Source organism: Oreochromis aureus, linkage group 3 (genome assembly GCF_013358895.1).
Source record: "Oreochromis aureus strain Israel breed Guangdong linkage group 3, ZZ_aureus, whole genome shotgun sequence".
NCBI classification, from domain to species: Eukaryota; Metazoa; Chordata; class Actinopteri; order Cichliformes; family Cichlidae; genus Oreochromis; species Oreochromis aureus.
In genome coordinates this window covers 28,891,650-28,963,738 of record NC_052944.1, presented here as the reverse complement: position 1 = coordinate 28,963,738, position 72,089 = coordinate 28,891,650, and the positions used below count along the sequence as shown (strand labels likewise).

Sequence of the window (72,089 nt, the reverse complement as noted above, 5' to 3'; positions counted from 1 at the left end):
ACACGTGTGGATGTGTATTACAGCTGTATTACACGACTTGGATGTGTATTACAGGTGTATTACACGCGTGGAGGTGTATTACAGCTGTATTACACGCGTGGATGTGTATTAAAGGTTTACTACATGCGTGGAGTTGTATTACAGCTGTATTACACGCGTGGAGGTGTATACAGCTGTATTACACGCGTGGCTGTGTATTAAAGGTTTACTACACACGTGGATGTGTATTACAGGTGTATTAAACGCGTGGATGTGAATTACAGGTGTATTACACGCGTTGATGTGTATTACAGGTTTATTACATGCGTGGATGTGTATTACAGCTGTATTACACGCATGGATGTGTATTACAGCTGTATTAGAGGTGTACTACACGCGTGGATGTGTATTACAGGTGTATTAAACGCTTGGATGTGAATTACAGGTTTACTACACGCGTGAAGGTGTATTACAGCTCTATTACACGCGTGGCTGTGTATTACAGGTTTACTACACGCGTGGAGGTGTATTACAGATGTATTACACGAGTGGAGGTGTATTACACGTTTACTACACGCGTGGATGTGTATTACAGGTGTATTACACTTGTGGAGATGTATTGCACGTTTACTACACGCGTGGAGGTGTATTACAGCTGTATTACACGCGTGGATGTGCATTAAAGGTTTACTACACGCGTGGAGGTGTATTACAGGTTTACTACACGCGTGGAGGTGTATTACAGCTGTATTACACGCGTGGATGTGTATTACAGCTGTATTACATGCGTGGCTGTGTATTACAGGTTTACTACACGCATGGAGTTGTATTACAGCTGTATTACACGACTAGAGGTGTATTACAGGTGTATTACACGAGTGGATGTGTATTACAGCTGTATTACACGCGTGGATGTGTATTACAACTCTATTACACGCATGGAGGTGTATTACAGCTGTATTACACGCGTGGATATGTATTACAGCTGTATTACACGCGTGGATGTGTATTACAGCTGTATTACACGAGTGGAGCTGTATTACAGCTGTATTCCACGCGTGGCTGTGTATTAAAGGTTTACTACACGCGTGGATGTGTATTACAGGTGTATTAAACGCGTGGAGGTGTATTACAGCTGTATTACACGAGTGGAGGTGTATTACAGGTGTATTACACGCTTGGATATGTATTACAGCTGTATTACACGCGTGGATGTGTATTACAGCTGTATTACATGACTGGAGGTGTATTACAGGTGTATTACACGAGTGGATATGTATTACAGCTGTATTACACGCGTGGATGTGTATTACAACTGTATTACACGCGTGGAGGTGTATTACAGCTGTATTACACGCGTGGATATGTATTACAGCTGTATTACACGCGTGGATGCGTATTACAGCTGTATTACACGACTAGAGGTGTATTACAGGTGTATTACACGAGTGGATCTGTATTACAGCTGTATTACACGCGTGGATGTGTATTACAACTCTATTACACGCATGGAGGTGTATTACAGCTGTATTACGCAGCGTGGATATGTATTACAGCTGTATTACGCAGCGTGGATGTGTATTACAGCTGTATTACACGAGTGGAGCTGTATTACAGCTGTATTCCACGCGTGGATATGTATTACAGGTGTATTACACGTGTGGATGTGTATTACAGCTGTATTACACGACTTGGATGTGTATTACAGGTGTATTACACGCGTGGAGGTGTATTACAGCTGTATTACACGCGTGGATGTGTATTAAAGGTTTACTACATGCGTGGAGGTGTATTCCAGCTGTATTACACGCGTGGAGGTGTATACAGCTGTATTACACGCGTGGCTGTGTATTAAAGGTTTACTACACGCGTGGATGTGTATTACAGGTGTATTAAACGCGTGGATGTGAATTACAGGTGTATTACACGCGTTGATGTGTATTACAGCTGTATTACACGACTGGAGGTGTATTACAGGTGTATTACACGCGTGGATATGTATTACACGAGTGGATATGTATTACAGCTGTATTACACGCGTGGATGTGTATCACAGCTGTATTACACGCGTGGATGTGTATTACAGCTGTATTACACGTGTGGAGGTGTATTACAGCTGTATTACACGCGTGGATGTGTATTACAGCTGTATTACACACGTGGATGTGTATTACAGCTGTATTACACGCGTGGATATGTATTACAGGTGTATTACACGTGTGGATGTGTATTACAGCTGTATTACACGACTTGGATGTGTATTACAGGTATATTACACGCATGGATGTATATTACAGCTGTATTAGAGGCGTATTACACGCGTGGATGTGTATTAAAGGTGTATTAAACGCGTGAATGTGAATTACAGGTGTATTACACGCGTGGATGTGTATTACAGGTTTATTACATGCGTGGATGTGTATTACAGCTGTATTACACGCATGGATGTGTATTACAGCTGTATTAGAGGTGTATTACACGCGTGGATGTGTATTACAGGTGTATTAAACGCGTGGATGTGAATTACAGGTTTACTACACGCGTGGAGGTGTATTACAGCTGTATTACATGCGTTGATGTGTATTACAGCTGTATTACACGCGTGGAGGTGTATTAAAGGTTTACTACACACGTGGAGGTGTATTACTGATGTATTACACGAGTGGAGATGTATTACACGTTTACTACATGCGTGGATGTGTGTTACAGGTGTATTACACTTGTGGAGATGTATTACACGTTTACTACACGCGTGGAGGTGTATTACAGCTTTATTTCACGAGTGGAGGTGTATTACAGGTCTATTACATGTGTGGATGTGTATTACAGCTGTATTACACGTGTGGATGTGTATTACAACTGTATTACACGCGTGGAGGTGTATTACAGGTGTATTACACGAGTGGAGGTGTATTACAGGTGTATTACACGCGTGGATATGTATTACAGCTGTATTACACGCGTGGATGTGTATTACAGCTGTATTATACGAGTGGATGTGTATTACAGGTGTATTACACGAGTGGAGGTGTATTACAGGTGTATTACACGCATGGATATGTATTACAGCTGTATTACACGCGTGGATGTGAATTACAGGTGTATTACACGCGTGGATGTGTATTACAGGTTTATTACATGCGTGGATGTGTATTACAGCTGTATTACACGCATGGATGTGTATTACAGCTGTATTAGAGGTGTATTACACGCGTGGATGTGTATTACAGGTGGTCAAAGGAGTTTGCAAAGAAAAGCGTCTGGACTTCTTTAAGTTGCTTGAAGACGTTTCACCTCTCATCCGAGAAGCTTCTTCAGTTCTAAAGTCAAATGGCCGAGAGTCCCAGATTTAAACCCAGTGGGAGTATCCCCCAATGAGGGACAAAGGACCCCTGGTGATCCTCTAATCACATGCGCCAAGGTGTGAAAGCGGGTGTGGGACCTAATCAGCCAGGGTTTCGGGTGAGCCCATTGTGAAACCTGGCCCCACCTTGTCATGTAATTCCTGAGGTCAGATGGCCCAGGATGTGAGTGGGCGTTAAGGCGTCTGGGAGGGAACTCAAAACTGGATTATAGATGGCAGACAGTTGGTGTCGTAAACCACGCCTCTGTTCAAAGATGGTCGCTCACAGTGGACATAGATGGCCTCTTTCACTCCTCTTTCAAACCATCTGTCCTCTCTGTCCAATATGTGAACATTGGCATCCTCGAAGAGTGACCTTTATCCTTAAGATGCAGATGAACTGCTGAGTCTTGTCCGTGGAGGTGGCTCTTCTATGTTGTGCCATGCGCTTGTGAAGTGGCTGTTTGGTCTCTCCAATGTAGAGGTCTGGGCATTCCTCGCTGCACTGTACAGCATACACCACGTTGTTAAGTCTGTGTTTTGGAGTTTTGTCTTTCGGGTGAACCAGTCTGTGTCTGAGTGTGTTGCTGGGTCTGAAGTACACTGGGATGTCGTGCTTGGAGAAAACTCTCCTGAGTTTCTCTGATACACCGGCTACATAGGGGATGACAATGTTGTTAAGTCTGTCTTTCTTATCCTCCTCGCTGGTGTCTGATCTTCTTTTCTTCTTTTCTGAGGATAAGAAAGACAGACGCAACAACATTGTCATCCCCTATGTAGCGGTGTATCAGAGAAACTCAGGAGAGTTTTCTCAAAGCACGACATCCCAGTGTACTTCAGACCCAGCAACACACTCAGACACAAACTGGTTCACCCGAAAGACAAAACTCCAAAACACAGACTGAACAACGTGGTGTATGCTGTACAGTGCAGCGAGGAATGCCCAGACCTCTACATTGGAGAGACCAAACAGCCACTTCACAAGCGCATGGCACAACATAGAAGAGCCACCTCCACAGGACAAGACTCAGCAGTCCATCTGCATCTTAAGGATAAAGGTCACTCTTTGAGGATGCCAATGTTCACATATTGGACAGAGAGGACAGATGGTTTGAAAGAGGAGTGAAAGAGGCCATCTATGTCCACTGTGAGCACCATCTTTGAACAGAGGCGGTGGTTTACTTAATACACCAACTGTCTGCCATCTATAATCCAGTTTTGAGTTCCTCCCCAGACGCCTTAACGCCCACTCACATCCTGGGCCATCTGACCTCAGGAATTCACATGACAAGGTGGGGCCAGGTTTCACAATGGCTCACCCGAAACCCTGGCTGATTAGGTCCCACACCCCACACCTTGGCGCATGTGATTAGAGGATCACCAGGGGTCCTTTGTCCTCATTGGGGGATACTCCCACTGGTTTAAATCTGGGACTCTCGCCATTTGACTTTAGAACTGAAGAAGCTCGATGAGAGGTGAAACGCTTCAAGCAACTTAAAGAAGTCCAGACGCTTTTCTTTGCAAACTCCTTTGACTACGATGACCTGGATGACTGAGAACCTTCACAGATGTATTACAGGTGTATTAAACGCGTGGATGTGAATTACAGGTTTACTACACGCGTGGAGGTGTATTACAGCTGTATTACATGCGTTGATGTGTATTACAGCTGTATTACACGCGTGGAGGTGTATTAAAGGTTTACTACACGCGTGGAGGTGTATTACTGATGTATTACACGAGTGGAGGTGTATTACACGTTTACTACATGCGTGGATGTGTATTACAGGTTTATTACACTTGTGGAGGTGTATTACACGTTTACTACACGCGTGGAGGTGTATTACAGCTGTATTACACGCGTGGACGTTTATTACAGGTGTATTACATGCGTGGAGGTTTATTACAGGTGTATTACACGCATGGATGTGTATTACAGTTGTATTACACGCGTGGATGTGTATTACAGCTGTATTAGAGGTGTATTACACGCGTGGATGTGTATTACAGGTGTATTAAACGCGTGGATGTGAATTACAGGTGTATTACATGCGTGGATGTGAATTACAGGTGTATTACATGCGTGGAGGTGTATTACAGGTTTACTACACTCATGGAGTTGTATTACAGGTGTATTACACGCGTGGAGGTGTATTACAGCTGTATTACAGGAGTGGATGTGTATTACAACTGTATTACACGAGTGGAGGTGTATTACAGGTGTATTACACCCGTGGATATGTATTACAGCTGTATGTATCGCCAACACATGATGGCGGCGCGTGTAGACGCAGCGACCTCACGCTCTCCTGAAAATGCGGTGTTTTGTTCGTCAAGTAAGTGTCTTTCTGCAAGTGTTTTTCGACAGTCCACGTCGGAATATGTGTACAGTCGTCAGGCTCTCTTACACATTCGGAGAAGCAAGATTTGCCAAGTTTTGAACACGAACGTTGAGATGCTAAGGAGATAGGACTTCTGCGACAGCATGCTAGCTGGCCTAGCAACTCACGGACTCGCCTGCTACCCTCCCGGGCAAGGAGGCGTCAAGGCGGTGCGCTAGGACAAGGAAGCGGGCAAGCGGAGGTGTCCGAGTCAGGCTCGAGGCTAAGCCAACTCGCCCAGCCATACCATCGATCCTCTTGGCCAACGACGATCTCTGGACATTAAAATGGATAACATTCGACTTCTGAGATCAGCGAATCGCAGAGTAAGTGACTGTTGTGTGCTAGTTTTCACTGAGACATGGCTTAATGACAACATTCCGGACTCGGCCATACAACTGGAGCAGCTAGCATGCTACAGAGCCGACAGGGCTCTCGTGAGACGGAGGCAAGACCCGAGGTGGCGGGGTCTGTGTTTACATCCGTGACGAGTGGCGTCGTGATGCCACTGTAGTACACAAACACTGCTCATCATTGGCGGAGTTCATGATCGTGAAGTGTCGCCCTTTCTACTTGCCCAGGAGATAAGTTCGATCCTGTTGGTCGCTACTTATATACCTCCATCTAGCAACAACAGCGATAGAAATGCAGCGCTGAACGAACTGTATCAGGCCATCAGTGAGCAACAAACAACACACCCAGACGGTTTCATCATCCTCGCAGGAGACTTTAATCATGCTGATCTTAAAACTGTTCTCCCAAAGTTTCATCAGCATGTACATTTTCCAACAAGGGAGACAACACATTGGACCTGGTCTACACACAGGAAAAAGGAGCATACAAAGCCATCCCCCTCCCCACATCGGCACCTCTGATCACCTCACTGTTATGCTAATGCCAGCATACAGACAGAGAGTGAAGGTCATCAAACCTGTTACGAAAGAGGTAAGAGTGTGGCCACAGGAGGCCACCTCTGCTCTTCAAGACTGCTTTGGGGCAACTGATTGGAACATATTCAAGGAAGCAGCCACCTACAATAACATCACAGACATTGAGGAGTACACAGACACGGTGAGCTCATACATCACCAAATGCATTGATGATGTTACACAAATGAAAAGTATCACAACCCGAGCCAACCGGAAGCCGTGGCTAACAGGAGATGTCCACAAGCTGCTGAAGGCCAGAGACAAGGCCTTCAGAGCTGGGGATGAAATAGGCCTGAGAACAGCGAGAGCCAACCTGTCCCGTGGCATCAGGAAAGCGAAACAGGACTACACACACAAGATAACCTCCCACTTCAATGATAGCAAGGACGCACGAAGCCTATGGCAAGGCATCCAGGCTATTACAGACTACAAGCCTGCAGCGTAGCTGTGAGAGCGACACCACTCTGCTCAACAACCTGAACAGCTTCTTTGCACGATTTGAAGCACAGAACAACACACGCCCACAGAAAACACCACCACCTCCACACGACCAGCCTCTGTGCCTGTCTGCTGCCAGCGTGAAGAGGACACTCATCACCATCAACGCCCGGAAAGCAGCGGGTCCAGATAACATCCCTGGTAGTGTGCTGAAAGACTGCGCAGAGGAGCTGAAGGATGTCTTCACAGACATCTTTAACATCTCCCTGAGGCAAGCCACTGTCCCATCATGCTTCAAGACTGCCACCATCATACCTGTGCCAAAGAAACCATCCCCAGCCTGTTTCAACGACTACCACCCCGTGGCACTGACACCCATTATTATGAAGTGCTTTGAACGACTAGTCATGTCACACATCAAATCCACCCTGCCTCCCACCCTGGACCCATACCAGTTCGCATACAGAGCGAAACGATCCACAGAAGATGCAATCTGCTCTGCCCTCCACCCAGCCCTAACTCACCTGGACAAGAAAGACTCATATGTGAGAATGCTGTTCATAGACTTCAGCTCAGCGTTCAACACCATAATACCACAACAACTCATCTGTAAACTGGACAGACTGGGCCTCAGCACCTCCCTCTGCAACTGGCTGCTGGACTTCCTCAGCCAGAGGCCTCAAGCGGTGCGTGTGGGAAACAAGGTCTCAAACAGCATCACCCTGAGCACGGGGGCTCCACAAGGCTGTGTGCTCAGTCCTCTGCTCTTCACCCTGCTGACACATGACTGCACACCAACCTACAGCTCCAACCACCTTGTGAAGTTTGCGGACGACATTAACGCTGGTGGGGCTCATCACCAAGGGCGATGAGACCCACTACAGGAAAGAGGTTGAGCTCCTGACCACGTGGTGCAGAGACAACAACCTCCTGCTAAATGTTAGCAAGACCAAGGAGGTTATTGTCAACTTCCAGAGAGACCCCACCTGTCACCCCCATTGACCATCGACGGCGCTGCGGTGGAGAGGGTGAGCAGCACCAAGTTCCTGGGGTGCACATCAGTGAGGACCCTCCTGGACCACCAACACAGCATCACTGGCCAAGAAAGCACAACAGCGCCTCTACTTCCTGCGCAAACTCAAGCGGGCAAGTGCTCCACCACCCATCCTGACCACATTCTACAGAGGAACCATTGAAAGCATCCTTTCCAGCTGCATCACTGTGTGGGGCGGTAGCTGCACTGACTATAACAGGAAAGCTCTACAGCGCATTGTGAGAACAGCTGAGAGGATAGTTGGTGTACCACTCCCTCCCTGCAAGACATCTACACCACCCGCCTTACCCGCAAAGCCATCACAATTGTCAACGATGCAACCCACCCCGCGCACTGTCTGTTCAGCCTCCTGCCCTCTGGAAAAGATACAGAAGTCTCCGCTCCCGCACTACCAGGCTCACCAACAGCTTCATCCACCAGGCTGTGAGACTGCTGAACTCTCCCCTCCCGGCTCCCAGCCAGCAGAAACACCAGACTGGCAGGAGTATAGGAAGACAGACTGGACCCTACCCCCCCCCCCCCCCCCCACACACACACACACACGACTACCTCTGCATTACAATTGCACACACCTGCTGCCTTATATTTTTGTATTTTAGTATTTTCTTTAGCACTATTTATATTATTTATATTACTATTACTGCTGCTACAGTATTATGCTGCATTAAAACAAAAACACTTGCCAACCACAACCTGGGACTACGTCAAGTGAACTAGTACACTACTTTCCAGGGCGCACTGTGGAACACTTTATTATATGTTATGTGTAGGTCCTGTCTTGTTATATCCTGTATGTTACCTAAATGTTGTGCATCTGCACTTTATTGTTGTCTATGTCTACGCATGGGACAGTGTGAAACGTAATTTCAATTCCTTTGTATGGCAAGTACATCTGAAGAAATTGACAAATAAAACTGACTTTGACTTTGACTTTGACTATTACACGCGTGGATGTGTATTACAGCTGTATTACACGTGTGGATGTGTATTACAACTGTATTACACGAGTGGATATGTATTACGGTGCGTTCACACCGAACGCGATAGAGGCGGCCAGAGCGTCAGGTTTACATGTAAAGTCAATGGAAAGAGGCTGATGACATGCGATTGCGGCGTCCGGCGAAAATTCTGAAGCAGATTTGCGTCGCGAAAAACGCCAAAACGCCTGAAACGCAGCGTCAGTGTAGCGGCGTCTGGCGCGTTTGACTCGCGGAAAAAACCACGCAGCGTGAGTTTTTGTGTTGCATTTTGTGCATACGCCGTCTTTCGCCTCTACCGCTCGAGTTGGAAAAATTTGAACTCCAGCATCAAATCGCGCCGCGTCAACCAATCAGGAGCCTGGTGACGTCGCTGTAACCAGGTCAAAGGGGCAGATCAAACCAAAGCCCTTCATTCTTCGTTCACTATGGAGGAAAAACTAATCAGCGAGTGGCTAATCACCCAGAATTGTACGATGCTAGTTGCTACTTCTACCGGGACAGGAACAAAAAGGAACTAGCTTGGAGGCACATAAGTGAGGAGATCGGGCAACCTGGTAAGTTCGTTTGTTCTTATTTTTAATTTTCAGACTGACCCGATGAAGCCGCGCAAAAGCTAGCAAGCATGCCTACTGTCCCGCTATTTTCCCACTGATGTACAAATACCTTTCCGCTAACAAGATAATGTGTTTATTCAGAGGACATCTGCAGGAAAAAGTGGAAGAGCCTCAGGGACACCTATAATAAGGAGAAGAGGACGGAGAAGGAGAAGAGGTGGGTCTGCAGCAGGATCGGGAGGAGATGGAAGTTCTTCAGCGGTCATGGGGTTTCTGGACCCTTCCTCACCCCAGCAGGGAGACAAGCGGCAATATGGTCCAGGCCGTGGAGAACTTGGCCCCGAGGACCAGGGACAGCCGGAGAGGCAGCAGGGAGTTTCAGTCTGAAGGTATGTTTACAATGAATTAATGTAGGCAGTTAATTTATGCGTGTTTTCATATAGGAATGTATTTTGTTTATTAATAACAGTATACAGTGGTCCCGCAGTTCATCCGTCACTGCAACAATGCGCATTGCATTCTGCAGCCTGATTGACAAATACCCTCCATGTCGTGTCTCCTGCGCCAAATTTACCATGTTTGGTTTTGATAACCATCACGTCCAATAGAAAAACAGCACAAAGACACTCATAACTATGACCCTCATTCGGAAATAGACACCTGCACTGCGAGGGAAAAAGGCGCACAAAAGTGGCGCCACAGACGGAGAAAAAGTGCGGCATAATAATACTTTTACGTTTAAAAATCGACAAAGGTTTGCACTTTGACAATGAACTTATGAGAACTGCGGCTATTGTTCATGTGCTGCAATAAATGAGGGACCACTGTATATAATTTCTGAATGACTATTGTTTTCAACCTGTTAACATTTAATATTGTCTTAATAGAGTCATCTGATTATGCAGCAGAGCCATCCCTGCTGCTTCTTCTGGCTCCCCAGTCCCTGGTCCCTCCACTCCTGCTGCTGCACCCACAGGTATGTACATCAAGCACTGATAGCTTTTTAGTCACTTGGATTCCCTGGTGATCACCTTTACTAAATATTCACAACCAATCTGTTCATATCCTGTTTTTTTAAATTGTGAAATGAAAATCTAGTAGCAGCCTTCTCAATTCTTTTGTGTTTTGTGCTGTGTTTTACAGGCCCACAGAGGAGGAAAGCTCAAAAGCGGCAGAGGGGACGGGTCACAGGATGGTCCATCGGCGGTGGAGCTGGCCATCCTGGAGTCGCTGAAGAGGCCACGCCCGTCTCCAACGGAGTATTTCCTCCTCAGCCTTGCTCCTGCTCTGGAGAGCCTGCCGCCTCAGACACGAGAATTCGTGAAATTTCAAATGCATAAATTAGTTTTTGAAAGCAGCACAGCTGTGTTAAATTTGGAAACATTGGACCCTAGCGATCAGTAGTTTACTGATGAGGCAGCAGGCTCTCCAGGGCAGAAACAATGTTCTTATTTTTCTCCTCATTCTCCCTGAGGCTCTTCCACTCCAAGCTGGGTCCTTTTGTTCCTGTCCCTCTGTAAATAGTTAAATGTTATATATTTATGTTTAATGTTGTTATTGAATTTATATATTTTTTCAAATAAACATTTTAATAACTAATGTCTCAGTTTTACTACACAGCAAATATTCGCACCCGACTTGACACATGTAGAATGTTTCTTATTATACTAATGACAAAATATACTAATACAGTGGGATGCAAACGTTTGGGCAACCTTGGTAAAAGTCATTATTTTCCGCTATAAATCGTTGGTTGTTACAATAAAAGTTGTCAGTTAATTAGATCATATGGAAGACACGCACAGTGATATTTGAGAAGTGAAATTAAGTTCACTGGATTTACATAAAGTGTGGAATAACTGTTTAAACAAAATCAAGCAGGTGCATAAATTGGCAACTTAAAAAGACAAATGAAATGAAAATTTAGTGTATATCAATGTGTGTCTCTAATATATGATATATGCAAGTGACATTTTCAATTGTAACAGCAATTCATACAGGAAAATAATGACTATTAATAAGGTTGCCCAAAATTTTGCATCACACAGTATATAGGAACATAGTGAAGACAAGTTATTTAAGAGAGTAAAGAGAGGTTATTTTATTTTGGAGTAGAGCTCCATTTATTAAGAAAATGTTAAAAAGGCAGGAACACTCTTTACAGGTTTGTGGGTGGCTCTAAAAGAGCCGTTGTGGGGAAGTCACTCGGACTTCAAACAGGCTACTCCTTTGGCTGCCAAGTCACAGCTCCCTCCGCCGAGAAGTGGGCCATGAATTTCTCCCTCACCAGGACAGCTTCTCTGGAGGAGTTGTTTGCTGCTACGGCCCAGGCTATGCAACGGCTCCACCACAGCAGGTGCCACACTCCTCACAGCAGGTGCCCTCTCTCGTCCAAACAGCGAGAAAATTGTGGAGAACACACGTTGCCTTCACACACTTCTCCGCAATTTCAGGACGGAGCTCCATGGGGCGCCGATACATCCTCCACTGTGAGGAGAGGACACCAAAGGCACCCTCCACTATCATCCTGGCCTGGAAAGGCGATAGTTAAAGATCCTTCTCTCTAAAGGGAGGAGGCGCCCAGGAAAAGGCCTCATCAGCTCACGCCGCAGCGGGAACGCTTCATCAGCCACAAACACATGGGGCTGGGCTCCACGGTGTTCTCCACCAGGTAGAGGCTGGTCAGGAGGCAGATGGAGAGTCCCAGCCCGAAGAGCCTGACCAAAGGTGGAGTTGGCCAGAATACCCCGCCGCTGGTCCTCCCGCACCCCCAACATCAATAACTCGGAAGCGATATCTTGCATCCACAACCGCAAGGAGAACAATGGAGAATGTTCCTTGTAGTTGTAGAACATGGATCCTGAGTTGGGGTGCCTTCGTCTGAACGTGCTTCCCATCCAGAGCTCCGCAGCAGAGAGGGAAGTGCCAGCGCTCCTGGAATTCCTCTGCAATGGACTGCCAGTCTCCCAGTGAAGGCACAGCCATGAAATCATCCACTAGACAGTCCCAGATGGCTGTCGCTACCTGGGGATGATCTGGCTCACGGTAGACACACCAACTCAAAAACTGAACATAATGGTCCTGAAGGAGTCCCGGTGGCAAGCAACCTGGACAAAATTGTTTAAAATTAGTATGATGTGTACTGCAGTTACAAAATACATTATTCAAATTCCAAAATACTTTTGTGATTTCAGATTTCAATTTCAAATATATTAGATAATATCTAATATACACTATGTAATTATCCCTATAATTACATAGTGTTTATTAGATATTTTCTAATATACACTATAATTATTAGATAATATCTAAAACAGTCTGCGGGGATTATATAAAAAAAAAATCAGCTATACATGAATTAAACCAGGTCTAAATAAAAAGAAAAAGGAGAGTATCACAACAAAGATTAGCGCACAGTGGTCCACTGTTTTATATCAGCAAACACAGAGAGCATGCACTGATAGACACCACAGCCATGCTATCATTGCAAACACTGATTACAGCATAAATCGAATTAAATCGGGACTTAATGAGACCTTTCGAGTATCACTAGAAATATTAAAAATACAGTCGTCACCGCACCACAGTTTACTTGCAGTAAACACCGAGAGCATCCACTGTTAGCATATCACATCCATGTTAGCAGTGTATAAACGGATAGTTTAGCATATATTAGCACAGGTATCAATAAAGGACTACCGTGATTAAAGACTTTTACTAACCTCAGGCAGATGGACAGGCGCTCTGCAGGTGGGATTGAGCGCCTGTAGTTGGTGTCTAGGCGGGCGATTCTCGGACCGACGCGGGACAGCAGGTCCTCAAACTGGGCGAGTGAAAGACGGTGATATCGCTGGAATCGGCCGTCATCCAAGCGCAGCTCCTGGAGCAAGTGGTGAAACTCTCCAAAGTGCTCACGCCTCTGGAGGACCTGATGGACCCAGGTACGGCGAGGGCGTCTTTTTCCCCGCTGCTCTGCTCTCCACAGTAGATAGAGAAGGAAACTCTCTCTTGAAATGCTAGCTCGACAGCTGCCATCTTGCAAAGATACCGTCTGGCGCAACTTCCTCCCACATCCCTCCCACATTCCGGTTCGCTGCGCCAAAATATGCAATTTTGAGGCGCGGTGGATTTCTGTTGGACACGCGTTCGAGGTGCGAATGTGCAGGCGTCAAATTAGGGGCGTTTGGGGCGTTTTCGCTCGCGCCTATCGCGTTCGGTGTGAACACACCGTTACACGAGTGGATATGTATTACAGCTGTATTACACGCGTGGATGTGTATCACAGCTGTATTACACGCGTGGATGTGTATTACAGCTGTATTACACGCGTGGAGGTGTATTACAGCTGTATTACACGTGTGGATGTGTATTACAGCTGTATTACACGACTTGGATGTGTATTACAGGTGTATTACACGAGTGGAGGTGTATTACACGTTTACTACACGCGTGGAGTTGTATTACAGGTGTATTACACGCGTGGAGGTGTATTACAGCTGTATTACACGAGTGGATGTGTATTACAACTGTATTACACGAGTGGAGGTGTATTACAGCTGTATTACACGCGTGGATATGTATTACAGCTGTATTACACGCGTGGATGTGTATTACAGCTGTATTACACGACTGGAGGTGTATTACAGGTGTATTACACGAGTGGATATGTATTACAGCTGAATTACACGCGTGGATGTGTATCACAGCTGTATTACACGCGTGGATGTGTATTACAGCTGTATTACACGCGTGGATGTGTATTACAGCTGTATTACACGCGTGGATATGTATTACAGGTGTATTACACGTGTGGATGTGTATTACAGCTGTATTACACGACTTGGATGTGTATTACAGGTGTATTACACGAGTGGAGGTGTATTACACGTTTACTACACGCGTGGAGGTGTATTACAGCTGTATTACACGCGTGGAGGTGTATTACAGCTGTATTACATGCGTGGAGGTTTATTACAGGTGTATTACATGCGTGGAGGTGTATTACAGCTGTATTACACGCGTGTAGCTGTTTTATAGATGTAATATACGCATGGTTGTGTATTACAGGTGTATTACACACGTGGATGTGTATTACACGCGTGGATGTGTATTACAGGTGTATTAAACGCGTGGATGTGAGTTACAGGCGTATTACACGCGTGGATGTGTGTTACAGCTGTATTACAGGTGTATTACATGTGTGGAGGTGTATTACAGGTTTACTACACACGTGGAGGTTTATTACACTTGTATTACACGCGTGGAGTTGTATTACAGCTGTAATACACGCGTGGATGTGTATTAAAGGTTTACTACACGCGTGGAGGTGTATTACAGGTTTACTACACGCGTGGAGGTGTATTACAGCTGTATTACACGCGTTTATGTGTATTACAGGAGTATTACACGCGTGGATGTTTATTGCAGCTGTATTACACGCATGGATGTGTATTACTGGTTTATTACATGTGTGGAGGTGTATTACAGCTGTATTACACGCTTGGATGTTTATTACAGCTGTATTACACGCGTGGATGTGTATTACAGGTTTACTACACGAGTGGAGGTGTATCACAGGTTTCCTACACGAGTGGATGCGTTTTACAAGTGTATTACACACGTGGAGGTTTATTACAGCTGTATTACACGTGTGGAGGTGTATTATAGGAGTATTACGGGTGTAATACACCCGTGGATGAGTATTACAGCTGTATTACACGTGTGGAGGTGTATTACAGCTGTATTACACGCGTGGATGTGTATTATAGGTGTATTACACACGTGGAGGTGTATTATAGGAGTATTACGGGTGTAATACACGCGTGGATGTGTATTACAGGTTTACTACACGCGTGGATGTTTATTACAGCTGTATTACACGCGTTAATGTGTATTACAGGTGTATTACACCGGTGGATGTGTATTACAGGGTAACTATATGCGTGGAGGTGTATTACAGGTGTATTACACGCGTGGATGTGTATTACAGGTGTATTACACGCGTGGAGTTGTATTACAGTTGTATTACAGCTGTATTACACGCGTGGATGTGTATTACAGGTGTGTTACAGGTGTATTACACGCGTGGATGTGTATTACAGGTTTACTACACGCATGGATGTTTATTACAGCTGTATTACACGCGTTAATGTGTATTACAGGTTTACTACACGTGTGGAGGTGTATTACAGCTGTATTACACGGGTGGAGGTGTATTACAGTTGTAATACACGCGTGGATGTTTATTACAGCTGTATTACATGCGTGGATGTGTATTAGAGATGTATTACACGCGTGGATGTGTATTACAGGAGTATTACACGCGTGGATGTGTATTACAGGTTAACTATACGCGTGGAGGTGTACTACTGGTGTATTACACGTTTGGAGGTGTATTACAGGTTTACTACATGCGTGGACGTGTATTACAGCTGTATTACACGTGTGGACGTGTATTACAGCTGTATTACACGCGTGGAGGTTTATTACAGCTGTATTACACGTGTGGAGGTGTATTATAGGAGTATTACGGGTGTAATACACCCGTGGATGTGTATTACAGCTGTATTACACGCGTGGATGTGTATTACAGGTTTACTACACGCGTGGAGGTGTATTACACCTGTATTACACGCGTTAATGTGTATTACAGGTGTATTACACGTGTGGACGTGTATTACAGCTGTATTACACGCGTGGATGTGTATTACAGGTGTATTACACGGGTGGAGGTGTATTATAAGAGTATTACAGCTGTATTACACCCGTGGATGTGTATTACAGCTGTAGTACACGTGGAGGTGTATTACAGCTGTATTACACGCGTGGATGTGTATTACAGGTGTATTACACGACTGGAGGTGTATTACAGTTGTAATACATGCGTGGATGAGTATTACAGTTGTAATACACGCGTGGATGTGTATTACAGCTTTACTACACGCGTGGATGTGTATTACAGGTTTACTACACGCGTGGAGGTGTATTACAGCTGTATTATATGCGTTAATGTGTATTACAGGTGTATTACATGCGTGGATGTGTATTACAGCTGTATTACACGGGTGGAGGTGTATTACAGGTTTACCACACGCGTGGAGGTGTATTACAGCTGTATTACACGCGTTAATGTGTATTACAGGTGTATTACACGGGTGGAGGTGTATTACAGGTTTACTACACGCGTGGAGGTGTATTACAGCTGTATTACACGTGTGGAGGTTTATTACAGCTGTATTACAGGCGTGGATGTGTATTACAGGGTAACTAAAGGCGTGGAGGTGTATTACAGGTGTATTACACGCGTGGAGGTGTATTACTGGTGTATTACACATGTGGAGGTGTATTACAGCTGTATTACACGCGTGGATGTGTATTACAGGTTAACTATACGTGTGGACGTGTTTTACAGGTGTATTACACGTGTGGAGGTGTATTATAAGAGTATTACAGCTGTATTACACCCGTGGATGTGTATTACAGCTGTAGTACACGTGGAGGTGTATTACAGCTGTATTACACGCGTGGATGTGTATAACAGGTGTATTACATGCGTGGAGGTGTATTACAGCTGTATTACATACGTGGAGGTGTATTACAGTTGTAATACACGCGTGGATTTGTATTACAGCTTTATTACACGCGTGGAGGTGTATTACAGATGTATTACACGCGTGGATGTGTATTACAGGAGTATTACACGCGTGGATGTTTATTGCAGCTGTATTACATGCATGGATGTGTATTACTGGTTTATTACATGTGTGGAGGTGTATTACAGCTGTATTACACGCTTGGATGTTCATTACAGCTGTATTACACGCGTGGATGTGTATTACAGGTTTACTACACGCGTGGAGGTGTATCACAGCTGTATTACACGCGTGGATGTGTATTACAGGTTAACTATACGAGTGGATGCGTTTTTCAGGTGTATTACACACGTGGAGGTTTATTACAGCTGTATTACACGTGTGGAGGTGTATTATAGGAGTATTACGGGTGTAATACACCCGTGGATGAGTATTACAGCTGTATTACACGTGTGGAGGTGTATTACAGCTGTATTACACGCGTGGATGTGTATTATAGGTGTATTACACACGTGGAGGTTTATTACAGCTGTATTACACGCGTGGATGTGTATTACAGGGTAACTATATGCGTGGAGGTGTATTACAGGTGTATTACACGCGTGGATGTGTATTACAGTTGTATTACAGCTGTATTACACGCATGGATGTGTATTACAGGTGTGTTACAGGTGTATTACACTCGTGGAGGTGTATTACAGGTTTACTACACGCGTGGAGGTGTATTACAGCTGTATTACACGCGTTAATGTGTATTACAGGTGTATTACACGGGTGGAGGTGTATTACAGGTTTACTACACGCGTGGAGGTGTATTACAGCCTTATTACACGTGCGGAGGTGTATTACAGGTTAACTATACGCGTGGAGGTGTACTACTGGTGTATTACACGTGTGGAGGTGTATTACAGGTTTACTACACGAGTGGATGCGTTTTACAGGTGTATTACACACGTGGAGGTTTATTACAGCTGTATTACACGTGTGGAGGTGTATTATAGGAGTATTACGGATACACCCGTGGATGTGTATGACAGCTGTATTACACGTGTGGAGGTGTATTACAGCTGTATTACACGCGTGGATGTGTATTATAGGTGTATTACACACGTGGAGGTTTATTACAGCTGTATTACAGGCGTGGATGTGTATTACAGGGTAACTATATGCGTGGAGGTGTATTACAGGTGTATTACACGCGTGGATGTGTATTACAGGTGTATTACACGGGTGGAGGTGTATTATAAGAGTACTACAGCTGTATTACACCCGTGGATGTGTATTACAGCTGTATTACACGCGTGGATGTGTATTATAGGTGTATTACACACGTGGAGGTGTATTACAGCTGTATTACACGCGTGGATGTGTATTACAGGTGTATTACACGGGTGGAGGTGTATTATAAGAGTACTACAGCTGTATTACACCCGTGGATGTGTATTACAGCTGTAGTTCACGTGGAGGTGTATTACAGCTGTATTACACGCGTGGATGAGTATTACAGGTGTATTACACGTGTGGAGGTGTATTACAGCTGTATTACACACGTGGAGGTGTATTTCAGTTGTAATACACGCGTGGATGTGTATTACAGCTTTACTACACGCGTGGAGGTGTATTACAAGTTTACTACACGCGTGGAGGTATATTACAGCTGTATTACACGCGTTAATGTGTATTACAGCTGTATTACATGCGTGGAGGTTTATTACAGGTGTATTACATGCGTGGAGGTGTATTACAGCTGTATTACATGCGTGGAGGTTTATTACAGGTGTATTACATGCGTGGAGGTGTATTACAGCTGTATTACACGCGTGTAGCTGTTTTATAGATGTAATATACGCGTGGTTGTGTATTACAGGTGTATTACACACGTGGATGTGTATTACACGCGTGGATGTGTATTACAGGTGTATTAAACACGTGGATGTGAGTTACAGGTGTATTACACGCGTGGATGTGTGTTACAGCTGTATTACAGGTGTATTACACGTGTGGAGGTGTATTACACGTTTACTACACACGTGGAGGTTTATTACACTTGTATTACAGCTGTAATACATGCGTGGATGTGTATTAAAGGTTTACTACACGCGTGGAGGTGTATTACAGCTGTATTACACGCGTGGATGTGTATTACAGGAGTATTACACGCGTGGATGTTTATTGCAGCTGTATTACACGCATGGATGTGTATTACTGGTTTATTACATGTGTGGAGGTGTATTACAGCTGTATTACACGCTTGGATGTTTATTACAGCTGTATTACATGCGTGGATGAGTATTACAGCTGTATTACACGCGTGGATGTGTATTATAGGTGTATTACACACGTGGAGGTTTATTACAGCTGTATTACACGCGTGGATGTGTATTACAGGGTAACTATATGCGTGGAGGTGTATAACAGGTGTATTACACGCGTGGATGTGTATTACAGGTGTATTACATGCGTGGAGTTGTATTACAGTTGTATTACAGCTGTATTACACGCATGGATGTGTATTACAGGTGTGTTACAGGTGTATTACACGCGTGGATGTGTATTACAGGTTAACTATACGCGTAGAGGTGTGCTACTGGTGTATTACACGTGTGGAGGTGTATTACAGGTTTACTACATGAGTGGATGCGTTTTACAGGTGTATTACACACGTGGAGGTTTATTACAGCTGTATTACACGTGTGGAGGTGTATTATAGGAGTATTACGGATACACCCGTGGATGTGTATGACAGCTGTATTACGTGTGGAGGTGTATTACAGCTGTATTACACGCGTGGATGTGTATTATAGGTGTATTACACACGTGGAGGTTTATTACAGCTGTATTACAGGCGTGGATGTGTATTACAGGGTAACTATATGCGTGGAGGTGTATTACAGGTGTATTACACGCGTGGATGTGTATTACAGGTGTATTACACATGTGGAGTGTATTACAGCTGTAATACACGCGTGGATGTTTATAACAGCTGTATTACACGCGTGGATGTGTATTACAGGTTAACTATACGTGTGGGCGTGTTTTACAGGTGTATTACACGTGTGGAGGTGTATTATAAGAGTATTACAGCTGTATTACACCCGTGGATGTGTATTACAGCTGTAGTACACGTGGAGGTGTATTACAGCTGTATTACACGCGTGGATGTGCATTACAGGTGTATTACACGCGTGGATGTGTATTACAGCTGTATTACGGGTGGAGGTGTATTACAGTTGTAATACACGGCGCAGATGTGTATTACAGCTTTACTACACGCGAGGAGAGGTGTATTACATATGTATTACACGCGTGGATGTGTATTACAGGAGTATTACAGCGTAGATGTTTATTGCAGCTGTATTACACGCGTGGATGTGTATTACTGGTTTATTACATGTGTGGAGGTGTATTACAGCTGTATTACACGCGTGGATGTTTATTACAGCTGTATTACACGAGTGGATGTGTATTACAGCTGTATTACACGCATGGATGTGTATTACAGGTTTACTACACGCGTGGAGGTGTATGACAGCTGTATTACATGCGTGGATGTGTATTACAGGGTAACTATATGCGTGGAGGTGTATTACAGGTGTATTACACGCGTGGATGTGTATTACAGGTGTATTACACGCGTGGAGGTGTATTACAGCTGTATTACACGCGTGGATGTGTATTATAGGTGTATTACACACGTGGAGGTTTATTACAGCTGTATTACAGGCGTGGATGTGTATTACAGGGTAACTATATGCGTGGAGGTGTATTACAGGTGTATTACACGCGTGGATGTGTATTACAGGTGTATTACACATGTGGAGGTGTATTACAGCTGTAATACACGCGTGGATGTTTATAACAGCTGTATTACACGCGTGGATGTGTATTACAGGTTAACTATACGTGTGGACGTGTTTTACAGGTGTATTACACGTGTGGAGGTGTATTATAAGAGTATTACAGCTGTATTACACGCGTGGATGTGTATTACAGCTGTATTACACGGGTGGAGGTGTATTACAGTTGTAATACACGCGTAGATGTGTATTACAGCTTTACTACACGCGAGGAGGTGTATTACATATGTATTACACGCGTGGATGTGTATTACAGGAGTATTACACGCGTAGATGTTTATTGCAGCTGTATTACACGCGTGGATGTGTATTACTGGTTTATTACATGTGTGGAGGTGTATTACAGCTGTATTACACGCGTGGATGTTTATTACAGCTGTATTACACGAGTGGATGTGTATTACAGCTGTATTACACGCGTGGATGTGTATTACAGGTTTACTACACGCGTGGAGGTGTATGACAGCTGTATTACATGCGTGGATGTGTATTACAGGGTAACTATATGCGTGGAGGTGTATTACAGGTGTATTACACGCGTGGATGTGTATTACAGGTGTATTACACGCGTGGAGTTGTATTACAGTTGTATTACAGCTGTATTACACGCATGGATGTGTATTACAGGTGTGTTACAGGTGTATTACACGCGTGGATGTGTATTAGAGGTTTACTACACGCGTGGATGTTTATTACAGCTGTATTACACGCGTTAATGTGTATTACAGGTGTATTACACGGGTGGATGTGTATTACAGCTGTATTACACGTGTGGAGGTGTATTACAGCTGTATTACACGGGTGGAGGTGTATTACAGTTGTAATACACGCGTGGATTTTTATTACAGCTGTATTACACGCGTGGATGTGTATTACAGGTTAACTATACGCGTGGAGGTGTACTACTGGTGTATTACACGTGTGGAGGTCTATTACAGGTTTACTACATGAGTGGATGCGTTTTACAGGTGTATTACACACGTGGAGGTTTATTACAGCTGTATTACACGTGTGGTGGTGTATTATAGGAGTATTACGGGTTTAATACACGCGTGGATGTGTATTACAGCTTTACTACACGCGTGGAGGTGTATTACAGATGTATTACACGCGTGGATGTGTATTACAGGAGTATTACACGCGTAGATGTTTATTGCAGCTGTATTACACGCGTGGATGTGTATTACTGGTTTATTACATGTGTGGAGGTGTATTACAGCTGTATTACACGCGTGGATGTTTATTACAGCTGTATTACACGCGTGGATGTTTATTACAGCTGTATTACACGCGTGGATGTGTATTATAGGTGTATTACACACGTGGAGGTGTATTACAGCTGTATTACACGCGTGGATGTGTATTACAGGTGTATTACACGGTTGGAGGTGTATTATAAGAGTACTACAGCTGTATTACACCCGTGGATGTGTATTACAGGTGTATTACACGTGTGGAGGTGTATTACAGGTGTATTACACGTGTGGAGGTGTATTACAGCTGTATTACACACGTGGAGGTGTATTTCAGTTGTAATACACGCGTGGATGTGTATTACAGCTTTACTACACGCGTGGAGGTGTATTACAAGTTTACTACACGCGTGGAGGTATATTACAGCTGTATTACACGCGTTAATGTGTATTACAGCTGTATTACATGCGTGGAGGTTTATTACAGGTGTATTACATGCGTGGAGGTGTATTACAGCTGTATTACATGCGTGGAGGTTTATTACAGGTGTATTACATGCGTGGGCGTATTACAGCTGTATTACAGCGATGTAGCTGTTTTATAGATGTAATATGCGGCGTGGTTGTGTATTACAGGTGTATTACACACGTGGATGTGTATTACACGCGTGGATGTGTATTACAGGTGTATTAAACACGTGGATGTGAGTTACAGGTGTATTACACGCGTGGATGTGTGTTACAGCTGTATTACAGGTGTATTACACGTGTGGAGGTGTATTACACGTTTACTACACACGTGGAGGTTTATTACACTTGTATTACACGCGTGGAGTTGTATTACAGCTGTAATACACGCGTGGATGTGTGTTAAAGGTTTACTACACGCGTGGAGGTGTATTACAGATGTATTACACGCGTGGATGTGTATTACAGGAGTATTACACGCGTGGATGTTTATTGCAGCTGTATTACACGCATGGATGTGTATTACTGGTTTATTACATGTGTGGAGGTGTATTACAGCTGTATTACACGCTTGGATGTTTATTACAGCTGTATTTACGCGTGGATGAGTATTACAGCTGTATTACACGCGTGGATGTGTATTATAGGTGTATTACACACGTGGAGGTTTATTACAGCTGTATTACACGGCGTGGATGTGTATTACAGGGTAACTATATGCGTGGAGGTGTATTACAGGTGTATTACACGCGTGGATGTGTATTACAGGTGTATTACATGCGTGGAGTTGTATTACAGTTGTATTACAGCTGTATTACACGCATGGATGTGTATTACAGGTGTGTTACAGGTGTATTACACGCGTGGATGTGTATTACAGGTTAACTATCTGGCGTGAGGTGTACTACTGGTGTATTACACGTGTGGAGGTGTATTACAGGTTTACTACACGAGTGGATGCGTTTTACAGGTGTATTACACACGTGGAGGTTTATTTCAGCTGTATTACACGTGAAGGTGTATTATTGAGTATTACGGTGTAATACACCCGTGGATGAGTATTACAGCTGTATTACACGTGTGGAGGTGTATTACAGCTGTATTACACGCGTGGATGTGTATTATAGGTGTATTACACACGTGGAGGTTTATTACAGCTGTATTACACGCATGGATGTGTATTACTGGTTTATTACATGTGTGGAGGTGTATTACAGCTGTATTACACGCTTGGATGTTTATTACAGCTGTATTACACGCGTGGATGAGTATTACAGCTGTATTACACGCGTGGATGTGTATTATAGGTGTATTACACGTGGAGGTTTATTACAGCTGTATTACACGTGTGGAGGTCTATTATTGGAGTATTACGGGTGTAATACACCCGTGGATGAGTATTACAGCTGTATTACACGTGTGGAGGTGTATTACAGCTGTATTACACGCGTGGATGTGTATTATAGGTGTATTACACACGTGGATGTTTATTGCAGCTGTATTACACGCATGGATGTGTATTACTGGTTTATTACATGTGTGGAGGTGTATTACAGCTGTATTACACGCTTGGATGTTTATTACAGCTGTATTACACGCGTGGATGAGTATTACAGCTGTATTACACGCGTGGATGTGTATTATAGGTGTATTACACACGTGGAGGTTTATTACAGCTGTATTACACGCGTGGATGTGTATTACAGGGTAACTATATGCGTGGAGGTGTATTACAGGTGTATTACACGCGTGGATGTGTATTACAGGTGTATTACATGCGTGGAGTTGTATTACAGTTGTATTACAGCTGTATTACACGCATGGATGTGTATTACAGGTGTGTTACAGGTGTATTACACGCGTGGATGTGTATTACAGGTTAACTATACGCGTAGAGGTGTACTACTGGTGTATTACACGTGTGGAGGTGTATTACAGGTTTACTACACGAGTGGATGCGTTTTACAGGTGTATTACACACGTGGATGTTTATTTCAGCTGTATTACACGTGTGGAGGTGTATTATTGGAGTATTACGGGTGTAATACACCCGTGGATGAGTATTACAGCTGTATTACACGTGTGGAGGTGTATTACAGCTGTATTACACGCGTGGATGTGTATTATAGGTGTATTACACACGTGGAGGTTTATTACAGCTGTATTACAGGCGTGGATGTGTATTACAGGGTAACTATATGCGTGGAGGTGTATTACAGGTGTATTACACGCGTGGATGTGTATTACAGGTGTATTACACGCGTGGAGTTGTATTACAGTTGTATTACAGATGTATTACAGCTGTATTACACGCATGGATGTGTATTACAGGTGTGTTACAGGTGTATTACACGTGTGGATGTGTATTACGGGTTAACTATACGCGTAGAGGTGTACTACTGGTGTATTACACGTGTGGAGGTGTATTACAGGTTTACTACACGAGTGGATGCTTTTTACAGGTGTATTACACGCGTGGAGGTGTATTACTGATGTATTACACATGTGGAGGTGTATTACAGCTGTATTACACGCGTGGATGTTTATTACAGCTGTATTACACGCGTGGATGTGTATTACAGGTTAACTATACGTGTGGACGTGTTTTACAGGTGTATTACACGTGTGGAGGTGTATTATAAGAGTATTACAGCTGTATTACACCCGTGGATGTGTATTACAGCTGTAGTACACACGTGGATGTGTATTACAGGTTAACTATATGTGTGGACGTGTTTTACAGGTGTATTACACGTGTGGAGGTGTATTATCAGTGTATTACAGCTGTATTACACGTGTGGAGGTGTATTACAGCTGTATTACATGCGTGGATGTGTATTACAGGTGTATTACACGGGTGGAGCTGTATTACAGGTTTACTACATGCGTGGATGTGTATTACAGCTTTACTACACGCGTGGAGGTGTATTACAGATGTATTACACGCGTGGATGTGTATTACAGGAGTATTACACGCGTGGATGTTTATTACAGCTGTATTACATGCGTGGATGTGTATTACTGGTTTATTACATGTTTGGAGGTGTATTACAGCTGTATTACACGGGTGGAGGTGTATTACAGTTGTAATACACGCGTGGATGTGTATTACAGCTTTACTACACGCGTGGAGGTGTATTACAGATGTATTACACGCGTGGATGTGTATTACAGGAGTATTACACGCGTGGATGCTTGTTGCAGCTGTATTACACGCATGGATGTGTATTACTGGTTTATTACATGTGTGGAGGTGTATTACAGCTGTATTACACGCGTGGATGTTTATTACAGCTGTATTACACGCGTGGATGTGTATTACAGCTGTATTACACGCGTGGATGTGTATTACAGGTTTACTACACGTGTGGAGGTGTATCACAGCTGTATTACACGCGTGGATGTGTATTATAGGTGTATCACACACGTGGAGGTTTATTGCAGCTGTATTACACGCGTGGATGTGTATTACTGGTTTATTACATGTGTGGAGGTGTATTACAGCTGTATTACACGCGTGGATGTTTATTACAGCTGTATTACACGCGTGGATGTGTATTACAGCTGTATTACACGCGTGGATGTGTATTACAGGTTTACTACACGCGTGGAGGTGTATCACAGCTGTATTACACGCGTGGATGTGTATTACAGGTTAACTATACGCGTGGAGGTGTACTACTGTTGTATTACACGTGTGGAGGTGTATTACAGGTTTACTACACGAGTGGATGCGTTTTACAGGTGTATTACACACGTGGAGGTTTATTACAGCTGTATTACACGTGTGGAGGTGTATTATAGGAGTATTACGGGTGTAATACACCCGTGGATGTGTATTACAGCTGTATTACACGTGTGGAGGTGTATTACAGGTGTATTACACGCGTGGAGGTGTATTACTGGTGTATTACACATGTGGAGGTGTATTACAGCTGTATTACACGCGTGGATGTTTATTACAGCTGTATTACACACGTGGATGTGTATTACAGGTTAACTATATGTGTGGACGTGTTTTACAGGTGTATTACACGTGTGGAGGTGTATTATAAGTGTATTACAGCTGTATTACACCCGTGGATGTGTATTACAGCTGTAGTACACGTGGAGGTGTATTACAGCTGTATTACACGCGTGGATGTGTATTACAGATGTATTACACGCGTGGAGGTGTATTACAGCTGTGTTACACGGGTGAATGTGTATTACAGGTGTATTCCATGGGTGGATGTGTATTACAGGTGTATTATACGCGTGGATGTTTATTACAGGTGTATTACATGCGTGGATGTGTATTACAGGTTAAATATACGCGTGGAGGTGTATTACAGGTGTATTATACGCGTGGAGGTGTATTACAGCTGTATTACACGCGTGAATGTGTATTACAGTTGTAATACACGCGTGGATGTGTATTACAGGTTTACTACACACGTGGAGGTGTATTACAGCTGTATTACATGCGTGGATGTGTACTACAGGTTTATTACACGCGTGGATGTGTATTACAGGTGTATTACACGCGTGGATGTGTATTACAGCTGTATTACACCCGTGGATGTGTATTTCACGTGTATTACACGTGTGGATGTGTATTACAGCTGTATTACAGGTGTATTACACACGTGGATGTGTATTACAGCTGTATTACACGCGTGGATGTGTATTACAGCTGTATTAGACGGCTGGATGTGTATTACAGTAAAATCAGAGGATAATAACTCATTTGGAAGGTTAAATATTTTAATACAACACAGCCACAAACACAGCAGTTATTTGAATGTTGTAAATGGTGAAACAGGAAGAATGCAGTTTTAACATTTGTGCTTAAAACCTCGTTTAGTTTAGTTTAGATTAGGTTCCTGATCCATGTCTTTTTTTTAGATTTAACACTGCAGCTTAACAAAGATTTACAGAGAATAGTCACAATAGAAAATAACCAGTGAGTGGCAGTTCATTGGGTGAAAATAACTCAATGTTAGAGGAGAATGGCCAGACCACTCATTGCAACTGAGGTATGCAGAACAGTGTCTTTGAATGCACAACATGAAGTAAATGTCATATAGCAGCAGAATTTGGCATAACATCATGAAAGCATAGATTCATTGTATCATAAATTAGGTTGACTGATACTAAGTGTATTTTACAAAGAACAGATGCAAGAATGTCTGATCATGTAAATCAAATTAATTTCACTTTCATCTGCAAATAAAGGTATGTCCACGTTTCCTTTTTTAGGGTGTGGGACTGTAACCTTTAAAGTTTAAATTGATCCAGTTTAAAGTTTCAGAGCCTCAAAAATCAACAGCTGCACTGAGAGTGGACTCAACAATAAAATAATTAATGGGACTAAAAATGTTTGATTTATCGCTTTACATCGCTCTACATGATCAGGTTAATGAGTTTCTACTGCATTCATATCTTATGTTTGATATCATTAATAGATTTTTAACCACTGTTTAATAATATATCTGAAGCAGGTGGCACTCAAAGGGTTCATTTTTTTTGTGAAAGATGCCCTCCAAACTATCAAACTTCAGCTGATTCACAGAAGCAGCATTCATCTTCGAGAGCAGAGTCCTGCAAATGTGTCCGTCTGTGTAGACTTCTCATTAGGACTGCCACTGTGGTGTATTTTTGACTCATGTCGTGAAATCAATCAATGCAGAGCAGTGAAACAAACCACGGAGGCCCCTGAAAAGTGCAATCAAACAGTGAGTTTATTACACAGGAGAAGAGATATCAGCATATGTCTTCTGACAAAAATACACTTGATGATGATTTTATAGCATCGGGGTTCACGCCCCCTCTTGCGTCAATTACAGATTAAAATAGTCTATAAGTCTATAATATCAATCTAATTTAAAGCATGCAAACACAGCCTCCATCCTTAATCCTGTCAAACACTTTGTTACAAAGGTTATAATTAAGGTTTGGTGCAGTATCATCTACACATACAAACATGTTGACATCCAGGTGTTTTAGATTGTTTAACAGCAGGTGTGTTTCTTCTTCCCATCACTTGAAAGGTAAAATACATTAACATATAATTTAATGTTTTTAGCTTATTTACAGCTTATACATTTTTGCGTTATACTGTGAGGAGCTGGCCTGTTTGGAAGTTGCAGTAAGAAGAAAAACACATCTGTATATGATTTTGTGGACAGAGAGAGTGATGGATGATTTTAATTATTTCAGAGATAAATGAAGATTTACAGCATGTCCATGCAGAGACTCTTAAAGACATGAGCGTGAGAAACAAGCTTTTCACTGTTTCTCTTGATGCCCACATGCTTTATTTATTCTTTAGTCCAGCATGTGTCATCACCACAATAAAGCTACTTTTAACCTGTTTTCACACATTGTCATACCTGCACATTTCCACTGTGCTGTGCTGGCTTTAAATAAAATAAACTGCAGTCTTCATTTCCTCTTATGAGGTTTCTGACTTTCAGCAGATAAAAATAAACCTGTTGGAGAAAAGACTTAACCAACAACTATCTCTTACACACGTAGGCATCACAGTCTGTTCAGAGGAAGAAAGAGCGTTATTCTGTATTGTCATATTTACAGTTTGATCTTGTAGTTTTACTGCTTATTGCTTCTTAAATAAAACAGATCACTGTATTCATTTTCAGGTATGCTGAAAAGATTTGCATTTATCAAAATAATCTACAGTTTTCTCCACCCTGGTGGGAAAACAAGTACAATGTATGGTGTCCAAACCACCAAGCTAACCAGCAGATTAGGAGGAGGAAGCAGAGGGGCGGGGATCAGTGAGGTCAGGTGGTTATCAGCAGAATAGGAAAGAGCAAAAGGGTTGGGTGTAGTTTCTGGATTTCCATCATTAAAAAAATATATATATATATATCTATATATATATATATATATATATATGTCGAGAAAAAGTCTCAACACAATATAAGATAATATCCCACCAACAGGGGGCAGTATAACCTGAACTTTAAAGCCATGTTTGCGGATTAGGAGCTTGAAAATAAAGTTTAAATAAATGAAATTAAAGAAAATGTAAATAGTAAAAGATGTTGAAGATGTGAGGCTGCTGTCTGACCTTTTACATTATTTTATTGTTCTTTCCTAAATATTATCACACAGCGATGAGTTCACGTTAATCTGATGATGAACATGTAAAGTGTGGTTATGATGTTTAAAAGGAGAGATGTGTGTTGCAATAACCTGTCAAAACATGGATCAGTAAAAATGATTAAACTTGTGATGGTGTTTTGTACACAGTTTATTTAACATGTTGTGTCACAATATTAGAAATTATGAATCACTTTCAGCCAATAATCAATAAGAAATGTTTCACCCTTTCTGTAGCCACACAACAACAGAACGAGGATAATTAGTATGAATCCATGTTGTTCATGTTGTTTCTGACTCATCGGATGTCACAGCTGCTCATTGATTCTGTTCTGTTGCTGCTGCTCTTCCTGCTTCAGGTTTTACATGTTTGCGTGTCATCAGCTGATCTCAGAACAGCAACATGACACTAGATATTAATGGTGTGTGAGTGCAAACTGTTGCGAAAAGCAGTTACACCCCAGTTCTTTTTTATTCCTCGGGCATCCAGAGACGGCACCGGACTCAGCAGTCATTTTCACAAAAACCTTTATTCATCTTTATTCATCTTCAGTTAAGCATGTATCTTCTAGAAGGGAAGACGTGCAAGGCCAGTGTCCCTCTCCAAATCTTCATTCCTTTGTCTGTGAAACACAGTTTTGTAGAAGAGACCCTTATCATAAAACACCCATGGTGTGCTTGAAACTCTGTGTTTGTGTGTGTATGTGAGTGCACGTGAGTGAGTGTGCATGTAGGTGTGGGTGCGTCGTAACAGTCAAAGCACTGTGTGTGTGTGTCTCTGTATACGTGACTTCCTGCCGGTCATAAAAGTAATCTCCTCTCCCCTCTCTTCTACACAACCCACAAAACAGAGTTAACATATTACAAACACTGAGACCCCCACTCTGCATCCACTGGGCCATTGGCCTCTTGTTGTCTTACATTTACATCTAAGGTGGAGAGTCTCCTGCAAACCTACTTCTAAGTTTATAACTATTATGAGCGTTTATTAGATTCAGGTTAAAGCATCAGCATCTGCATTCCCCAACTGTAGCTTCCTGTCTTCTTTCATGACAGCAGACCCCCATTGTCAATAAATTTCTTTCCCTCTACACCATTACACACACTCTCAGGCCTACAGCTAAGCCAGACTGAAACACAGACAAATCCTTCCCTATTCCTCTGATCTACTGCTGGACACTCTCATCTAAGCAAATTTAACACATTATATTCTAATAATTGTTTTCTTGTACTCACAAATCCCATGTGCAATTCAGTGTGTTTCATTTATAAATTTCCTCCAAATTTACTGTGTGAACAATACATTATAAATGGATTAATGTCTCCCTCTATTGGCCACCAGTTGAAAACACAGTCCAGTGATTGTACTTGGAAGCTGTGACAAGCTGGGATAAGGAACTATATCTGTATATCCACACTGACACTTAAAGCCTGTCACAGGACCTACATTGAACACTGATGTCGCTAAGATAAGATAAGATAAGATAAGTAAAAATGAGTAACATTATAACTTTGTCAGAAAACAGTATTCCACTTAGTCTTATTGCACATGTGTGGGTTTGTGTGTGTTTGATCAGCTGCAAAAGTCTTTGTTGTGGAGTCTGACAGCAGTGGGTAGGAAAGACCTGCGAAATCTCTCCGTCCCACACCGTGGGTGCTGCAGCCATTGGAGGAGCTGCTCAGTGCTGTCAGAGTCTCCTGCATGGGGTGTCGGGTAGCAATGAATTGAAAATAGAATAACTAGGCTTACTGATGTGGAGAATAGAATAGATAAATAATGTAGAGCATATTGAGGTAATGCCACCAGGTGGCACCCTGGTAACTGTTATTGATACATTTACATACACATGTACAATAACTTGCATCTTGACAGTTACAGGAGTAGAAATACAGATACTCAGAAAATGTTGCACTGATGACCTCTTTGTTTTCTCTTTCAGACAAAAAGAAAATAGAAGAAATACAAACAGTCGCCAGTGTAGTTATAGTTGTTCACCTACTTTATAAGACAAGGTCATGATTGCTAGTGAAGAGAGAAAACCATCTACAGCACATACTTGCTGAGGTGTTAGAGCATATCAGCAGTGTTTATCACCATCATGCTGATTTCAGGGGAAAACACTGAGCTAGCTCAACCCAGCTGGTTTAGTTTATCTGACTAAGCAGGAGCCTGACCTGTACCTCCACCTTACTGTGACTAAATGTTTGTGTCATATTTTTAAATTCTTTTGTGATCAGTTAATGATCAAAAGGGAGCGTAATGGAAAGGTTTAATACTTCTATTTCTTTCAGTCATGCTGAACATGATTGATGCAGAGCTTTAGTTCTCTGTGATATTCTGTCTCTATGCAATCTTTCATATGAGATTTACCACATGTACAAGTTATCTTTTCCTTTAACTGCATCCTGTGACAGCAGCACACAGAGAACTTCTCTCTGTAAATGTTCTACTTCACAGTCCTCTGTGTCAGATACATGCAGACTGCTGTCATGCTCTGTACTGTTAGTGACCACTTTGCAAATAATACTCACATCTGTTTAGTTCAGGTTTCCATGACAACACCATTACAAACTGTTTAAGTAGTTGTTTTATTACTTTGTGAATAATTTCATACAGGAAACAAAAATCAAAGATAAAATGTTCAAATGTAAAACAATTTTATTTCTCCTAACTACAGAAGCACAGAACGATCAGAAACAAAAATATACATGATATATATGCACATTTAATAGAAAATAATTTTTATTTATATAATGTACGAGATCTTTAGACAAAAACAGTTAAAGTATTTGTTGGTCCCATATCAGTATTTACTTGTGAAACACTGCAAACACTGACTTTAAGTTGTGCTGTCAGATACTAAAGATCACATATTTCCCACTTTGTTCTCACTCCTGTTGGAACATGTTAGATACATTCAAGGTTTATTACAAAATCTTTATAAAAAATATCTGAATATAAAGAGCATGAATACACCTCCATTTGTTTTATACTAAAGGAGAGCAATATGTCTGATATTATGATTTAATATTGTAACTGTACATAAAGCTGAGCATGTCTGATATTTGGGGAGCAGAGGAGCAAGAGTGGCTTCATAAAAAGCTTCTTCTTGGCTTTGCTGCTACAGCTCTCCTCACTGACCTGTAAGACAAGCACAAAAAGACAAAGTGATTTCCAACATGTAAAGATATTATGAGCTGAAGACTTTTAATAATGTGAAGAATAAATCAGCCTGCATGGCAGCAGATTCTCTGAGAGAGAGTAAAAACATAAGAGAAAACTATTTAGTTTGGGGACATATAGATGGACAATACCATACTGTACAATAACAATATCATTCTGTATATGAAGCAGACAAACTTACACAAAACTCTGAACGGCCCTCGATGTGTATAAGATTCAACTCTGGTGATGTGTAGTGGTCGTATGTAGTAGCTAGGGATGGGTATCGTTTAGGTTTTATTCGATACCGGTGCCAAACTGGTACTTTTGAAATGGTGCCGGTGCTTAAACGGTGCTCAAACTGGTGCTTACTTAAAGAATGGAGAACACAAACTTTATCCAAAAACCTCTTATGTTTTTATTTTTAGCAGTGTCTTTTTTTCTGCAAAATGATAAGTTGTTAGACATTTCTGTTGATACAACATACCTTCTTTGGCTGGAACCAGTGCTTAAACAATGGAAAACACAAACTTTGTCCTAAAACCTCTCATGTTTAGCTGTTTTTGTCATGGTCTGTGGTCCTGTGTCTGTGGAGTCTGTGTGTGATGCTCGGGTAGCCACACCCCCGGGCTGGGACATCACCGGCACACCTGCTTTCCATCGGGGTGATTACGTGAAGGACTACTTAACCCTGCGCTGACGGATGCTCCATGCCATTCCGTTAATCACCTCTCTGTGGTAACTAGACTCCAGCGAAAGCGTTGCACTAATGTCTTATTTGAACTGCGTTAAATCTGCCTTCTTGTGTTTAGATTTTGATGCGGCGTCCAGTATCTGCCACCTGCCTGTCCTCCTGCTCGATTGGATCACCCGGTGCATCATCTGGCCTCATCACTAACTCCACGGATTCCCTTCCCACGGAAATTCACACTTTCCTCCCGAGCCCCACGGTCCCACTCCGATCGTAAGCCAACTACTCTAACCCTGACTTGTGTTCCCCTGCTTCCCGGCTCACTAGTAATTTTCTCCCCTTTCTGTTGCAGCCTCCCACGGTCCCGATTCCGGCTTCCTCATGTCATTTGTTTCCCCGGGTTTTTTCAGTTCCTCGTTTGCTTTTCTGGTTTTCCCGGGTCGCCTTTTGTTATTATAATAAAGTGTTTTTTCCTGCTAGCACTTGAGTCTGCTTTTGGATCCTTTGGTGCGCGCGCCTCGGCACATGACAGGTTTTTTTGTAAAAAGATAACAATGTTAGCCTTTTCTGCAGCTATAGGGCATACATGGTATCACTCTATCAAACAAGAAGACAGCTGCATGTAACTACGATGGTGTTTGCTAGTTCACCTTACATGCATTAATGTAATAATGTGGTTAGCGTACTCAACGTTAATTACACACGAACAACATGAAGCTACTCACGCAGAGGAGAACGGCTGCTGCTGCCATCATCATCCGTCATCATTTCTGCTATGCTGACAGGGCTAGGGGCCAGGACTCTCCTCTTCGGGTTCTTGGGGGATGTTGCTAACTCCGGGTCCGATAACAGGCACCACATCCGCAGTAGATGTGCTCGGTGTGAGGTCTCGCAGCAAGCTATCAAACACGGTGCATTTCTCTGCTTTTAACAAAACGCTATGTGTCGCCAGGTGTTTCATCAGATTCGAGGTGTTACCTCCTTTGCACAGTATCACCTTAAAGCACTTGTTGCAGGCTGCTGAGTTTGCATCTTTTGCTGTGAAGTACACCCAGACTTCTGACCGCTTCGCCTTGGGCATTTTTAATCTGTAGCTCTGCTCTAAAAGAACGTACGTACCTGGGCCCGCCTACTATCCTTGGAAAGGTAAAATGATTGGCAAAGTGTATGACATCTCAGGAAAAAAGAAAAGCACCGAAATAAAGCACAGAGATGTGCGCTGCTTTTCGGTCTGGTTACTACCATTTATGTCAGAACTGGTGCCATAATGGCACCGGATACCGGTACCCATCCCTAGTAGTAGGTAAGCTTGGTAAGTGAATAAATAAACTCCATGTTGACTTATAATTACCTGCAACATAATGAGGTGATGACACATTCAAGTACAAACAGTGAATGAGACTGTTGTGACTGTACCTGCAGCTCCCATCTTCACCTCAGAGTAAACAGCACTCTCCTCTGGTTTGTGATGCTTCCGTACTATGATCAAATAAACAAATTAAAGTCATTAATTTTTAAGCAATACGTTTTCTAAGCTTTCTCTTCTATATTGAACAGATAATGATAATAAATTAATTAAAATAATTAATTCTTTTTCAAAAATTGTAAAAATATTCTAAATGATTATTTTTTTGTTTATACTGTCTTCTGTACCCAGTCTTCTTTCTGACATTTGTAATATCAGTATGAGAGTATGTCACATCTTGGGGTTCATGTGCACCCGAAATGCAAAGATTTGTATGTACAGGATTGTAAACATGTTGCACTAAGTTTCCTCAATTAAAAATCTGTTAATTGAGGGGATAATATAAAAGGTGCATTTGACCATTTTGTAATTCATTAGTAGAGGGTAACAAACCAGAAGCATAGTAATCATTTAATAAAATATTAATATACACCAAGTACACACATCTTTCAAAGATAAATGCAAAAACAGAAGAACTTTTTGTGGTACTGTGTGAGTCAAATCCAGGACTATCAGATATTTTCAGAGCATGAACCCATCATGGTGTTACTGTTTGTGTTGTTCTGATATGAAACAATAACATTTGTGGATTCTTTCAGTCGAGTTAAAGATACAATCAGGTTGTAAAATCCTGTTTGTTTCTGATCTTTTGTGCATGTAGTCAGTTGGTTATTTGGATGTTTGTCCAACTGGATTTTGATAAATGTTCTTTGAAAAACTGCTGAACACAAACTGAACCTAAGAAATGTTCCTGTTAATGGAGACTGAATGAAAAGTCAATATTAATAATGATAATAAAGATCGGTTTAAGTGCTGACCAGGATGAAGAGAGTTGTATTCATGAGTTTCATCCTGGTTGACTCCATGATTTGTGGAGGAGCCCGGACGGTGACTCTCAGACTGGATCCACCTAAAACATGAAATAAACACAATAAACTCAAAAGTAACTGATGTTTGTTTAAAATAATAATAAAAAGTACTTTACCAACCTGGTGAAGCAGGAATCTGTGAAAGAGACAAATGTTATTACACATGTTTGTGATGTAAATTGTTCCATTTATATTTTGTGTCATGAGATCAGAATACATGTATATGTGTGAATAATTAAAATGTATGTAGTAAATAAACTCTCTAACACAGAATGAAAAGAAGAGGCTCTTACACTTGGACTGTCTGCAGAGATACAACAAGAGCAGGAGAATAATAATGAGAGAGACTCCACAAACCAGTCCAACCATCAACCACACAGGAGATGAAGAGCTGTCAGCTCCTGACACAGTTACTGTAACAATAAACAATAATTGTTAATGAAGTCATTTAAAGACGCCTGCTGTGTTTAAATGACTTGACTCCCCACAGTGAACACATCGACACAAGCGCAGTCTCTTAAAATGTCCTAACAAACTCACCAGTTGTGTTAATCTGAACTTCTTGGCTGTCCTCTGTGTAGTAAACTGGGTTTCCTCTTCCTCCTCTGCACCTGTAGAGTCCTTCCTGTGAGACACTGATTTGTCCATTTGAGTGGAAAACTGCATCTTGTGTGGTCAGGGGTTCAGTGTAATTTCCATCTCTGTACCAGTAGTATTTCCATCCAGATGATGATGGGTTCACAGAGCAGGTCAGGGTCACACTGCCCCCTACTGGAACAGCTGTGTTATCAGCTCTCAGTGTGGCCTTTGGTTTATCTGCAGTTTAGTTTAGAAAATGGACAAACAAATCAGTAACTGAATTTAAATAATTTAAACATCTAGATGGAAATCGTAAACATAAACAATAAACTGTAAACTCATTTTGATTGACAATGTGAAACTTTTATATTTTCTTTGCTGGATTTAAAAAGTAATTTGTCATCGTCTGTTGACTCCGTGTTTAGGTTTTTAAGCAGCTCCTTCAGTGGCAGGCTGTGGCACCCACAATGTGGGACAGAGACACTCTGCAGGTGTTTCCTTCCTGCTGCTGTCAGACTCCACAACAAAGACTTTGCAGCTGACCAAACACACACATCCACACATGTGCAATAACACTAAGTACAATTCGCTTTTTCTGACAACATTGTATTTTACTCAGTTGTATATAGTATTTCTATTCTATTGTATACAGTATTTTATTTTATTCTATTCTATTATGTATGGTACAGTGGTCCCTCGCTTTAACGTGGGTCACCGCTGTTTCACTGACATTTTTTGTGCAGTTTTGCATGCTTTTTTTCCCTTTATTTTATTTTACAGTTCATTGTGTTCTGCGTCCTGATTGGCTGTAGACCATTGTCAGTCAATCTCGTGTCTCCTGTACAGAATGCGTTCAGCTTGTCAAATTTACATAAATCTTTGATCACTAGCAGTGTGACTGAAGTGCTTTACTGTAGGTTTGTAAGTTTTCTCCCCAACAAACACAACAATGTGATGAAATGTTTTGCAGCGTCAAATGCAACCACGGGTGTCTGTTAGCAGAGGCGGGTCTTCCAGCAGAATCTGCATGAATGCCGAATATACTTATTATCTGGACGGAGGAATAATCACACGTGAGTTATCGGCTTTTTACCGGAACATTTACACCAACGTGACTTCATTATTGAACTCTGGCATATACTCCGCAGCATAACAGGAAGCATCCTTTCAAAATAAAATCCCAACAGATGACAATGAGGGCATACCTATTAACTAGCCCAACACCCCCACTCGTACTCACATTGTCAGCTTTACATGTATGTCAAAAGAAACAGTTTTTCTTTACTATATGTTTATACCCCAAACATTTATTTTCCAAACTTCAATAACCTTCCTTTTGTTGCTGGCTTTGTCATAACATCGGCCACCATCAGACCTGTCTAACAATACCCCAATATCAAATTTCCAGCATTAACTGTTGATCTTACAAAATGATACTTGATATCGATATGCTTACACCTCTGCCTGTTAACAGGATTCTTTGCCAATGCGATAGTCCCTTGATTGTCCTCAAAAATCTTTGGTGGTCCCTTTTGATGCTCATACATGCTTTGGAACAGTTGTGTCAAGTACAAACATTCTTGTGTTGTTGCTGCCAAAGCTATGTACTCTGCTTCACAAGTTGATAAGGCAATAGTTGGCTGCTTCTTTGTTCGACATGACACCAAAGTAACCTGTAGTACTCCTCCTGTCAGTCGCATTTGCAGCCCAGTCTGAGTCACTGTGACCTTGTACTCTCAAATCTTTGTCACTTTTCCTGTAGCACAATGTCTTGTCTTTTGATTGTTTCAAATACCTCAGAACATGTTTCACAGTAGTCCAATGTTCCAAAGTTTTTTTCCTTGAAGTGCTGTGACAGCTTACTTACAACAAAATACTGTTATTCTGACTATCTTCGGGTTTTACACGCTTACATATACACATGCAGTTACTGTCTCTCTATTTAGAAAGGCAGAGGCGTCACGGTGTGATTATTTTGTGTGTAGTTGGTTTTTCCTGTGTAATAATATTGAACATTACTATATACATTTCTCAAAAAATGCCTCTCTGTGCAAAATAGGTTTAAAAACATAAACAACTGTGGGATACTGTTAGTCCGTGATTTAAACCGGGGGAACAAATCGTGGCAGGATCAGCCTGATATTATTTGTATCCCACTGTAACTTTACTGTATAAAGAGCTAACATCTCCAAAATGTTGGAGCAGTTAGTCATTATAAGAAGTGTTTGTGAACTAAAAATCAAGAATGTGGGATACTGTTTGTCCATGATTTGGAGAGTCCAGTACTACTGTAGTACTGCGTACTACCGATGCAGGGAAAACCAATTATGCAGGGGAGACCTACCTCGGCACTTGTGCAGGTGAAGCCAAAGGGAAGATTTGCTTCACCGTATTTTCCAATCTTTGTCTTAGAATGAAGTTGGTTTGGAAACATATTCAGTGATGCTTCATCTCCTGCTTTGCGTTTGTGTGGGCGCCCCATCAAAAACCTGTCCATCATGCTGGCAGTGTCCAAGCGTCCCCCCCCGCCCTTTCAACCCCCCCTCCCCAATGGCTCTGCCCCACACTTTGGGAAGCACTGAAATAGTCATGTAATGTCCCAGTTTCGGCCCAACTGTTTAAGCCCATAAAGTGACTTTTCCAGCTTATAGGCTGTTAGATTGTTTGCTTTTCCTCATTGTGTTTGGTTACAAACTTAACCAGCCTAAACTTTTGCACTTTAGCGCTGTCTGGGAAATAAACCTTATATGCTGGACTGTTTTTGTCGTAACCTACAAAAATTTGTACACCTAGAATCTAGCTTCCCCTTGTCTTGCTTGTAAGAATAACATTCACACCCAAACTTTTGCATTCTTGATAGATTAGGCTTCTGCCCAGTCAGCAAAAAGTAAGGTGTCTGTCCTGTCCGGTTGTTAAAGCACCTGTTTCTCACAATAGCTGCTGTTTGAACTGCATATGTCCATAATTCCTTTGGTACGGCACTCTCAATAAGCACGCACCTTCCCATATCAAAAAATGTTCTTCAGCCATGTTCTGCTGTACCATTCTGGTGAGGGGAATATGGGGCTGAAGTTTCATGTCTTGTCCCATGTTTGTTTAACAATGCCTGGTAACTCTTTCTCATGAACTCAGTACCGTTGTCTGACCTGATACACTTTACCTTCCCGTGTGGGGCTGTATCGGCTAAAAAGATATCAGTTGCTTGCATTGTTTCACTTTTGTTTTTGAGAAAATATACAAATACTGCACCAGAAAAAATCATCGGTAAACAATAATGCATATCAGTGTCCATCTCTTGAATCTGGATCTATCAGCCCTACTAGATCCGTATGTACCAGCTCTAGAGGTTTCTCAGCTCTTCTGTTAGGGTTTTTATTCCTAGTCTGGACAAATTTTCCCTGGATACACACCTCACAGTCCAAACTTTGGTTGCCTGTATTCCCCTTGATTTTGATACCTTCAACCACATTTTGTAACTTCACAATGTCACTATGATTGCAATGTTTGTGCCATGTTTGCACATCAAAACAATTATTACACGTATCATCACACTTGCTTACAGTTTCAAGGTAATGAAGTCTGTTGTGCTCATGGATGTAGAACTTTGTACCGTCACTCTGTTGAAGGATGTTCCTTCCTTTCTTAAAGTTGATAGTACCTCCATTCTTGGTGGCCGCTCTCACAGAGAAGATATTCTGAGGAAATATATAAAGCCTCTTTCAGTGTTGTTTTACACTGTCTCCCTCTGCTGTCAGTCAAGCACACCTCTGCATCTCCTCTGCCTTCAGCCAGTCTTTTACACCTCGTGCCATCAGCTAATTCCACACAGTGTGTTCCCAGCTGGAAATCGTCATTAAATTTCTTGAACGCTGTTTTATCATTCAGGATGTTTGATATTGCACCAGTATCCACCATCAGGCCTTTGGTCCTGATGTCTTGTCGCTGCTGAGGTTCATCACTCATCCGGAAGACATAGGTGTTGCCGCTCTCTGCGTTGCTGCTCTCTTCCGAGGCTGTGCGCACTTCATCATTCCATTGTTGTCTCCTGCAAGTCGACTCTCGATGGGTGTTGTTCTACAGTGACTGCACCACTGTTTGTAGTGGCATGCTCTGGCCTTGTGTCCCTGCTGGCCACACTTAAAACAGACTATGTCTGACATGTCTCGACTGTGGTCACTAGCAGATGCTGCGGGTCTCGCGCTAGGTTGCACTCTCGCCTGTCATCCTCTTGTTCCACCAAGCGCATTTTCTCAGTGTTCTCATAACTGCGGAGTTTTGTTTTAAATTCTGCAAACTTGGTTTCTGCTTCACTTTGCGTTATGTGAACAGAAAAAGGTTTAAATGCTTCTGGTAAACCTTTTAACACCATCGCTACAAGGGGACCATCACTAAGTGTCTCTCCAGCATTTCTCAGAGCTGTAATAATTGTGTCTGCGCGTATGATGTACTCAGTGACGCTCACACTGCTTGCTTTCTTCAGAGAAGTCATTCAGTATAAAGGCTCATAATTCTTGGTTTACCTTTTCCCGCATAAAAGTCTCTTAATATTTTCAGTGCCTCATGTCCATCGACAACAGCTTCTCTCATCACAAGCGATAAACTCCAGGAACTGTATTAACTCCGCATAGGCCTGGGCATTCTTATTTTCGTCATCCTCATCTTCATCATCCCTCTTCAATATTGTGTCTTTAAACCTTGTAATCTAAGATGTCCCAAAAAATTTTTCTCCCCCAGTTCATAATTCTTCTCATCTCAGTCAAAAATTAACCTTGCCCATCGGCCACTGGTCTCACCTGCACGCTTACTCATGGTGCTAACTTAGCATGCTAGTCCTCACCGAACACGCTGTACTTCAAAGTTTTCCTGGGCCAATGACCTGTTAGCAGAGATGAGTATTGCATGAATACTGAAGATACTTATTATCTAGACGAAGGAATAATCGGTGGGGCCTCGGCTTTTTACTGGAACATTCACACCAACGTGACTTTGTTTATTGAACTCTCGCTTATACTCTGGGATTTTATTTTGAAGCATCCTTTCAAAATAAAATCCCAACAGATGACAATGAGAGCATACCTATTAACTAGCCCAACAGTGTCTTTGGTTTCATTCTATTATGCTGGACTTATTTTTCTACGAAGGTTTGAACTGTGAAAGTTTTTAAGCAAGCAAGCAAGTAGTATTTCTGTTTATAAGATGCCTCCTTAGTTAACGTTTCGTTTGCTGCTATTTGTTAGAAATTATTGCTGTCATTATTATTAGTAGTAGTAGTAGTATTTCTGTTTATTTCTGTAATTATTGTAACGTCACTATACCAGGTGAAAGTTCATGAAACAAAGTGGTGACAATCATCCAATCATTATTGTGTGTCCACTGTGTGGGTGTCCTGGATCCTCTCTATTCTGAGGTGTAGGGTGAATGTATATTTCAAACTAAATTACTGAACTCACAGGTTATCTCAATGGTGGCATCATCAGTGTAGTAAACTGGGTTTCCTCTTGTTCCTCTGCAGCTGTAGTTTCCTCCTTGAGATACTCTGATATCTCTGTTTTGTTGATCTCTGATTTGAACTTCAGAGGTTCTTTGGGTTCGTCTGAACCACTCATATTTCCATCCATCAGAGCTCTGCACAGAGCAGGTCAGTGTCACACTGCCCCCTACTGGTATGATTGTTGTTGCTGCTGTCAGTGTGGCCCTGGGTTTATCTGCTGTTATGAAAAAGACGGGAAGACAATGTAAACCTGATCCATTACAAAGGTAAAAACAAAATCCTAAATTGTAAAGATTTTTTTCATGTGATTCAAAATTCCAACTAAACAGAATCTACAAATGCCTTCATTATATATTTATTTCTTTCCTTGCTGTTTAAGACACTTCAAATATTTGCACTTTTTATGTCTCAACATGGTGACAGAGCTGCAGTAATTCAGGTTGTAGATCTCTAAATAATCACAGTATAAATGTTTGTCCAATCTCTGGCCTGAAGAAGTCACACTGAATATAAACTAATGCAGTTCACTGTTGAAGGAAACACAATGATGGGTTCAGAGGGATCTGCTTAGTTTCAGGTTTAGATAACAGAAACATCATCACCTTAAATTTTATGAAGCTTTTGATGTTTCTTCTTCTCTTTATTTAATTTTAATTTCATCCACAGTTATTCTTGTTATACATTAAAACACACACATGTAGTAATAATAAATGACCATCTGTGAGTATTGTAGTACTGTGTATACTATGAGCAAAGTACCCAGGAAAAATACAGTAGTTCTTGTTAAAGTTTCAATTTTCAGTGCATTAGAAAAAAAACAAGTTTCAATGAAAACATTAATCAAATGTCAGAATTTTATGATTCAAATGATTTTCAACATGAATCATCACATTATTGGTCATTGAGGACTTACCTAATACAGTTACAGAGACAGTATTACTGATCTTTGTATAATATGATCCCTTCCTGCGACCAAAGCACTGATATTCTCCACTGTGACTTGAATATTTTATTTCTATTGTGTACTCTTTGATTGTATTGTAGCGGATTAATTCTCGACCATCCTTGTTGGTTTTGTATTCCCAGTCAGTGTCTTCTCCTTCATTCATGTCACATTTGAAGGTAACAAACTCTCCAATGAAAAAACTGGACCAGCTGGGTTCAATAGTTAGCACAGCAGCTAGAATCCAACACAACCACAAAGTTAACAATCTGAAACACTTTTATGCATGACACATATAAACATATAAATATATAATTTAATATTTATATAGTAAATAAATATAAAACAGGTGAATGGTAATTAAGATTTATGCAGCGTTTTAAGATAATTATTTACCAAATAAATTAAAATAAAAAAGTTTAAAAAGTGAAAACTGTTCAGTCACCTTGAGCGTGTCCAGTGCAGAGGAGCGTACAGAGCACTACAATAAAGACAGAAACTTCAGACATGATCAAACTAAAGACACTCAAATGTGGCTGTTACCAGGATGTAAGGAGGTAACACCAGAGACAGCCCCGGTCAGTGTCAAAGGTTCGGGCTTTATTAACAGAGGCAAACACAAAACACACACAACAGAAATCCGGCAGGAGCAACTGGGAGCAACATGTAGGGAAGTGGCCAGTGCACGCATCACCACTAACACCTTAGTCACATAACACCTTAGGGGAGAACAGCTGGCAGCCTCAGCGCTTCACAAAGATGTCCCCGTTTCACTTGCCACGTCATCCTCCTTTTACAGCTGCACGGAACCTTACTCTTCATGCCATAGGCTCTCTACTTAGCCCTGAAGTCCGACGCAGCCATTCCTGTGCGAGCCCGGCCCACAGAGCTTCTGTGCTAGAGCCCACCTCCTCGTGCTCCGTCTTGGCCATAACAGTGGCATAAATAAAACAGTGGTGATAATGATCTTCCTCATTTGGTGAGGAATATAAATAGAATAAATAGTCAGTTTATGATCTTCTTAAGGGACAAATGTAATAAGGGTATAAAACTCCAGTCGCTTTCTTACCCAGCTCCTTAAAATGCTTGAAGTCTTATCAGTGTCTAGTATGATTGGTTACATTTTTTATTACGATGCAAAATGCATCAAATTATCACTGATGGAGAAACAAACCTTTCTTAGATAAACTAAACCAGCTCCACTCTGATCTGAGTCAGTGCACTAAAATCTAATCCAGTCTACAAACAACCATGTTGGTAACAAACATGAGAGTCCTCTGATCACATGACCTGAAATGGTACAAATGACTGATGCTCTGTTCTTCTTACTAAAACATGTTTATGGATCAGTATGAATCAAACAATAGAAGTCAGTGATGTACTCACAGAATAGGCCCAGCTCACAGAGCAAAGTGGCTCCCATCCTCACATCCAGCAGTGACACGTCTGAAAACTTCTACAACTTTCTGTAAAGAGAGAGAGTGAAGCAGCAGCACAGCAGATACCAAAGAGCTGTGAAGGAAACAAAGAGTTTTTATACTTCTTCTTTCTGCTTCCTTCCTTTTTCACAGAAATAACAACTTAACAAGGTCTGACCATGTTCGTCAGATTTTTATGAAAAGGCCTGTAACACAGACTAAACTGACCAATAACAGACAGACAGTAAGTTTCATTACACATATGTGAGCTGACTGAGGGTTAAAGAGGAAATGAGGAGGTCACAAGCCCAAGACTTGTTTTAAGTTTATGACTGTTTGTCATAAACCGTCAGTATAATAAAACATTTGTCTTCTCACATAGAAAGATACATTATTTACTATTTTTCAAAACTATGTACAATTATAATAAATATTTACAAACCTCCAAGCACACAGATATATGAATAAAAGACAATAAATATCCATAAATAATCTAAACAGTAAAACCAAAGTCCTCTCCACCTGCATTCACACTGTTGAAACTAATTAAATGTGTTTTTACCTCTGAAAATTAATTTTAACACACTGGGAGATTAAAATAAATTAACAAATGAATGTGTTAAAACTTGACTGAGGTCTTACAGAAACAGACATTTTGTTTTCTTTGTACCTCGCTATGCTTGTTATGTTTTTTATAAACTTTATTGTTAACTTTACTCTTCATGACTACCCTCACAAACATTTATGTTAAGTTTCAGAGCCTCAGAAAGAAACACTGGGGAGCACACTAGTAATTTATAGTGGTACACGAGTGCTCCAGCAATATTATACATATTTTATAAATACGAAGAAAAAAAATCTCACCTTTAGTATTTGCTTAGGAGAATGTACTGATCACTAAAGTAAAGATGAAAAAATCATGAAGCTCAAACTGACGGAAAATAACACTTGTGATGATTCTGGGCATTTTGGAAAGGTGAATTATCAAAATACTTTAAAAAGTATCTGTGCACATAAACTAATTTCATTTTCATTGATCAGTGCCATTCAAACAACGACACAAATGTACTTACAGAATAACATCGTCATGCAGAGCAAAGTGTGCCATCCTCACTGACTCTGATGTGATGCAGACGATCACAAAGTGTTTTGTATGAATAATAAATGCAGAAATAGAAGCTGCACTTAAACCAGATAAGATCAGATTTTCATCTCTCTGTGCTTCTTTCGTTGCTCAGCTAACCTCAAACAGTACCTGTAGCTTTGACTACAGCAGTTGTTTTCCTGTCCATTGCAAACACATATCAGCTTCTTTCACATGTTGTGTTTCACGTCTTTCTCTATAATATCCAAATGTGTTGTTTTGCTTCAAGTCAGGATGTCTGGTCACACTTTTTGCTTTTTCTTCTCTGAAAACTCTCGCGTCATGCAAAACGCTATGTGTGGCGGAAAACTAACACTGCACATCACTCTGAACACACCATCCCCACTGTCAAATATGGTGGTGGCAGCATCATGCTCTGGGGGTGCTTCTCTACAGCAGGGACAGGGAAGCTGGTCAGAGTTGATGGGAAGATGGATGGAGCCAAATACAGGAAGAAAACCTCTTGGAGTCAGCAAAAGACTTGAGACTGGGGCGGAGGTTCACCTTCCAGCAGGACAACCACCCTAAACATAAAGCCAGGGCAACAATGGAATGGTTTAAAACAAAACATATCCATATGTTAGAATGGCCCAGTCAAAGTCCAGATCTAAATCCAATCGAGAATCTGTGGCAAGATCTGAAAACTGCTGTTCACAATCGCTGTCCATCTAATCTGACTGAGCTGGAGCTGTTTTGCAAAGAAGAATGGGCAAGGATTTCAGTCTCTAGATGTGCAAAGCTGGTAGAGACATACCCTAAAAGACTGGCAGCTGTAATTGCAGCAAAAGGTGGTTCTACAAAGTATTGACTCAGGGGGCTGAATAATTACGCACACCCCACTTTGCAGTTATTTATTTGTAAAAAATGTTTGGACTCATGTATGATTTTCGTTCCACTTCTCACGTGTACACCACTTTGTATTGGTCTTTCACGTGGAATTCCAATAAAATTGATTCATGTTTGTGGCTGTAATGTGAGAAAATGTGGAAAAGTTCAAGGGGGCCGAATACTCTTGCAAGCCACTGTATTTAACGCCCATGGGATAATGGAAATCACAGGTGCATTTTTATTGCTGTTTAAATGGTCACAGGGTTTCTAACTTATTAAGTATCAAAGTGTCACTTTCAGAGTTTTGTGTCTTTGTAGTCTTTGCTTTTGTTTGTTTATAATAGGAAATATATTAAGATGCTTCCTCCATACTTCATAAAAAGATCTAAAATATATTTGACTGTTAGATTAAATATTATCATGCAGCACTAAAGTGAAAAAGCTCACTTAACCTCTGAATAGATCTGTGTTCTCACTTTGTGCTGGAAATATGTTTGGCTGTGACCCCAAACACAGGAAATGACTCACTGTGTGGCTGAACTGAAGCTAAACCTTAAGATGAAATCTACAGACAACATTTGCATTCACAGTTACATTTATTATCTGACGGCATATCAAAGTAACATTAAGCAATAACACATTTAATCTGAAAACAAATCTTTGTCATACTTGGACATCAACGTCCGGATTACACATGAGCATCTGAGTAAATGTCGAAAAACATGAAAGGAAATCCAAATATGTGATGTGAAAAACTTATTTAAAAGCTGCAATTTAAAAAAAAAGGTTTGTTTTAAAAACTGCATGTTGTGAATCAAGTTTATGTAAATCTACCATGTGGAAATTTGAAGTTGCATTTCTAGTATTTAATTTTCAAATGTTTTGAATTACATCCTTCTTGAAACTAAAAAAATGAACTGTAAACTTCTGTATACTATAAGTCCAACCCTCTTTCCAAAGTATTTAATTACATGTATAACACCCCATTAGAAGATGCTGTGGTGTATTACCTGCAATATGACTGAATTAAATCTAAACGGTTACCAATACATGTTTCTTCAATACATTTTTATTCTAATGTATAGTTTGTTAGTTTTGTTGTTCTTTTTTTCCCAAAACAAATAATAATTTAGCAAATTATACCTACTGCAGAGGTAGAAGTATTTTTTTTACTGGTCAACTCAGTTTAAGTGAGCAGAACCTGGACTATACATTGTGTAAGTAGAGCACCACTATTCCCTCCTGAGTTGACTGAGGGGTTTTCCAGAATCACTTCGGGGTTGACAATAACTCTCGTTCTCTAGCCTCATTGTTTTTTTCGCTTCAGCTACTTCCAGAGCCACACACCATTTGACCGTTGGTACCCATCACTTGTTTCCTGCGCCCCCACGACTTCACCCACCACTTTAACTTGATGGCTCCCTGCATCTCAGGTGTCAACCTTTTGGTTCGTGGATCACGAGAGGCAACAACCACTTTGCAGCCACAATTTAGTGCAGCAGTGCTGACGCAGATCATAAGTTGTTTAAACCCAATGTCCCCAGTCTCCCTATCGAAACATTATGCTATCAAAACTGTGCTGGAGGGGAGAATTGAAGACCTTGCCCCCAGCACACCCTCACTTCACAGTTTGGTGTATCAGGCCTGTCTAGCATCCTTTCCCACCATCTGATCCAACTCACCATCTGGTGGTGATCAGCTGACAGCTGAGCTTCTCTCTTTATCCATCATCATTACACAGAAGTTCAATAGAAGAACACCACTCAGGTTCAGATCAGGCCATTCCTTCCAATCACTCTCCTCAAGGTCACACTGTCATTGCCCAAGTGAGTGTTGAAGTCTCCCAGTAGGACAATAGACTGGCCACATGGGCCACCTTCCAGCTCTTCACCCAAAAAATTCTGGGTAGTCTGATGTGCCTTTTGGCACAATCAAGATCAATTTCCTAATTCAAAGGTGAAGGGAAACAAGCCTGTCGTCCACTGGGAGAAACCAAAACATACAGGGACCAGTCTGGGGGATCTAAGAACACACAAATCTAAGTGAGAGATATATGAGCATTTACATGTCAATGCAGAGACTTTTGAGGGCAGTTTCTTTTCAACGTGGGAAACAAGCTCTGAACAGTTTCTCTTGATGCCCACACCATGTGTGTATGATGTCCACCATGTGTCATCATGACAACAGTTTTTGATCCGTTTTCACAGAATGTTATGCATGCTTACATGTAGCAGTGATAATTATTACTATTATTTCAGTACAGATAAATCATAAACATAAACATGTACCATCCACACAGAGATCAATGTGAAACTTCCACTGTGCTTTTTGCAACTCTGTTGTTTGCTGCACGCTGATCTATGCTCTTTTTAACAGACCACTTTTGGCTGAAACCACAAGCAGCATTTCCTGTTTTCTAGGTACCCTGGCTTGAAACCATGATGTTTTTCAGTAGATTAAAATTAAGCCTTAGGCAGAATAGATAATAATCTAGAGTTTGTCACATGCAGGCATTAGAGCCTACTCAGAAGAACAAAAACATTATTCTGCATCTCTATGTTTCCAGTTGGACCTTTTAATGATTGATATTGCTTCTCATCACTGAATTTAGTAAATCCGAATTTACTGTATTTTTCTGTCATTGTTTAAAAGTCTACTGGATTCTCCATTTCTACAAGTGATAAAAACAGAGGTCACAAAATAGTCTGCTCTGGTGTTCAACAGCTTCAACAAAGTTCTTCACATCAACAACTAAAGTTGTTGATTTTGACTAGAGATGTCTAAAACCGATATCATAAAATTGGATATCTGCCAATACTGATATGAATCTGATATAGTGTATTTTATAATAAAAAAAACTCAAGTTTTAAAAAAACAAAACACTAAAGCCATTCTTTTATACCTGTATGCAAAAATTACACTGCACCAAAAATATTTTACAGTTCAGCAATACTGATCTTTTTATTTAAACTTTTAGAAGAACTTTAAATGTAAGTATTTAAAGTAATATTCAAAAAGTAATTTAAAATGCAATTTTATGCAGATTCCAAAAACTCTTTGGTTCTAAAAAATTTGCAATATCAGCAGAAGCGGTTTTTGATAGGGGTGACCTGGGCGGTTGCCCAGGGCTGCATCGCAGTGGGGGCGGCATCAGGGGCATCGGCAAAAAAATGTTGCTCATACTCATGCTGCCCTGACATCACGCCAGCGCATTTTGGGGATGGCACCGATCGGTGTTCTTACGGCCATTTGCTGGGAGTAAGGACTGCAACTTAAGAAAACTCCAGCAATAAGAAAAACGCTGCAAAAGCACACAAAACACAACGGAAATAAGAAAAACGACAACGGAAATAGGAAAAAAGGAAAGACAAATAGGAAAACCAAAAACACAAATTGGAAGAAAAAAGGAAGTGTTTCTGGGTAGACGATAACCCGACGGACCAGTTGCAGGAACCCAAAACAAGGCTGTGTCCCAATCCAGCGACCGCACGCTTCGGAGTGCGCGCAATTCGCGTACTACGTACGGTGCATACTAGGAAGTATGAGAAGTGTGGAAGTGCGAGGCTTGTGAAATGGGAAGGTCTGACCTACGTCGCGCTGCTCAGGTTGCCTAGTAACCATGATACTAACTGCGAAAAACGTTTCAAACAGCATTGTTTGACAGAAATGAAGGAGATTTTTTTTTTGTTTTTTTGTTTTTTGTTTATGTTTTTCTGTGTGGAGTTTGCATGTTCTCCCTGTGTTTGCGTGGGTTCCCTCCGGGTACTCCGGCTTCCTCCCACCGTCCAAAGACATGCAGTTTGAGCGGATAGGTTAATTGGATAATCGAAATTGTCACTAGGTGTGAATGTGCGAGTGAATGTGAGTGCGAATGGTTGTCTGTCCCTGTGTGTTGGCCCTGCGACAGACTGGCGACCTGTCCAGGGTGTACCCCGCCTCTCGCCCTATGACAGCTGGGATAGGCTCCAGCGCCCCCCGCGACCCTGAAAAGGATAAGCGGAAGCGAATGGATGGATGGATGGACTATATTTATTGTCAGATTATTATGATATATTACAGCAGTGAGCTTGAACTGTGTCAAAGATTCAAAGATTCAAGTTGCAGTTATTTATTTTCCTATCACCTTAAATCTTCACTCAAAGACAAGTATCTTTGACAGTGTATATATAGATCTATTATATATAAGAGACAAATATTGTTCGTTTAATATGTTGGCATTACAAAATTTGGCTCAATGCTTACATATATGTGTAGAAAGAAAATGTACAAGCTGTGATTACTGTGTCTGATAGAATGAAGATCAGACTGATATATTAAATATTCCTTTATTGGGTGAGAAAATCAGACCATGTCATAACTGCTTTAAGACATACAGAATAGATATCAGAGCCTTAACCCTTTAAGACCAACCATAGAACCAAGTCCGCCAGAGCATATATTATATTTTTACATGCCGTAGTGCCATTTTTGGGAGCATTTCAAGTTGCTATACATCAATACAACCATTATAGACCAAATTGTAATAATATGTATGCATTAAGTGCATAGTAATTACATAAATTCTGAACACTATAGATCAACTTACCTCAAAATATATAAAGCATATAAACAATTACAGCAATATGATGCAACAAACACAGCAGTACTACTAATCCAAAATACTCAAAGCTATACAAGACACATCTCCTGGATGCACTGGTACGCATCTTCAGTGATATATCCTGGGGTCATCAGGTGTTTCAGGTCTCACAACATCATAAACCCTCACCCTGGCGTCCCAGCCGAGGGTGACCAGGCCCCGACTTGCGTACAAGTCGCTACCCATGGATCAGCCCTCTTAACCCACAGCCAACTTGTGCCTTTCTCTGCCGCTTCGCTCACAGCCTGGACCCTCTTCTTGGCTGCCCCAGCCACACCCAGCCGGCCTAGGACTTTACTGAGAGATCGTTCTGCAGAGCCCATACAACCCACTTCTATGGGCTCATAGAAAGTCTTCCAGCCCCTTCCCTGCACTCCTGTACTAGTTCCTGGTACTTTCCACGTTTCTTTTCATTGGCCTCCTCAATCCACTCTTGAGTTCCAGCATGATCAGCGGTTTTAAGGCCTCAGAAATAATGATCATGTCTGGCCGGAGGGATGTTTTTGCAATTTGCCTTCTTTGGAGCATGATGGTGCTTGTTAGTGCTGGTGTATACACTGCTACAAAACAGCACAAGAGAAGGAGGATTTAGTGTTTGTGTTATTACGAGTGCTAAACAAGAAGAGTTCCAGATGGTACAGTGGACACATGTGTGACTCCTCTGATTAAAGCATCTTTCTTTCAGCTTAACGAGTGAACCGTCAGCTCGTTCAAACACACGTTAAAATCCGTTTGGCTCGACACCAATCGACGGCGCATTTGGAGTACACTTCGGGTTGGGACAGCCGTCGTTGCGTCGCTGTGACGTAATAGGTCTCAAAATGCGTACTCCGCTGGATTGGGACATAGCCCAAGTGTCTCCCAGAGCTCCAGGAGATGATGTCACACAGGTTCGTGGCAGCAATCGGCTGACTGTCGTTGATAACTGTTGCGCCCCAGGTTGTACAAATAGACGAGGAAAAAAGAAAGGCATCCCTCCAAGGTGAATATATCGAAGTCTTTATCTAGTGGACTGTTGTAATATATGTTGGACCTACTTGTTTTTCTGTTGCATGTTGATTAGGTCTCTTACTCGGACTATCATACTTAAGTTAATGTATGTAAAAGATCTTCTTAATCTGTTTAACCCCACTTTATCCTACTTGGTAAAATTATAAACCAAAACATTTCTGCACAATTGGTTCTAAGTTTAGTACAAGCTAGTAGTGGTATCATGTACTTTAGTAGTTTATTGCAGGAATAGAATGATTGACAAAAATGCAGTTTATATCTTAACACCCCTCTTAATAGTCAAAGGAGTTTGCAAAGAAAAGCGTCTGGACTTCTTTGAGTTGCTTGAAGACGTTTCACCTCTCATCCAAGAAGCTTCTTCAGTTCTAAGGTCAAATGGCCGAGAGTCCCAGATTTAAACCCAGTGGGAGTATCCCCCAAGGAGGGACAAAGGACCCCTGGTGGTCCTCTAATCACATGCGCCAAGGTGTGAAAGCGGGTGTGGGACCTAATCAGCCAAGGTTTCGGGTGAGCTCATTGTGAAACCTGGCCCCACCCTATCATGTGATTTCCTGAGGTCAGATGGCCCAGGATGTGAGTGGGCGTTAAGGCGTCTGGGAGGGAACTCAAAACTGGATTATAGATGGCAGACAGTTGGTGTCGTAAACCACCGCCTCTGTTCAAAGATGGTCGCTCACAGTGGACATAGATGGCCTCTTTCACTCCTCTTTCAAACCATCTGTCCTTCTGTCCAATATGTGAACATTGGCATCCTCGAAAGAGTGACCTTTATCCTTAAGATGCAGATGGACTGCTGAGTCTTGTCCTGTGGAGGTGGCTCTTCTATGTTGTGCCATGTGCTTATGAAGTGGCTGTTTGGTCTCTCCAATGTAGAGGTCTGGGCATTCCTCGCTGCACTGTACAGCATACACCACGTTGTTCAGTCTGTGTTTTGGAGTTTTGTCTTCGGGTGAACCAGTTTGTGTCTGAGTGTGTTGCTGGGTCTGAAGTACACTGGGATGTCGTGCTTGGAGAAAACTCTCCTGAGTTTCTCTGATACACCGGCTACATAGGGGATGACAACGTTGTTGCGTCTGTCTTTCTTATCCTCCCTCGCTGGTGTCTGATCTTCTTTTCTGTGCCTCTTTGCTGACTTTATGAACGCCCAGTTAGGATAACCACATGTTTTCAGTGCTTCCTTTACATGTGTGTGTTCCTTCTTTTCCCTTCAGGCTTAGAGGGAACAAGTTCTGCCCGGTGGTGTAGGGTCCTAATTACTCCAAGTTTGTGTTCCAGAGGGTGATGGGAGTCAAAGAGGAGGTACTGGTCCGTGTGTGTGGGCTTCCGGTAAACTTCAATGTTGAGGTTGCCATTCTCTTCAATGTGCACAGCGCAGTCCAGGAAAGGCAAACAGTTATCCTTAGTGTCTTCCCTGGTGAACTTGATGTTTTTATCCACGGCGTTAATGTGCGCAGTGAAGGATTCCACTTCTTGTGTCTTGATTTTGACCCAGGTGTCGTCTACATATCTGTACCAGTGGCTGGGTACTCTCCCTTTAAAAGAGCCAAGAGCCTTTCTTTCCACTTCCTCCATGTAAAGGTTGGCTACAATAGGTGACACAGGGGAGCCCATGGCACAGCCATGTTTTTGTCTGTAGAAGCCTTCGTTGTATTTGAAGTATGTTGTGGTAAGGCAGAGGTCTAACAGTGTGCAAATCTGATCGGGTGTGAAGTTGGTCCTGTCTTCCAAGGAGCTGTCTTCTTGTAGTCGTTTTCTGACAGTCTCCACTGCCTCCGTGGTGGGTATGCAAGTGAAGAGAGAGACTACATCAAAGGACACCATGGTTTCATCTGGATCCAGGGTAAGTTTCTGGACCTTGTCGGTGAAGTCGGTGGAGTTCTTGATGTGGTGTGGGGTGTTCCCCACGAGAGGTGCCAGGATGGTAGCAAGGTGTTTCGCAATGTTATAAGTGGCTGAGTTTATGCTACTGACTATTAAACCTTCAAGTTCACCAGGGAAGACACTAAGGATAACTGTTTGCCTTTCCTGGACTGCGCTGTGCACATTGAAGAGAATGGCAACCTCAACATTGAAGTTTACCGGAAGCCCACACACACGGACCAGTACCTCCTCTTTGACTCCCATCACCCTCTGGAACACAAACTTGGAGTAATTAGGACCCTACACCACCGGGCAGAACTTGTTCCCTCTAAGCCTGAAGGGAAAAAGAAGGAACACACTGAAGCACTGAAAACATGTGGTTATCCTAACTGGGCGTTCATAAAGTCAGCAAAGAGGCACAGAAAAGAAGATCAGACACCAGCGAGGAGGATAAGAAAGACAGACGCAACAACGTTGTCATCCCCTATGTAGCGGTGTATCAGAGAAACTCAGGAGAGTTTTCTCCAAGCACGACATCCCAGTGTACTTCAGACCCAGCAACACACTCAGACACAAACTGGTTCACCCGAAAGACAAAACTCCAAAACACAGACTGAACAACGTGGTGTATGCTGTACAGTGCAGTGAGGAATGCCCGGACCTCTACATTGGAGAGACCAAACAGCCACTTCACAAGCGCATGGCACAACATAGAAGAGCCACCTCCACAGGACAAGACTCAGAAGTCCACCTGCATCTTAAGGATAAAGGTCACTCTTTTCGAGGATGCCAATGTTCACATATTGGACAGAGAGGACAGATGGTTTGAAAGAGGAGTGAAAGAGGCCATCTATGTCCACTGTGAGCGACCATCTTTGAACAGAGGCGGTGGTTTACGACACCAACTGTCTGCCATCTATAATCCAGTTTTGAGTTCCCTCCCAGACGCCTTAACGCCCACTCACATCCTGGGCCATCTGACCTCAGGAAATCACATGATAGGGTGGGGCCAGGTTTCACAATGAGCTCACCCGAAACCCTGGCTGATTAGGTCCCACACCCGCTTTCACACCTTGGCGCATGTGATTAGAGGACCACCAGGGGTCCTTTGTCCCTCCTTGGGGATACTCCCACTGGGTTTAAATCTGGGACTCTCGGCCATTTGACCTTAGAACTGAAGAAGCTTCTCGGATGAGAGGTGGCGTCTTCAAGCAACTCAAAGAAGTCCAGACGCTTTTCTTTGCAAACTCCTTTGACTACGATGACCTGGATGACTGAGAACCTTCACAGACATACCCCTCTTAATATACTTATTTTGTGTTTTTAATAGAGATGGCACGATACCACATTTTTATGTCCGATACCGATTCCAAAATCTTACATTTGGATATTTGCAGATACCGAAATGAATCCGATATAGCTTTTTTGTAATCAATAAAACTGTTTTTTAAATAAATATCTTGCTGCATTTTCTATAAGTTCATACTCAAGTTTTAAAAACAAGACACTAAAGCTATTCTGTTATACTTGTATGCAAAAAATACACTGCACCCCAAATATTTTATAGTTCTGCAACACTGATCAATCTAATGAACTTAAACCTGCACCATCCTTCCTATTCTGGTATTTTAAAGAGTACTTAGCAGAAATATTAAACAACCTGACTAATAGGTTTGCCAACTCCCAGCAAAAATCTCTCAGAACCACCCCCCACCTCATGATGCTTAATCGACCTAATCAACTTTAATTTAATCCACGTGTAAAACAAATGCACAGAAATAATCAATTATGTTTTTAAAATAATTAATAGACTCATCACACTCTGATGTGGAGAATAGATGACTTCAAATGTTCTGTTAGCAAGATGTCAGAGAGCAATGAAGTGAAAACAGAATAACTAAATGAACATATAATGATAAAAACAGCTGGTTACAGTGTGAGAAACACACTCTTCACAGCTTCTGTGACAACTATATGCTGATATTTTTCTAAAGGAGAGTTTTCATCAGTTCTCACAGTGTGGTGTTTTCCCCAGTACTGGTAGATCATATAAAAATGTGCAGTCCACACAGAGAACAAGTGCAGTGCTACAGGGGCACACCTGACACTTTTTATCCCTTCAACTAAGGAAATACTTTATATTTATATTTGACAATGTCAGCATGTAGTTGTCAAGAGAACAACACTGTGCTGTTATTGTCTGCATTTCTTGTTGCCTCTTTGCTAAAACAAGTCATTTACTGAACAAAACATTTTTCTCTTCATCCACAGGCTGCATTTCCTCTTTTCTGGGAGCTCAGACAGAAATCATGAGTCATTTTCAGCTGATTAATAAATATCATATTGCAGAAAGATTGAAACAACATTTGTATACACATATAAGCATCACAGGTCACTCAGAGGAACAAAGAAGTGTGGTGTGATATTATTTTGAAGAAAATGTTGCATTTTTAAAAGCACCACAGTTATTTGACACACATCAAACTGTCCACAGCATCAGGAGGAGATCATGGAGGAAACCCACACAGATGCAAACTCCACACAGAATCACCTCCACCTGTGATTCAAGCCCCATAACTTAGTAAAAAGGCTGCTGAGCATAACGTCAGAGCAGTTGTTACTTCCCATTATGTTGACAGCTTTAGTTCATTTTGGAGGGTTGTAAGCTGTTTTAAATGACAGCGAGTGTCTTTAAATGAATGCTCTCTTTCTGTGGATTCATGCACAACACTGACCAGCTGTAACATGTACTCTCAGTCTGACACACAACAACAACACACTTTATTTATGTCACACTTTTATTAACAAAGTTACAAAGTGCTTCACAGAAAGACTTTTATAATATATTACAAATCAAAGAAATAGTTAAAAACAGAAAAACAGATCTACAGAACATTAAAGTCCATTAAAATTCTTTTCTAATGGGAGAGAAACAAGTGAAACACACTGAGCGATTCTTTCAGAAGGAAATATAAACTCAGACTATCAGGATCATTACTTTGAATTCAAACTCTTCTCATTTTCACTCAAAGTCACTTTGAGCTTTTGAGAAACTTAAAAGAGAAAAACAGCTAAAGAGCTGCTGTTAAGATTTTAGAGCTGTGGCTGAATTTGGATTGACATCATTGTAGTCAGAGCTCTCCTCTGGGTCACCACGTTGCCCTGCTGAGGTGATCAAATGAAAGCATTTCAAAACAAACTCCCTCTGTTTTGTCCACAAATGCATTTATTATCAGTGAGAATAATTACCATTGTATATTTTGCATTTCAAATCTCACATTTTGTGCACTCACTTGTCTTGTTAATGACTTTGAGCTGAATCACAGATGTGACATTGGTGTAATCACCTTCTGCTGGACCTGAAATAATAATCTGATTGACTTTAATGTTAAACACAGTTATTGTATAATCATCCAGCTTCCACAAGCTCTATATTAATGAAAGTGTAAACTTTACCATTTTCAGTGTTTTCACATCTTCTGACTGTCTCATAGACACAACGATCACCTGCAGGTCAGAGAAAATCAGTCACCTCATGTCTGTGATACTAATTTGTTTCCACTTTATTAGTGAACTTTGTGTTTAAAATATAGGAAAAGAAAAAAGTTCTCACCTTTGGAACATCTGAACAACAAGAATGGAAGGAAAACAAACACGAATCCGAGAATTAATCTAAAGATCATCAGAAGAGAAAATGAAGAGCTCTCAGGTGTGGACACAGTAACTGTAAATAAGAACATTTCATTTTTAATAAATGATTTAGCTTAAAAAAAATAAGCTGAACTAAATTCACAAAGTACTTAAATAAAAGAAAATAATAAAACAGCATTGTTGAACATTATTGATGAAAAAAATAAATCCTTAAACAAAAGTACACATTTGCAGCAGACAAAGTACGTGAATAATTCATCTACAATAAATCACATCAAATGTTTTGATCCTGCTCACCTTTAACTGACATCCAGCTCTGTGCTGACTCTCTTCCTGAGTACTGACACTTGTAGAAACCTTCATCAGACTTTGACACTGCAGAGATCTTCAGCTCCCCTCGGGTATCATTTTGAATAAGTTTGTCATTGTGATAGAAAAACACATTGGAAAGTATTTTTTGTGTTCTCAAACTGCAGCTCAGACTAACAGAAGCTCCCTCAGTCACAGGATGAACAGGACTCACCAGGATAGGACCATTACCATCATCTGTGACACAATCACACACAATTGTTTCAGTCACATCAGCTGGTGCACACTTTTAGAAAAGCTGACAAACAATAATAAGAACAGATTGTACAAATGCTTTTCATCATGAAGATCTGATCTTGTGTATTTAAAAACTGCTGTATGTGTTTTATTTTTACCACATAATGACTTCACATACAGCAAAACTGGGACAAATGTTCATGTGATGTTTGAATCATTCAAATCCAAGAAGTAAATGTATAATAACATACTCTGTACAGTGATGTTGACTGCACTGCTGAACTCTCCTGATCCAGACTCACACCAGTACACTGCAGTATCTGACTTTGATGTGTTGATGTTACATGTGGATCCAGTCATTCTCCTACAGTCAGAGTACAGTCGGCCGTCCTCAGAGAACTTCCTCACTCTCCACTCAGTGAAGTTTCCCTCACAGGTCAGTGAGACAGAGTCAGAGGTGAAGTGTTGCACTCTGTCAGGACTCACTGTGAGAGACGCTGCTGAATGAACATCTGGAAACAACATGCAGTGAAGAGACAAAGCTCACAGATGTTAGCATTCAAAATATCACAGTGAAAATATACGTTTGACTTTTGTGTGGTTCACAGGAGTCCTGCTAGTTATGCAGCCAGATTTACAGACTTTCAAATCATCAACATGAAGATTAAATTCCTCAAACTGACCTGCAGACCAGACAAACTCTGGTTGACTGTGATCAGTGTGATACTCTGGGTCTCCTCTTCCAGCTCTGCACACATATCCTGCTGTGTGTGTCTGTCCATGAATGATGTAGGAGTCCTGTGCAGTCCCACTGCCATCAGGTAGCAGCTCATAACTGGAGGATTTCTCTGATAGATCAGGAACAGCTTTATACCAGTAGAAGCTCCATCCTGCAGACGGATGTTCAACCTCACAGTTCAGAGTTACTGAGGCTCCAGGACTCAGCCATGATGGAGACACAGTGAGGACAGGACGGGGTTTATCTGTTCAACAAAGATTTTCTCTCAATGTTTCGTCTCTTAACTCTGAATTCAATGTCACTAAAATGTTGACTCACAAATATTTATGATGAACTTTAAGAGTGAGACTATCTAAACATGTCAAATATCTCAACATGTACTAATAAAACACATTTTACAAACTGTTTCTATTTCCAGGTTAAATGAACTATGACTCTACTTACTGTCAGAAACTGTCAGTGTGACTGAATCACTCCACTCTGTTGTTTTATGCTGTGAACTTTTCATTCTGCCCTTACAGCGATAGTTTCCACTGTTGGATGATGAAGCAGATCTAATCCTGTATTCATTTTGATTTGGAGCTTTTATCCTGCTGTTTGTTTCCCACTCATAATCCCACTCAGTGTCTCCTCCATGGATCTCACATCTGACAGTGATCGTCTCTCCTCTGTATATCTCAGACCAGTTTGGATACAGAGTCACAACAGGCCTGTTTGAGGCTGTTACTGTTCAAGAAAGTACAATAAAAACACATGAATGTCAAAAATGTTAATGCCTTTTGTTCTTCATCTTCCTCCTTAATCAGGAATTTATCTGACTTCATGTTAAACTCACCAGTTTTCCCAATCCTGACTGACTGGCTGTCCTCTGTGTAGTAAACTGGGTTTCCTCTTCCTCCTCTGCACCTGTAGAGTCCTTCCTGTGAGACACTGATTTGTCCATTTGAGTGGAAAACTGCATCTTGTGTGGTCAGGGCTTCAGAGGATTTCTCATCTCTGTACCAGTAGTATTTCCATCCAGATGATGATGATGGGTTCACAGAGCAGGTCAGGGTCACACTGCCCCCTACTGGAACAGCTGTGTTATCAGCTCTCAGTTTGGCCTTTGGTTTATCTGCAGTTCAGTTTAGAAAAAGAACAAAAGTCAATGACTGAATCAAACCAGTTGAAATAACTTGGTGGAAATATGTAAATAATAAATATCACATAACTTTAATGGTGAAGCTACAACAAACTGTACAACTATCACACAAATACAACACTAATCTTTCATATTTAATTTGCTGCATTTCTAAGTTAAAAACACACATGAGGAACAATCAGTGGATTTAATGTTTCTTAGTGGATGTGGTGGAGCAGCTGAGACAGATTCAGCATTTGTTCTGCATTTCATCTTTCATGTATTAGAGCTGCACAGCAGAGAAGTTACTCTCATATGTTTTGTTCTCTTCACTGTGAATAAAAAGCTGCTGTTCAGGTTTTTGTTGTTGGAATAAAAACTAAACATTTTACTGACCAACATGAAAGACAGTTATAAAGCTGTAAGAACGAAGAAGTGCTTTTTCCTTATTTAGATACTCTGGATGAAAGATCTTACATGATACAGTCAGTGTGATGATATCACTCCACTCTGAGAAGAAATAGTCCCTTCTGCCCCGGCAGCTGTATCCTCCACTGTCAGACTCAGTAGCTCTGATGATTCTGTGTTCATTGGATGTTGGAGGTGTGTTTAACTTGGCTGCTCTCCATTCATACGTCCACTGAGCTCCTTCACCTCCTGAATCTCACATCTGACAGTGACTGTCTCACCGCTGTATATCTGAGTCCAGGATGGCTGCAGGGTCACAGTGGGCTTACTGGGAACTGTTCACAGGAAAATATCCAGTTAGAGACAAATAGAAACATAAAAATTCTGCTGTTTAAAACATGAGAGTAACGTGAGTGAAAAAAAAAAAATCAACCTCCAACAGGCTACAGGGTTAAACCACACCTCAGTAAGTCTGACCACAGATAACTGTTTTTGATCACGGCCACATCCCACTTTGCAAAATAGCTACAAACAGCACAAAGAGTCAAAACCAGGCCAGAGGCAGGACTGCTTCATCAGGATGCACTGAGATATTTTCAAACACCCTGACCTGTAGCTGGTTTTTGATAGCATACTGTGCTACATGAAGAACTGTATAGCACAGCTGCACAGTAGCACAGAGGAAAGAGCTCCACAGGGTTATACAGGTCACCCAGAGGATAGTCGGCCATCCTTTGCCCTCACTTGAAGAACTGCACAGCTCCCGCAGTCTCAGGAACATGAAGAAAATCCTTCAGGATCCATCTCACCCAGGTCATGCACTGTTTGAACGTCTACCTTCAGGCAGACATTTCAGAGCCATAAAGACAAGAACTAACAAACTAAGGAACAGCTTTTATCCCTCAGCCATCACCATGCTGAACGCTGAACAATCAGATCCAACACAACTCTCATATACAGTGTTTACATAGTTACAGCACAGTCTCATGTTTACACCTGCAGGTACGGCTGGTATTTACATCAACACTGTAACACAGAAACAATTGTTTTGTTGTTTGTTATTAAAACAAAAATCTGAAACTTTTCACTGCAAGATCTCATTTTCTTTGGAATTTGAACTTTTGTAGCTAAAACACATTTTTAAAGGTGTGAATCGTTTTGTTGATGTTTTTGGAGACATTCTCTGTAAGGGTGAGTCCTTAATCTCACCATTTTGGACTTAAATCAAAAACAAAGTTGAATAAATGTTTGTATTTTCCCACCTCTCCAAGTAATCTTAATGAGCAGAAAACTTATTTAAGGGTTAATAAACTCACAGCTATTAGATAAAGTTGTTAGCACACATTACATAATGACCTCTTAGTCTGGTAGAAATAAAATAATTAAACTCACGAGTTTCTGTAACTGTGACGTCACTGCTGTCCTCTGTGTAGTAAACTGGATCTCCTCTCCCTCCTCTGCAGTGGTACAGACCTCCTTGTGAGACACTAATAACTCTGTTTGCTTCATTTCCTCTCATGAGCTGAGCTTTAGAAGAGACTGAATCACGTCTGAACCAGTCAAACTTCCAGCCAGCAGAGCCCTCCACAGAGCAGCTCAGTGTCACACTGCCCCCTGCTGGTATGACTGAACTGTGTGCTGTCAGTGTGGCTCTGGGTTTACTTGCTGTTGAAGAAACAAAAAGTAAAACATTAAATCATTACCAAGAATACTCTTGTCACAGTAGTCCAGTCATGGGAGTAGAGAACTGGATCACAGTAGTCCCAGTCCTGGGAACTGTTAGTCTGCTTGCTTATTAATCCTGTTTATCGGTTCTTGCACTCTCGCTACGATCAGCTGATTTCAGTTTGTATCAAAGGAGGAAAATGATGGTGCAGAAATTACTTTTATTGCACAAAGGATGAGAGTGATGGTAAAGTGGAGACTGCTGCAGGACAGAAACAACTGCATTAACGTGATCAACTGTTAACACAACTTCAGCTCTTCAAAGTACCTGCACAGACAGTACGCTAACACTAAGCTAGCCAATAACCCAGAGTGATGAACTTCAACAGGTAACAAACTGATGAGCAGTCAGGCTGCAGCTCCGTTTCTACCTGTTCATGTTTCTACAGTAGAATCACCATGACAACCGATTTAAAGGCTCTTTGTGCTGGTTTTGCGTGAGAACTTTTTTACTTTACTATTTTTGAGTAATGATCCCAACAAAGACGGGAAATACCTCCAACATGCACAAACATTTGACCTCACAGCCTCTAATTAATCTGCATGAATGTCTTTGATATTCTGCTTAAAGATGGTGGCGACTCTCAAAGTGGAGCCAATGAGAATCAATAAATTCTTATCAATTCCCATCCCTACCTTCATGTGACACATTAGACTGTTTAACAAACTACAGATTTCACTGATTTATCATTCTCTTATCAAACTCTCATCTCTGTACATTCCTCTTTACATTGCTGATATTTTAAGAGCCTCCATGGTGTCTCTACTTTCTGTTTGCACAGTGAGAAAAACTGTTGTCCTGAGCTGCCTGCAGACAGCTGGATCATTGTTGGAGTTTTCCTGTTAAGACAGATGTAAACATGAAAACATTAAATGTCAGCATGAATCATGGTCCAACTCACATGAAACTGTCAGTCTGAAGGCATCACTCCATCCTGTTAAGAGATAGTCACTGCTACCCCGACATCTGTAGTCTCCACTGTGGGACACTGAAACTCTGCTGATCCTGTATTCACTGGATGTTGGAGGGCTGTTTGTGTTGGGTGCTGTCCATTCATATTTCCACACCTTTCCTTCACCTCCCTGAATCTCACATCTGAGAGTGATTGTCTCACCAGTGAATATCTGAGACCAGCTGTGCTGCAGCTTCACAGCAGCCAAAACTGTTCAACAAACAAATAGACACAAATATTAAACTGAAAAAATCATAAATCATATTTATAAATTGTTTCTTCAGTTTAATCATAATTTTTTCGTCTTATTTCACAACCAAATTTCACCCTCACCTTGTTTCTGAATTGCAACTGGAGCACTGTCCTCTGTGGAGAAAACTGGATCTCCTCTCCCTCCTCTGCAGTAATAGATGCCTCCTTCTGAAATACTGATAGTGTGCTCTGATGTTCCAGCTCCTATTTTCTGAGCTCCAGAAAACTGTGAATCACGTCTGAACCAGTCAAACTTCCAGCCAGCAGAGCCCTCCACAGAGCAGCTCAGTGTCACACTGCCCCCTGCTGGTATGATTGAACTGTGTGCTGTCAGTGTGGCTCTGGGTTTACTTGCTGTTGTAGTTACAGGAAAAAGTTCATCAGATTGTCACTTGCTTCAGGAAGAACTTTGTTATAGAAATGATCAAACTTTACACATTCACTCAGTCATTTAGCTTCTAGCACCAAACAAAAAATATTTGCCTGCATGTGACACATTAGGCCAGGGGTCAGCAACCTGCGGCCCTTTAGTCCTTATAGTGCGGCTCCGCGTGGTTTGGGAAAATAAATTAGAAGTATTTAGCTGAAGTGTAATTTATTTATGTTAGTTCTTTTTCAACTTGTAGTTCTAAATTGTTAGATTATTGTGATATTGAAATATAAAAATTATATTCTATTATTTTTTCATCGCTCAAAATAAGCGTCATATCTGCCGAAACGCCGTGCATTGATCGAGACTTTCAACCCCAGGTAGGCCAATTATGGACCTTCGGATCCACATTATGTCAGCAGCTGTTCTCCACCGTGAACTATGTTAAAAACAAGCACAGCTCACGCCTCACAGATGACAGCTTACAGTCCTGCGTAAAGGTGAAAGTGACTTCGTACAGCCCCGATTTGCAGACGCTATGCGCAGAGGTTCAGGAGCAGATGTCCCATTGTTAAGATATCACGGCAGACCCGACGATGTTTGCATGAACGCGCTTTTCAGCATCTCTTTATTGACCACTTTTCACACACGGTTGCTGTACGCATACAGCTGGCTGTAGCTTTTCAGCTCACAGCCCGACACATATCAACACAACAGCATAGATAGCAGACGTTAAGGTGGCGAGGCGTGATTGCGGTTGCCGCTCAGGTGCGTCCGCCTCCCATGCAGCGGCGCTGCAGACCACGCCCCGCCACACACATTAACCAGGTAAAATACATATTTAGGCAGAATTTTGCAAATATCTATTTTTTTTTAGCAGCATAGTGCTTTTTTCCAATTATTTTTTAAAAGTCAGGTCAAGGCTCCAAAAGCCCAAAGGAGATATAAGGGTGGCGGCTCACAGCAGTTTCTGTTTGCTACATGGATCATTTTAGTTCAGCTGGGTGTCTTTGCTTTTGTTATATTTCTTTAAGAGTTCAAAATGTATTAATTACATAAATAAAATGTAATTTTCTCTGTAGCACTTCATGGATTTCATAAGCAACACACCTTAGTTGTTCACACAAAGCATAAAGGTAAAAAACAATATATACAGTGTTATCTTCATTTTAGATGTCAAAATGTATTTGCGGCTCCCAGTGTTTTCGTTTGCGTGGAAACTGGGTCCAAGTGGCTCTTTGGATGTGAAAGGTTGCTGACCGCTGCATTAGACTGAGTGTCTTCATACAAAACTACACTACAGTTTCCCTATTCAAAGACGAATGCTGCACAAACAAACTACTTTTAGATGTTTTGTGTGCTCTCTGCATTTTTCTCTAATAACAGTCAAAAGTGACACTAAACTGAATGGTGTCTGTTATTGTTAGAGCACCGTGACCATCAGTCATCACTGACATGGTTCAAGTTTAGGTAGTTTTCTATAATCCTATAATTTCATTTCCAATGATGTAAACAACTGATCTACATAGAAAAACTAAAAAAAAATCAGAGAGGCTGACAGACTCCAATAAAGCCTCCAATAAAATGAGACCACATGGGAGTCTGTTGAGTTTTATTCAACTAAAAAAAAAGATGGAGTCCAAATGTCAGTTTTGGAGGATCTCGTTTAGCGCTGCCTCTTGTCTAACATCTGATTGATTAGCGTGCACAGTAAGTCAGGACAGATCGATATTAGAAAATCGCTGCTATGAACTGGTGGTACTGTGGACGTGGGGCAGCCAGGTATCCCAGAATGCATTTCAATTCACAAGCAGCAATGTTAGTGCTCTAAACTGTAAGTAAAGTTTTAAAATACCTTGTTTTTCTGTCTCCAAGTACGGTGTTTTTTGGACTGTAAGGCGCACTGAAAATCCTTTAATTTTCTCAAAAATCAACAGTGCACCTTATAATCCGGTGCGCTTTATTTATGAATTGTAGTTGTGCTTACTGACCTCGAACCGATTTTATGTGGTACGTGGTGCTCAAAAATCAGTCAAAAAACATTTTAGTACAACTTTGGTAAGCTACAAAGCCGCACCGCTTGATGGATTGTCGGAGCATCACGGCTACAGCAGTCAGAATCCTCAGTAATCTGGATTAAAACTCAGCTTCAGGTCCCAAAGTCAAAAGAACACATGTGGCATCACTGAGAGTTAAAAATTGTCTAAATTCTTTCATCCTTAATAAAATGATCAGTGTTGCTGCTTTGCTTGCTGTTGCTGGCCAGCTAGTGTTGCTAATTGTTAGCGGACGGAATGTTCTGAGCTCACGATGCTACAAAGCACGACTCCAGTCACACAGTTTAACATGCTGTTCATGGACACTGAAGACTGCAGCCTGTCCACAAATGGTTAAATGATCAGTTTTGTAATATAAACACAAACTGTCTGTTATCATGTTTGAAAGTTTACTAGAATAAAAAAATTAATTAACATCTGATTTGTGATTTTATTTAATAAGCAGATGACTAATTGTCCCAATTAAAGGTTAGTTTAATGAAATAAGTAACGTTAAATAATCTGGATGAAAGATCTTACATGATACAGTCAGTGTGATGATATCACTCCACTCTGAGAAGAAATAGTCCCTTCTGCCCCGGCAGCTGTATCCTCCACTGTCAGACTCAGTAGCTCTGATGATTCTGTGTTCATTGGATGTTGGAGGTGTGTTTAACTTGGCTGCTCTCCATTCATACGTCCACTGAGCTCCTTCACCTCCCTGAATCTCACATCTGACAGTGACTGTCTCACCGCTGTATATCTGAGTCCAGGATGGCTGCAGGGTCACAGTGGGCTTACTGGGAACTGTTCACAGAAAAATATCCAGTTAGAGACAAATAGAAACATAAAGTCATTTTGAAGCCTGATTTTCTTTTTGCTGTTGTTCAGAGGAGAAAGATTTACTGCATCCTGGTGACATTCTGACTGTAAATGAAGCTGGATTGAAAAATCAGTGTTTACATTATTTAATGTGTGGTACACGTGTGTGGTGGCCCACCGGTGTATCTGACTCACACAGCCTGTTCTCCACACACTCCACATTTATAAAGTGCTCTACAAATCCTAACATTACAGCTAACAGCTGCATTTTCCCTTTGAAGAACCACTGACTGCTACAGAGACAGGGAGTGAAGGTGGACAGTATATCCTTGTTTTTATGGCAACAAATTTACCTTGAAAGTGGTACAACTGTGTATAATATGATTCACAATCATTAAGTAATATTTACAAATGTGTGCAGTGATTTGTGTGCAACTTTTCAGGTCTCCAGTTCACACAAACTATTTTACAAATCTTTAAAATTCATCCATCCATAATTCAGAGACGACAATACAAATACTTAATAAAATAATAATAAGATGTCTTAATAATAAGAAGAGCTTTTTTTTTTTTTTTACCTTTTAAGAACTTTTTAACAAAAACATTAAAGTGGAGAAAAACAGCACAGGTCTGTGCAGGCCTACTTTAAATAAAGCATCATTTTGCAGGTGTGTTTGAGTTCACAATAAGTAAATAAAATGTAGCTGTGGTCCAATAATTGTAAAATAAGAAGAATAATCATGAAAACTATTTGTACATAATTATGTCTTCAGTCCATTTCAATGAGCGATGATCTTCTGTTTGTTTTTTTTTCATGCAGCCACGGGCAGCCCTGAGTATAAAATACAATTACATCAGCTCAGGGTCGAAAACATAACAAAACATAACTCTCACTCGCTGCTTCGCACACACCGCAGAGAGAGGCGCTCCCTGTCTTCACCACAACATTCAACCTGTGGCACGGAATACATTACCCATCAGGCCACCTTCTTAAAGCAAGGTTGGACTTTTATTTTTCATTTTTTCACCCAAAGTTTGCGGGAGCCACAGCTGAGGGGCGGAAGAGCCGCGGGTTACCGACCCTGATCTGACCTGATGTTAGCTGAGCTGTTAGCTTGGTGATGACCTCGGATGGCAACATGTTCAGGATTAACCTTTATTTTTGTTTGTTTGTTTGTTTGTTTGTTTTTAGGGCTCTATGGCTTCATACATGTAGTCTTTCATGTCCACTTAAAGTCAGTTTAATGTGAAGAAGCATTTAGAAAGAGAGAGGGCCAAAAATATTTAATAAAACACAATTTAAAGACTAACAGCAGCTAATGTTCCCTGGGCTCTCTGTCCTGGTCGTTGTGTCCCTGGGCAAGACTCTTCACCTACCGCCTACTGGTGATGGCCAGAGGGGCCGATGGCGCGATATGGCAGCCTCGCTTCTGTCAGTCTGCCCCAGGGCAGCTGTGGCTACGACTGTAGCCTCCACCAGTGTGTGAATGTGAGAGTGAATGAATAGTGGAATTGTAAAGCGCTTTGGGTGCCTTGAAAAGCGCTATATAAATGCAATCTATTATTATTATGAAACACATGACAAACTTAAATAACAGAAAGTTTAAAACTCACAAGTCTCCTGAACTGTGACGTCACTGCTGTCCTCTGTGTAGTAAACTGGATCTCCTCTCCCTCCTCTGCAGTGGTACAGACCTCCTTGTGAGACACTAATAACTCTGTTTGCTTCATTTCCTCTCATGAGCTGAGCTTTAGAAGAGACTGAATCACGTCTGAACCAGTCAAACTTCCAGCCAGCAGAGCCCTCCACAGAGCAGCTCAGTGTCACACTGCCCCCTGCTGGTATGACTGAACTGTGTGCCGTCAGTGTGGCTCTGGGTTTACTTGCTGTTGTAGTTACAGGAAAAACAAACATCAGCTTCGGAAACAAACTTTGTTATATAACAATTATATCAATTTGTATTTTTTTTTAAATCCAGTACATGCTTAATAGGTCACAACCCTGGATGATGGGTTAAGAAGATAGATGGAGTTCAATAATAGATCTCAGGTTTCTCAGGTAGGTCGGTCCCTGATCTCAGTGTGATCATCACACTTGTTGCAAACAGGCATCAACAGCACAGGAAAAAAAAGTGACTTCAAAGCAAATTAGATGAGAATCAACAACTGGCAGCAGCACATGAGGACAGCACAGGTATCTCAGCTAACTGTTAGCCAGCTAGAGAGCCAGGAGCTAACGCTGGATGTATATAACATGATGAAAACTTTATCAGAGTGAATCAAGAATCAGGTGAGACTGTTTTTATACTCTGCCACCAAACTGTACTCCTAAATGCAGAGACAGGTGAGCTATACACTGTTAACTGATCTGAGGCCAACTGTAAAACTGGGACATCTGCGCTTCCACTGTTTACCTGTGTTTGTTTGTTTGTTTTGTTTTTAAATCAAGTGAGTGAAAAACAGCTGATTTAAAGACAGAAACTGTTAAGAAGAATGAATGTCAACACATATTTACCCTCAAAGTCATAATACAATATAAAGAACTTAAAATGACAGCTTTCACTAAAATCTTCTAGCATTTATGTTGTTTCAATAATTTTATACTTTTATTTCCTACAAATGAGACATTTTCATAAAATAAGTCTGAATGAGTCTGATTTTCTTTTGTAAACTGACTTTGTGGCAAACAAGCAAATCAATGATTTTATTAGGAATATATTAAAAAACTAGATTGTAAAAGCCATTTTTTCCTTTCTTGTATTCAACCCAGTCATGTGTCTGTGTTTATATTAATTGTAACAAACAGCAGTATTTGATGAGATCATAAGAATGATTTTTATTCCTTTTTCCAATAAAAATTGTACATTTGTTGTTTGTTGTTGAGGGAGTTTGAAGAATACTATATCTTTTCATCCTGTATCTTTATATCATTATTGTCCTGAGGTGATGGAGCAGCAGGTCAGCATTGGCGTCTCTATACCAGCTGAAAGTTGATGACACAAAGTGGTGACAAACTGTCTACAATGAGGCTACTATCAGCTGCAGCTCTTTGTCTGACTAACAATGGAACATGCTTTGTAGACCATTGAATTCATCCTGTGCTGACCATTATGACATTTGTCAAATGGAGATCACACAACAAACATGACTTACTTGATCCTGACAATGTGAAGGCTTCACTCCACTCTGTTGAAGAATATGAGTCATCTCTGCGTCGGCTCTTACACATGTAGTCTCCACTGCTGGACTCAGAAACTCTGAATGTCACATCATTATTGTGTGTCCACTGTGTGGGTGTGCTGGGTCCTCTCCATTCATACTCCCACTCAGTGGTTTCACCTCCTTCCTGCACCTCACATGTCAGAGTGATCGTCTCACCTCTGAATATCTGAGGCCAGTTGGGTTGTTGTTTTACAACAACTTTATTGGAAACTGTTTACACATATTAACAGTTGAGATACAAATAGAAACATGAAATCAACACAGAAAACTTAACATTGTATGTTTGATAATCATGAGTGAATGTATATTTCAAACTAAATTACTGAACTCACAGGTTATCTCAATGGTGACATCATAACTGTCATAAGTATAGGAAACTGGGTTTCCTCTTGTTCCTCTGCAGCTGTAGATTCCTCCTTGAGATACTCTGATATCTCTGTTTTGTTGATCTCTGATTTGAACTCCAGAGGTTCTTTGGGTTCGTCTGAACCACTCATATTTCCATCCATCAGAGCTCTGCACAGAGCAGGTCAGTGTCACACTGCCCCCTACTGGTATGATTGTTGTTCCTGCTGTCAGTGTGGCCCTGGGTTTATCTGCTGTTATGAAAAACAAGGAAACAAAATGTACACCTGATCCATTATAAAGATATAAACAGGTTTTAACTTCATTCAAATTCCAACAAATTAAAATCTACAAATTTCCTCATTTTAATAATTTTTTTCTCTGTAGTTTAAAATGCTTCACATTTTTTCTGATTTCTGTCTCAACATGGTGACAGAGCTGCAGTAATTCAGGTTGTAGATCTGTAAATAAACACAGTGTAAATGTTTGTCTAATCTCTTCTGCTTGTTGCTTTTCCTCAGTCGTGGTTTCTTAGCAGCTGTTTGACCATAAAGGCCTGATTCACACAGTCTCCTCTGAACAGTTGATGTAGAGACGTGTCTGCTACTGGAACTCTGTGTGACATTTATCTGGGCTCTAATCTGAGGTGCTGTTAACTTGTGATTTCTGAGGCTGGTGACTCGGATGAATTTATCCTCAGCAGCAGAGGTGACTCTTGGTCTTCCTTTCCTGGGGCGGTCCTCATGTGAGCCAGTTTCATTGTAGCATTTGATGTTTTTTGCAACTGCACTTGTGACACATTCAAACTTTTAGCAGTTTGCTGGACTGACTGATCTTCAGCTCTTAAAGTAATGATGGACGGTTGTTTCTCTTTACTTAACTGATTGGTTCTTGTCATTAAATGAATTCTAGCAGTTGTCAAATAGATCTGTCAGCTGTGTACCAACCTGACTTCTGCACAGCTGATGGTCCCAATTCCACAAATGAACCCTGACAAGGCACAGCTGTGAAGTGAAAACCATTTCAGGTAGTGATGGTGTGATGAAGCCCGGTGAATCTTTCTGGCCAATTGCTTCATTAAACGGCAGATCACATGACCCCCGTTTAACAGCTCATTTGGAAGTACTGACATCTGCTGGTCATTTAATGTACAGCAGCCCTGCTGTGACAATACACACGGGCTACATACCAGAGGATATATAGACGTAATGATGTGTCACTTGTAGAATACCTGCATGAGGCCCTAGATAATATAAATATAGACACACACACACCTAACTAACCATTCTCTCTGAGATTGATTTAGGACTCATGTTATTATTGGGCAATAGCATGTCACAATGCTCCCTAACTGCTAATATTTTTTTCTTTTTTGGTGACTCCTTAATGTGCTCATAATCTCCTTGCAAGCTGTGATCATCCTCAGAATCAGCTCAGATCCAGTTCATGTAAAAAACATCATGTCTGTGTCTTTTCAACTGCTCGAATCACATAACAAGGCAGTGACATCATATCAGAGAAATGAGGCCTCGTTCACGTGATATTCTGAAAAAACTGATACAGGCCTCCACACAGGTTTCATTTGGACACGCCCACTTTACTCCACACAGACCTCAGTGCTTCAGTGTCAGACGTAACATCACTAATTTCAGGTGATACATCATGAAGCTCACTGAGAGAAGGCCAAGGGTTTGCAGCGCTGTCAATAAGCAAAGGCTTCCTTCAGTAATCTAAAATATAAAACTTTTTTAGACTTAATTTCCCTTTGCTACATAATTGCATATATCTGGCTTCATATATTTGATGTCTTCAGTTTCAATCTACGATGTAGAAAGTAGTGAAAATAAAGAAAAACCATTAAATGAGAAGGTGTGTCCAAACTTTTGATTTGTAGTTTATGTTATAAAGTTATTGGGGGGGTTCT

The 72,089-nt window shown here is 41.4% G+C and overlaps 1 protein-coding gene across 1 annotated transcript; it reads right to left on the bottom strand.

Annotated features, from left to right (window-relative positions):
- Positions 1-32,534: 32,534 nt before the first annotated feature.
- On the bottom strand, positions 32,535-70,172 carry LOC116333639 (leukocyte immunoglobulin-like receptor subfamily A member 3). The gene is made up of 13 exons (XM_039609864.1): positions 70,153-70,172; positions 69,752-70,030; positions 68,213-68,485; positions 66,317-66,583; positions 63,452-63,724; positions 63,068-63,328; positions 42,093-42,347; positions 36,604-36,879; positions 36,357-36,476; positions 36,184-36,199; positions 36,013-36,104; positions 35,146-35,208; positions 32,535-33,017 (listed from the first exon to the last, which is right to left on the bottom strand). Exons 2-13 carry the CDS (start codon positions 69,825-69,827, stop codon positions 33,010-33,012), a joined length of 1,980 nt encoding a protein of 659 aa, XP_039465798.1. The 5' UTR covers positions 69,828-70,030; positions 70,153-70,172; the 3' UTR covers positions 32,535-33,009.
- Between the last annotated feature and the right edge of the window lie 1,917 nt (positions 70,173-72,089).

What these genes read in the sequence shown, in the direction of transcription:
- LOC116333639 (XM_039609864.1), bottom strand. Translation starts at nt 69,827, where the DNA reads ATGTGTAAGAGCCGACGCAGAGATGACTCATATTCTTCAACAGAGTGG. An exon ending in CGTCACAGTTCAGGAGACTT is followed by an intron (nt 66,584 to 68,212) that starts GTGAGTTTTAAA and finishes TTCTGTGAACAG; the next exon opens with TTCCCAGTAAGCCCACTGTG. An exon ending in AGTTGCAATTCAGAAACAAG is followed by an intron (nt 63,329 to 63,451) that starts GTGAGGGTGAAA and finishes TTTGTTGAACAG; the next exon opens with TTTTGGCTGCTGTGAAGCTG.